Consider the following 72,089-nt stretch of genomic DNA (forward strand, 5'->3'; position numbering starts at 1 on the left):
ACATAAAGAAAGAGGATTGCCGCTGACCCTCTTCATGATATTAAAAATATATAAGAGCGAGGGGATTTAAGGAGTCCCCCTTCCCGCCTCGTCCCTACGCTTCTCCTACCCCTTTGAGTAATCAAGAGAAATTTATCATCAGATCGAGGCATTTAATAACACATCAGGGCTCAATGCAACATTGATATCATATGGGCCGGAGTGGCTGCGACCCCTGTTGGCCGTAAAAAAAAAAGATAAAAACGAGAAAAAGGGAGAGAAAGGAAGGTAAAGATAAAACAACAGGAAGGAAAAATCAAATTAAAAAGTAAGAAAGTGGGAGCGGGAATAAGCATACTGCTAAACTTCGACAATAGTCCTCAATAAAAACCCCGCGATTATGCTTAGCGCTCTTATAACTGAAAAAATATACAGGCCTAATGGGAGGGTGAAGCCCGATTAGCTGAATATTTGTTATTTATTCCTGATAATTTACAGGTAAAAATAAAAGAAACGTTTTAGTGACTGTTTCTAGGAAATCATCAAAATAATTTGTATCTTACTAAACAAAATGATTTAATCTCGGAGCACAATTTTTTGTAGAAATACTTCTGTATATATTTACTTAAAAACATGAAATCTTATGCGCCATTTCAATGCCCTAGCTTGAACACAATATTTATCTTGACGAATATAATAAATAGGCATTGCGAGTGTGAATTAAAACTCGAGCGGAGTTTTCTTCTTTTTTATGCTGACCTGAAAGTGTTTCTGTTGTCCAGATCCCTTTCCTGTTCATCTTCCTCTTTCTTGTATCCCCCTCCTCCTTTTCTCTTTTTCTTCCTCTCATCTCCTTCCTTTTGTGTGTGTGTTTTTTTTTTCATTCCCCCTCTAATTGTGCCCCCAATGAGTGGCTATACACCCGTTTGGTCCATAATTGGATCCAAAATCACAGGCGGGTCCAGGGGCAGGGCCGCCCTCCCCATATTGTCGAGCAAATAAAGAAACAAGAAAAATAAGGGGAAGGAAGGGGGGAAAAGAAAAAGCAAGAATAAAGGATAAAGAGGGGAGAAGAAAATAAAAGAGGAGAGAATAAACTAGGAAGAGGAAGACGATCAGTGAATAAAATAAGGTAAAGACTTGAAACTTAGAAAAAAAACGTTTCATGCATGTGCACTACATAAATTTTCGCCTGCTCTTTACGCTCGCATTGCCTGTTCAATGAGATACAATAATATTTATTGCTCAATATGCCGCTGATCTGAAGCTTAAAATATCAAGTTTTTAAGTAAATATACAAACAATATTTCAGCTCGGACATCGAGCTTTCATTATTTTGTTTGATTTACCATTAATTTTAAAACAAGTGCTCTGTAGAAATGTCTGTTTTAAATCTGTTTTTGGTTTAATTGAATATCAACATTTTGAGTTCGCGCTGCGAACTCGTATCATTTGATAATTATGTCAAGTACATATTCTCTTTTTGTTTTCCATAAAGGTCTCACGATATATCCCTTTACAGGTCTGACTGTCGAAACGTATCGCTAGGGGAAGTTCAGCTGATGAAAACTTTGTTGTAAAAATAGCAGAAAAATATATTGGTGAAGGTGTGAGGAAACCCATAAAATATTAAGAAAGTTATTACAATTTCAAGTTTTGATTTGTGACGTCATAAACGAGCATGCAGCTGCCCCATATGTGATGTATTATAAAATGCATAAATTTCTTTTTTTTTACGGTTCGTGATGACTAATTTTTATTTTCTTTTAGGAGCAGATATACTGAAGGTGCAATGAAAACCATTTTTCAGTTTTCTGAGAAAATGATAGATTGATTTTTTTTTACCAAGCATGTTGGTAGGAAAGCCGCTCGCATGACGTATACAAATCAAATAATTAAGATTGTAATAACTTTTTTATTCTTTGATGGATTTCCCTCAAACCTTCGCCAACAGTTTTTATCATGTTTTTTGCCATTTTTACAATCAACCTTTTGTCAGGGTGAATTTCCCCTTTAATTCTAACAAACTACTATTCCCTTTACATGACAGTTTATGTCATCCCTTAATTTTTTTCAAAATATATCGACAAGTTTCATCTCGAGCTTAGGAAATAAGAATATAGGAAGATATAGTCATCATTTTCATATGATGACAAAATGCCCCTCAAATGTCCCGGTCCTTATAGGTCAAAATAATTATCTTAAAAAAACTCGCGCTTCGCGCTCATGCAGTGCTATCCATGATCGACTTCACAATTTTCCTATGCTTGAAATAGTGCAAAATTGACCCTTCTTGAGATCGGAATATAATTTTTTTCTCAACTCACGCTTCTGCCGGCTCGCATGATTGATTTTCATACTAAAAGGAATGTATTTAGAATGCCCACACGTCTATAGATCTGAAAAACATGGCGACCCTATATCCGGGCCCTATATGTTATCATATGATCATTAATTTTTTTTGCGCTGCCACTAACGCAACGATGGCTTGATCCATCTGCAATATCTTTGACACATTAACGTGAAAAAGGAGGGAGGTTATAATAAATATTTGTATTTCCCTAATAATGCGAGCGCGAAGCGCGGGCGAAAATTTTGATATTTTAGCCCATGCATATCCTGGTGAAAAATTATTTAGGCCTCGATCGATCCGTCGATGAACAGCTAGATCTATAAATATCTCACTTAACAAAGTGAAGAAATATTGAAGCGTGCAGAAATATTTTTTAATCCAAAATTTGTGGGGACGTGTCCCGGCCCAACAGCTGCCCCCCCACCCCCCCCCCCCCCCCGGGGGGGCACTCGACCAAAAAAGTGGTAGGGGTGTGCCGCGGGCGAGGCAAAAAACGGGGGCCTTGGAGCGGGCTTATTTTAAAAAGGAGGGTCCTCGGAACGGGCTTCGGAACTACAAATGTTTGTGAAAACGGGGGTCCTCAGAACGGATCTCCGTATCTCTGTGAGTGCGTATGCATCCCTATGGAATGGGCAATCGTGCATAACGCAGCTAGCGCGGCCTCCGCCGGGTGCGCTCGCACTTAGGCGATGGTCGAAAAGCGCTCTACGGCCGCTTTTCACCAAAATTGTAGCAGATCAATGCGACTGGAACGGCGTAACGAAAAATATGCAAAGCTTTGGAGCGGATTTCTTTCTTCTTTTTTCTCGATAAAAAGGAAATGCCGGGGAAATGCTATGCCTTGGAGCGGCTTTCTTTGTTCTTTTTCTCAATAAGACAAAAATGCTATGCCTTGGAACGGAAATTTGAGTGTAAAAATGGGGGTCCCCTCCGCGGCACATACCCACTATGCATTATATACTGAGTGCCCCCCCCCCCGGGCCCCCCCCCCCCCCCCCATCATAGGCCTATGCCCCGATATGTATGAGTACATTAGGACACATATCTTTGGGGCCCTCGGGTCATCTCTTTCCCAAAATTCTTTTTTTTTTTTTTATTTATATCGTACGCCGTATAAACATATAGGGCAAGAATAATTTATTTACGGTAATTTAGTTACGGGGGGATTCTAGTTACGGTACCGTACAGTCAAGCTCGATGTACGTACGTACCAATGTGTACGTAATCACGCAGTGTGTACATGTATGTTATGGACCCGTACGTACGGACACGTACACGTACGTACGTCGTACGTACGTACGGCCGGTAAGCCCGGCCCGGTATACGGCCTACAAAGCAACTTTTAAACATCGCAGGGGACGAGGAAACGTCGATTTAAATCGCGAACCATCAGTTTAATTTGGTAAAATAAGGACAATTACCTGATCAGTTTTAATCAAGTGGAGGTTTCTCCACATTACCCTTTCAGTTTGTTTGAATTTGAGCGTTGCATGTGCCCATATTTTGGGCCTAAAAGGAGGGGTGTTTCTCAGTTCTTCTTGTAAATCTAAAATGGCTTGTGCGACACTAAAACGGACTCTCGACTTTGATCCACTTCATAGCCCTGGAACCTCCCCAAAAAGAAGAAGATGTTCACCCATAATCACTCCGTCAACACCAACTTCTAGAAATAGTCTTCAACAATCACCATTTTCTCCAGTAACACCTAGAATATCACCAGGTGAGATTATTTGAAGTTGAACGTGAGTCACCCAGTCCCATTTTTTTTATGTCAACAAAACGACATTCGTCACAATGAATGGAAATTCCGGCCTGCGTTGTCTGCGTCTGCAGACTGCACAGACATTCTGTGACGATTATTGGTTTGTTGACATTTTTGAAGTAAAAAGTGGTTCACTTCATCAATGTCCATGCCTGGGTGTGAAACTACATTAGCGCCCATCATGCTGGCACAAATGCTGTGCAAAATCTACAAACATGACAAAGTTGGGCGCTGATGCCCGAAGCCGAGTGATGCAGTTTCGCACTGGCTGACTCCGGGAGGGGGGAGCACTCATTATATAATGCGTGGTGGGTATGTGCCGTGGAGGGGACCCCCATTTTTACACTCAAATTTCCGCTCCAAGGCATAGCATTTTTATCTTGTTGAGAAAAAGAACAAAGAAAGCCGCTCCAAACTAAACTAAAGCATAGGCCTAGCTCATTTTCTTATCGAGAAAAAAGAAAGAAATCCATTCCAAAGGCAAAGCTTCGCATATTTTTCGTTACGCCGTTCTGGTTGCATGTACCAGTATCCGCTACAATGAGCTGCAATTTTGGTGAAAAGCGGCCGCAGAGCGATTTCTGACCATCTCTGAGCTGCGTGAGCGCAGCGCCCGTGCCACCGGGCTAGCTGCATGCATGTACATGTATGCCCGTTCAATAGAGATGCACACTCACATGCAGGCAAACCGTTCCAAGGACCCCCATTTTTCACAAACATTTGTACTGTAGTTCCGAAGCCTGTTCCAAGGACCCTCTTCACAATAAGCCTGTTCCTAAGCCCCTGTTTTTTGTCTCGCCTGCAGCACATACCTACCACTTTTGTGGTCAATTCTAGATTTCTTGAAAAGAGATTGACTAAGTTTTCTTAGACTAGACCCTAGTCTAACGTTAAAGAGAAATTCCAGTAGTTGCAGTAAACACTGATTTCATGAGGAAGTCTGTAAAACCAGGCTTAATTGTCAGTATATCATCGAGGATCTAGATCTGGTACAGTTACATAAACTGAACTTTGTGAAATCTTGAAATCTACGCTGAATAATGTTCAGACTGAACTTCCCCTACACAGATAAGCGCACGTGGGACAGTGTATAATTATTGCTTTGAGCGTCGGGCCCGACGCTCTACCCGAATCCTGTGCTTATTTGCTGATTTCTCAGCAATTACACAATTTCTTCCAGAATCCTTTGGCACATGCGTTTTATTCATACAAACAGACACTTTGGTGGTCATTTCATTGGATTCTGTACGAACTCATTTTGATATCGTTACCAAAACTAGCATTTACCTTTAATCATGACATGTCACGACAAAGTGAGAATTTTTTTTTTTAATCCCAGTCGAATTAGACTTAAATGTGCAGACCCATAAGTTTGCCATCAATTTTTAAATTACTGAGCTGTGCCACTCACCTGTCAAACAGTCAATGTATGACATACAGTAGAAGCGCCCGGCCAATATTCTTTGCACAAGGACAAAAGAAACAATGTACACCAACAAGAACATAATTTTTTCTTCCCAAAATTTTGTCTCACTGAGGTCAGAAGCCCATTTGGTTTATGTGTGAATGATGACAAAAATCAAACAACAGTTGACAGTGAAAAGGGTTATTTATCTTAGGGAATCTGCTTATCACATTTCAAATAGCCGCCAAGGTAATTCTTTTGCAGCAAATGTACATGTAGACAAAGGAAATTGGTCTCCCAAACTAGAGGCTGTCTCTGAAATTGGAAATGAAAATTGTAACACCATCATCCTTTTGTTGGGTGAGTTCAAGACGCATGGCGTCTTGAAATGGTTTGTAATGTTATTAAGTTTTTTAAACTGATGTTCATGGATTACCTTACTTGTTCTTATTGATGAACAGGCCAGCTTGCAGCTCACATTAGTCAAGAATGGCGAAGGATAAAGCGAAGGAAACGGTTGGAAGATTCGTACAGCACCGAGTCACCTGTATCATCAGAGATGATGGAGCAAGCATCAAGGTTTGGTCTAACATCGGGATGCTTCTCACCACCATCCACATCCACCAATCCTATGCCCAACTTGCCTTCAGGCTCTCTACAACAAACACAAACCAAAGATCAACCCATGTTCACTTTAAAACAGGTAGGAATGGAGATGGATGGTTTTGAATAAACAACCCCAAAAGTACCCCCTTCTTTTTCAACATGCCGAAACAAGTTTTCCCTGAATGTGCTTTATACTCATGCATGGCTCAACGGATCAAGTGCATTTTATTTTAGATGAATAAGTCCATGTCAATAGTGCAAGATCACTGGTACCAAGTTCATTTATCAAAAAAATTATTTCATTTTTTTTAAAGGGAGTAGTTATTTTGGTTCTTGCATGTTTGTGGCTCATGGTGTTGGGGTTTTTTGTCAGGCTTGGGATCAAATAGGAATGCCACTGCCTTACTTTTGATCTTTAGCAAGACTTTCGTCTTCATATCCCCCATTTTATAGTGAAGCTATAGCAGTCATGTGAAATATCAAGTAATGGCTGTAAAAAGTTATTTCAGTGTTGCTGATGTTGACAGCTACATGTATCTTTAATTCTAATTTGTTCTACAGGTTATCCTAATATGTGAACGGATGTTGAAGGAGCAAGAATCTAGGATACGTGAGGAGTATGATAAAGCCCTAACGTGCAAGTTAGCTGGTAGGTATCCCTTTTTCATCAACAAGTACTGATACTTTTCATCAAGCAAGATGCCAGGGTTCTTACAGGAATTATGTTAGATTAAAATCAAACTCGTAATTGACTGATTCAGTTATGGGTAATCAAGATATATGAATCTAGAATAGGTCATTGCCATAAGTAATAATTATGAGCGGCATGCTTGTTAAAATCATTTTAAATCTAATTAATTTGACATTTTGGTGTCCAGACTTGACCTTTGAAATTGTTCAGTCTGGAGTCATTGTCTGCCAGATGGCAAAATATAAATCGCAATTTTGCCTCTTTAACATTTTTGTTGTTTTCACCAGTGACTCCCCACATTTCCCAATGACTTTGTACACAATATAAAGTGTGACATATTCTCTGCTGCACCCCAGCTGAATGTATCCTGTGAATCCTTTCCCTAGGATAGGATGTTCAATTGAAGAAATTTCAAGGTCATTTTGATGAAGTTTCCTCTTTAACCTCCTTGCCACTGGTTACACTAAAGCTAAAACCATGTATCATTGATGGGAATAAAGTGAAGATACATTCTTAATGTAGGTGAAGCTGTCCAGTTCAAATATCTTCTGACCGTAGTCCGTAGTATCAAGTAAAGAAATACCTGATATATCGCATAAAATGGTCTGGAAATTGTTTGGACCTCAAGTGAATATTTTTGTTAACCCTTGGCATACTAATGTTGCAATTTGCCCATTCATTACATTAAATTCCACAATTTTAATTAGTTTTCTCCCATATAAAAGCTAATAAAATGGCTTTAGTTCTTGGATAATATTTATACAATAATTCAAAGAAGACACCATACACATAAATTTTGTCATTATTATCCCTCAGAATTCAGCATGCAAAGAGTTAAATGGAACATCCACTTGTGCAGAATTAACTGTAACAAGGAAATGTATCATTGAGTCCAAAGGGTTTTTCATGCCATTTTTGCCATACTCTATAGTATGCAAAATGAAGTTATGCTGCAAGCATGAAGGTAAATTTATAGACTAAACATTCTGAGAACCTTTCTTAGTTCCTACTGCATTGATCGTTATTATTCATTTGCTTTTTTTATCCTTTGTTATTTCAGAGCAATATGATGCATTCGTAAAGTTCAACCAAGATCAGATTCAGCGTCGCTTTACCTCTACAAGCATGAGCTGTGAGTATCATAGTCATTGCAAAAACTTCTCTATTAATGCTTGGGCTCAGTTATACAAAGCTTGACAATTGATGTCCCGCTGATGTTCATGATTGATTCCATTGATACTGATTTGTAATCAATGGGTGATTTCAAGTACGGTGTTGAAATCTGGTGTTGGTGTTGTGACAACACCAACACCAGCCAAAACACCGTACTTGAAATCAGGCTGGTGTTGGGATTGACCTCGGAAAATATGACGTATTTCCGGCAGTTCGTGTTGAATGCTGGTGTTGAATGTCGTCTGCTGAACCCAGCACTGCGGCTGGTGTTGACGATCTACGTGCAATATCCCCATTCACCAACACCAACCCCCAGGGATTGGGAAAATCATGATTTCAAGTTCGGTGTTGGTGTTGGTGTTGGCAATCTCAAGCTCGTGAACAGGCGGCGAACACGATGAAACATCCCCGTAAAATTAGCTTTTACAGTGAAGATGAGTACAAATCATTTGAGCTGTATATATTTTGATGAAGAATAATGTTCACTCTTTCGAATTCTTGAATTAATTAAAACATTTGTATTCTGTACGATGAGAATTTAATGCATTTCTCTCCGATTCCATTTTCGTCGTCGAGACTTCTCGCGTGAATTTGAGATGATTTAGCAGCGCAGCGCAGAGGCGTGACGTCATGTGCTATCGATAACGCAATCGGTATCATTCCTCTGAACCCAGCTCGGTGTTGGAGCTCGGTTCAGCGGCCTTTTTATGCTCCGAACACCGAACTTGAAATCACCCATTATGTCTGTAAACTTTGTGTAATGTGCCCAGAGCCCTTCTTTTAAATTTAAGTCTTTGTGATATTTTATATAGGAAATGCTGGGTCCCTGACCCCCCCTCAAATTTCTAAGAGCTCTTAATCTACCCTATATAAGGCCTCTGATTTCAATATATTTAGGCAAGGGTTTTTTTCTTGGGGGGCACATTTAAATATTATATTATAAATAGGAAAAATAGGAGACATAAATGGAAAAAATAGGAGACAAGTCTGTCTGAAATTTCTCCAGAATTTTTTGAAAGTGGATGATCTTATTTATTTTCATGTTCCCTGAAGCCTGTACATTTTAGTATCCAATACTTGAAGTCATGTCAATAAGGTTTAAGATTTAAGAATCAAAGAAAGGATAATTTCAGGTTTATAAAAAAAACTTGCATTAAAATTTGTATTTTCCTAAAACATCAAAGTGATCGATCAAATTCATTTTTTTCTGCGTGCAAATCAGACTTGAGTGCGCTTCTGTGGGCGACTGCCTGTGAGATACTGTCAATGCGGGCGACTTGCGAACAACCTGCGGGTAGCAAAAATAGCCACCCGCAATTTGCACGCAAGGCTTGCACTGAAGTGTGACGTCATCTTTTTTCACTTTTTGCATATCAGCGTTTTTGAAACCATATTTTGTTAGAGCATGATGAAAAACCCCCACAACCCAAATTTGGTGGGAATTGGTCCATGGGGCCCTAAGATATGACCTCATGAATACATACTGAGCCCCATGGAAATCAATGTATTTTTGGACTGGTTCCTAATATTTAGAACCAGGTTAATAATACACTGACTTCAGAGGGGCTCATTACATATTCATGAGGTCATATCTAAGGCCCCCATGGACCAATTCCCACCAAAATTGGGTTGTGGGGTTTTTCATCATGCTCTACCAAAATATGGTATCAAAAACGCTGAAATGCTAAAGTTTTTTGTGACGTCATCACTTCGGTACTCTATGTGACTGGCCCCTTATTTAATTGCAGTCAGGTAATTATAAAAAAATACTCACCAAATAATCATATATTTTGTTTCTATCCTGTTGCAGATGTCTCATAAGTCTACCCCAAGTGCAATGATGAAAAGTAAAGATGTCGATACAGCTCTATCAAATCAACCTATCGTACTCTTAAGGACTCGCAATGATACGCTCATGGTTATAGCTACTACTCCAGAAGATGACCAGCTGCTGCTTTGGATGCAGTTGATCCAGAATAAATGGAAATCTAACCAATAAAACCCAACCAATGGATCGCTTCATTCTGGCTGCGCTACCATTTACATGTACATGTAGTAGTTCTCCTGTAATGGTTCATATTGAATTCCCTGTTGCATATTCCCGTACATGTGACTTCTGCACTCCCTGACATGTTGAAGATGAGGATGCTCAAAGCCTTTTCCAACTTGTCAACAAGCCCAGCATTGTCAATGAATATTCAGCTGTGTTCAATGCATTACGAGTATACTGGAAAATTTTATTCAACATTCTGAAAAATGTACTTCTTACTTTATAAAGGCAATGGGGAAAACTTAGAACGTATTAATTGGTAAAGAGAAGGGAATAGAACAAACGTGATGTTATATATTTTTAAATTAGACCCAGTATGGCATTCACCTCTAGTGGTGTATAGTCACATTTTACATGACAGATGAATGGTGCATTGAGCGATCGCAATTCATATTATTTTAGGGTTTGCATTGTGAGTGTATTGTATTTTGAAATTGATAACCTCTGGAGTGTCCACAATGAATGCCACTCATGGAAGTGTGAGAAACAAAATGACTTACATTGGACAAATTGAATGAAAGTATGTACTGCCTTTGTGATTTATGATCGAGGTGTCCTCTGTGACCAGGAAAAATATTTCAAGAGTTGACAAACAGAACTGTGCAACTCAATTTTGGGCTATTTTGAGTTTTTTATACCAATATAACACCTACATTGAAAAACAAAGCCATAACCCAAAGACTTGCTTTGGCTATAAACCAAAATAACACTTTACCTCGCAAGCACGCTTGTTTTTAACTTAAACTCTTGGAGTTCTGACATTCTATTTGGTTTCACTTTTCTCAAAATCACAGATCTTGAGTTGAGATGATCTGTTTGTCACCCCTTGATTTCTAGAATTCATAAATGAATGAATTTGATATTGGTGCCAATGAAAAGCCTGCGCTTTAGGGCACGCTCAGACATGGTGTGCCTGCACTCTCGTAACAAATAGTCCGTAGACAGAAGACCGTTTGTTTGCCCTGTATAATGCTGTTGACAAAGCCCCCCCCCCCCCCCCATAAAAAAATAAATCAACAGATGAATGAATAAAGATTAATATACAAATAGAATAAAATAAACAAAGTAAATATAATAAAAATGCCAAGAAAAAACTGTAATAGAAGGGGAAAAAAGAATTGGATCAGTCGGTCAGATTTGTTTCTTGTTAGTCTAATGTTTGCTATGGGGGCAACTCGATGTATTCATTATCATTAATCTTATGCATGCAGAAGGGACTCCACACGTATAATTGTGCTAGCATGTTATATAATAGAGATGGAAGGGTATGTTGAACGCAATTGTCCCCTGCACCATTTGCCTTTTACAATATGTTTTAAAAAAAAATTAAGGTCAGTCATCCCTCCCCAAAAACTATAATTGAAGGATAAAGGTTGGCCAGTTATACAAAGGTTATAGCTTGATGGGTTTTTTTTTTATACTCCATATCTGAGAAAGCCTTGTCCTTTTTTTGTGTTATTTTGATATGCATAGGCCTCGGGAATTGTGCACTTCAATTTAATTAATGACTAAAGAAAAAAAAATTAACCCTTCAAGAATGATTGTATTAAACATTTAAAATTTTGAAATATTTTCCTTTGTCTTGGTGATGAAATCCAGGTGTTGTGCGATGGATTACATTATTATAACAAATGGAGTTTTGGTATTATGTTGGAAGGTCATGTGCAGCTTTTCGTTGACACCAATTGAAGACAAACATTACAATTCGATGACGAGACGCCAACATGTAAAGTTGAATTGGAGTGTTTGAAATATTCCTGTTTCCTGTCGCGCTTTGAGAGTACAAGTGTACATGTTCTGTATTAGGGCATTGCTGGCATAGTATACATTTTACTTAAACAGGCAAAAGCCTCTCAATCTACGTAAACTCCATATTGGATTATTTGTGTTGAAGCATTCTGTTGTTACATAATAATATTAATTGATATTTTCACACTTTTTTATGCGTTGAACGGTTGTGGCTTGTGAGGATGGGATTGTGTATAAGGATGGAAGGTATGGTTTACTGCATTATTCTGTCTCTATCATTGTAAATATTAAAGCTCTTATGATAGGGCCGGCTGCATAGTTATCATCTTTCCCCGTTTTGTTTGTTACGGTGCTATCAATTTCTGGCCAACATTCTTGAAACTTTAAAAGAGCAGTTTAAGAAAAAAGTGTGAATTATTTCATGATATCGTTCTTATTTATTCTTCCTTCTTTTCAATTTATCGTTTCCTTTGTTCATAAATCCTTGGTTATGTAAACAGTAGATTTTAGTTACTTGTAAATAGATTGAATTGTTTTATTTGAAAGGAGATAACAAAACAAGGATCATAAGGATGATGAAAGTGTGTGCATGTTGATTTTATTCCATAAACCAGTGTTAGATATTTTTAGTGAAGTTTTTTCTGCTTTCCTTTATTTTCTGTGGTGTCACTAGGCCATGATAAAGTAGCTCATCAATATCGATGTTGAATGTGATATTTTGACAATCGATACAATGCACTTGTCTGACATCAGCTATAAGTGCGGTTTCCCTTTAATGTCTCTCTTTAGATTAAAGACATGGAAAAATTGTAACTTTACCAGATAAAAGTCTTCTGCATGGGTTTTTAGTTTAGATGAGACTTTCAGGTCATTTTCAAAACTTAAACTTGTACGTGTATGTTCATTTGATTTTCAAGTATGAGAATGAGCAAGTCTGGTACTTGAGCGGGCATGGGGGGTTGAAAATATAGTTTTGTGCAATGAGAGCCAGTATTGAACCAGTGAAGGCAGGGCCTAGCCTGCAATATATAATGGGCTGAGTTCTATGTAAAATATGTGTTATAGCATGATCAGCCAGTCTCTATAAGATTTATCAAGGCACAGTGAGTACATAGATAAATCGAACCAACATTAGTTGTTTGAATAGTTTTTTTTTTTCTTCTACATGCATTTTGTGTTTTTCTAATCAGTCATTTGTTTTTTCACCTGATTGCATATATTGAGTATGAATGCATAACCGAATGAGTATAAAATGTTTTTTTTGTGTTCATTCAATAATTTAATTGTAGCTAATATCGATAGAATTATTCCTCAAACTGAGGGGCATATATTTTGTACTTTTTTAATTAAAATAATTTTGTATATTAAATGCAAAGTTTACCATTTCCAGGCTTCGATTATGGTAACTTTTTGCTTGACCAGCATTTTGTGTATCGAGTCATACAGACGAGACAGTTTATGAGGTAGTGTGATGATTTAGGTATAGGCAAACATTCTTTTCGCACTATCAGTCCCCTCGTGGACATTGTCAGCCTGGATGATCAGTGAACTTATGAGTCTGGAAATGGTTAGTTCTCATCGATAACAAGTACATGTATAAATTATAATTTAGCAAAGACCTCATGTATAATGATATCTCTGTACATGCATATAATACATGTAAATTTTGTCATATATCTATATATATCATACTTGCACCTCTCATCTTCAATACATTAATTTGTTTACATAAAATGCATAATATGACCATGTTGTTGCTGTAAATACAAGAAATAAAAGGTTTAGATGTTCTACCGTAGTTAAAGTAGCTAATATTGGAGAGTATATGGAGAGGTGATACGTACATGTATGTATGATGCAGGGATACCGAGTTTGTACTTCTTATTGTATACATTCTTGACAATATTATTTTTCATTGTTTACAAGTTCTCACATGAAAATTATTAGTGTAAAGGACAAATAATAATCGGTTTCTGGTATTAAAACCAAGCATGTGTGTCTGTGTATTTGTTAACAAACTCTTGCACCAAACTAGCTTGGGTGAAATCAATAGAACAAGATTGATTTTACGTTGGAAAAAAAATTGGACAGAGCAAATGATATTTGCTTTTATTGAACTAAGATAATGGAGATCATTCCATTGGCATGGCAAACAGGGTCCCGTAATACAAAGGTAAGCGATTAATCACACTTGGTTTTTACGTTTGATTGCCCATTGTAGTCAGTGCAGTCAATTGTTAAAAATGTTCTATGATGATTGCTAAGCTTTGTGTTACGGGAGCTAGGTGGTGTGATGCAGACTTTTTTTCTTTTAAAAATATGTTTTTTGTAAAAAAATTTTTTACAAAATCGTAATTTATTGAGAAAAATCATCTCTATATTTCTCTATTTCATAAAACGTACACAAATATGGTTATTAGATCAATGTAATTTCAGGTAACTTGTTTTTTTTTCAATCATTTTGTAAAAACCAGGGTGAGATATACACAAGTTTCAATGGGTTTTTTCTGCAAAGAGCAGTGCGCATTTTAGCTTGCATGCAGCTTGAGCGCAGTGATGGGCGAGTGCGCCAAGCATTTTATTATGAAATACACTTTTTTGGGGAAAAATACAAAATATTTATCTCACACGGTAAAAATACTGATTTTTTTGTCAAAATACTGATTTTGGGGGATAAGAATACTGAAAATGCAAAATACAACTTGGCAGCTCTGGTGATGTCACACTTTAACAACTCGCTTCTGTACGTGTAGCTGCTAATTTCATGTGAAATATTGATTTCTATAGTTTTAGTTTTATGTGTTGTCCTATGGTATTTCTTAGAAAATACTGATTTTCATCTTGAGGTACATGTATATTTTGTGAAACCTGCATTACATCCTGCAGTATCCTCTCGTAATCGACCGATAAACTTGGTAAAAATAGAAAATTTTATGTGAAATATGTACAAAAGTAATTGGGATGTTGTACATGTGTGACATCACACATCGCAAGTGGGAGGGGTAGTGATCTCAACATTCAAATTTTCATAACTTTCCTGTTAAACTTTCGTTGATCCGTTTCATTATAAAGTATATGGCAATTCACACAACAGATAATGTATAACAGGCTACTCAGTTTCAGTATTTGGTTGTGACACAAGATTGTCGGGGAAATTCATGGGTGAAAGGATAGGCATGTGCTGACATCAGTGGCCATCTGTATCTGATTGACAAATAAAGAGGGAATTATCACCACCACCACCATAATCATCACCAACACCATTACTATCGTCATCACCACCACCATCATCATCAGCAACATAACCACCACCATCATTGTCATAAATTCATCACAATTGGGGGTGGATCAAGGATTTTTTAAAAGGGGGGGGGGCACACTTTTCTGATGAAATTTGACAAGCAAAAACACAGTCCTCACTTTCAAAAGGAAGGGCACACTTGGGTAAAAGCGGAATTTTACATTACAAATTTTGATTCTGGGGAGGGGGGACACACGGGCCGGCTGTGTCCCCCCCCCCCCCCTGGATCCGCCAGTGACATCATCATCATTCTCGCCAACATCACCATCAAAACAATTATCACCGCCACCATCATCATCACCAATAAGGAGCAAAGAAAGGAAAAGACAAAAATATATACCAGTATTTCTAAGAAATAAAAGGGAAATGGAAGGAAAAGATAATGGAGAAAAAATAAAAGAAATGATTTTGGCACCAAACTCCAAAACCTTCACTCATCACGAGTTAAATGATACAAGCAGACATTGACAATACTGTGTTCCTTGTGCCATTTCACAATATTTAATATTTAGAAGGCACATAATTCCTTGAACCATCTGACATGTATACAAACAGTATTAGATCAGTACTGTTGTTCTTTTTTATACAAAATGAAATGAAAGAAACTCTACATTGTCATTTAAAAGAAATTCTGATATCCATATTGTAGCTGGAAGATATAAAGAAAAATATATATTTTTGGAAAATCATAACATATGAAAGGTTAATCCACATTAAACATGTCTACGCAACAAAACATTCTTCATTAATTTCAGAATGTACACAAGAAGTTATGGAGCTTCAAGCATTTTTCTAATAATTCAGCATAGCGAAAGTCATATTTAATGTTTTTAATATACTAGGACGATCTTCATTATTTCTAATAACTATTCTATAAAAGGGCATATCATTTCCATCTCTCTTCATCGTGTTTCGCCCAACAGTTTAAGCTTTCCATCATTAATTCTCTCATGCCTTGTCCATCGTGATTAGAAACACACAAATCTTTGAAAATAAATTCAGATTAATATTCTTGATCAATATACAAATTATACAAACAGACGATTACAGATGTTAGTAATAACATTTAAAATACCTCAATACACTTTGGTCGTTCAAACTCTTTTCCCCCGAAAACAGAGCAGGGTAAATTTTCTATGGGTAATCCAGAATTGTTGCGTTGAAAACGCCCCAAAATTTCCTACAAAATAACATCACAAGAGTCAGAGGTAGTTTTAAGTTCTACAAGTACTAAGATTGAAAAGTAAACAAATATCTTACAAGTTTTAAACCTCCATTTTGCCTGTTTCTACAACTTCCCTGCGAGCAGCTGATATAGTGACTTTCACTGACTTTATGTAAAAAGCTAAAGAAATCCTTAGATTTAATTGGCTAAGAACAAATTTGTCAGTGAAAACCATCTACAAGGGGTGCTTCATGAAAATACACTCCCTAGATTAAGAAATAATTGAGAAATATTAAATGGGAACAACCGACCGATTCTGTTTTCTCCGATTCATGAATTATTGCATTATCGTAAGAACATGCATACAACAAAATGGTATAAACTTGGCACATCCTTTTGTACAAAGTGCCACACACGGTTGATTACTTTGGTGATGTACAATATACAAAAAAAATCAAACTTTCTAATACATTTGAACATTAAAATCAATGAAAGGTACATATTTTCCTGACATTCATGATGCATAAACCCACTTTTTGACACACAAAGAGGACCGTAACACAAAGGTTAACGATTACACGTACGCTCGATTTTCACAAATGATTGTACATTGTAGTCTATCCAACCAATCGACACGTAGAAAAAATGTTCTACGATCACTGCTAAGCTTTGTGTTACGGGCTCCAGGGGACTGTAACACAAAGACTAGCAATTGCTTGTAGAGATAATTTTTACGATTCATCATACATAATCATCAATCTTATAAACCAGCTTCATGATCAACCGTTATACTTCATGTTACGAGGCCCAGAGAGTCTCGTACGGTATATGGATGGTAATTTGCTGGATTGTCTTTTGTCCGTTTTGTCTCGTCCACCTACTTCACCTTCAACCAGTTTATCTACTTACATTTGGTCCAATTGCCATTTAGCGTATTTCCCATTTTGTCTAATTTCCAGTTAGGCTCTACCTATTTCATCTAATATCTACTTGGTCTAATACCACTTAATCAATATGGTTTATTGAACTGTTAAGAACCAAATTTTTATTTGGTTCATAAGTGAAAACAAATTGTAAGTACATGAAGTGGAAAATAGACCAACTGAGCATTAGACTAAATGAGAATTAGACTTAGTGGGTATTAGACCAAATGTGGTGTAGACCAAACAGTAATTAGACCAAATTGATAGACCAAGTGGGTTTAGTCCATGTGGTATTAGACTACCTGAGAAGTAGACCAAATGTTTGATAGACCAAGTGGGTTTAGTCCATGTGGTATTAGACTAGTCACCTGAGAAGTAGACCAAATGTTTGATAGACCAAGTGGGTTTAGTCCATGTGGTATTAGACTAGTCACCTGAGAAGTAGACCAAATGTTTGATAGACCAAGTGGGTTTAGTCCATGTGGTATTAGACTACCTGAGAAGTAGACCAAATGTTTGTAGACCAAGTGAATTTCACAGAGCTGCGCTAAAGTTAAAGGAGAATGAAACTCTTGGAGCAAGTTAGCTTTTGTGAAAGCAGAAAAATCAAAGAATAAGATCAACAAAAGTTTGAGTAAAATAGGACTAGCAATAAAAGAGTTATGAGCATTTGAATGTCGAGATCACTAATGCTATGGAGATCCTCCCATTGGCAATGCGACCATGATCTGTGATGTCACACACGTACAACTCTCCCATTTGGACACTGAAAATATACCCCAAAACATCTCTTTTTGCTCATTCTAATCATATGACAAATAATTAATCAATGATATAATGTTGTGAAACCTCTGTACTTAATTGTCATCTCATAATTAAGAACACCTCACCTTGTGATAGACTCTATAAAAGTGAGAATATAAGTGAAATAAGTACTAAAGTAATGAGGGAGTCGTACGTGTGTGACATCACAGATCTTGGTCGCATTGCCGATGGGAGGATCTACATGGCACTAGTGATCTCAATATTCAAATGCTCATAACTTTCTTATCATTCATTCAATCTTCCTCAAACTTTCAACAATATATTTCTTTGATTTTTCTCTTTGATATTGATTCAGCTGGTTTCAAGGGTTTCATTCTCCTTTAAACATTTTTTGGTTTGGTTCTTGTATGATTTCATTACTTTCTCGGATGCACAGTGTCTCCTGATTTCTCTTAACGTATGACCAACTATCCTTTTTTTAAAGAAAAAATGGTTTGCATTAATGCTTAATATTTGATAATACTTTTTAAATATAATTCAATTTTTTTCTACATATTTCAATTAAGCCAATACAATAATGTAGGATTGCAAATCCCTCCATAATAAAATCAACATGAAATATGTCAGGAATTTACAATCAGATTAAATGGACATTACATACACAATTTATACAGCAAAATAAACCAAATTTACTCAAATTTTAACATATAGGGAAGTTTAAACGTATTTGCATAAATCAATTTTTCTGGCCTTCAAACAACCTTCAAATGTCCTTCAGCTTTACTATGTGTCTAATACAATACTTTTGAATCGAGATAGATGGTATTGTTTTTTATTAGTAAAAGAAATATCACCAGCATAAAATGACTGTGTAAATAAGCTGCGTGGAAGTTACAATACCCAAACTCTTTTTTAATCCATCAAATTTGCTGTATGTTCTCAACGATAGTCTAAAGTAAGGCAGTTTGAATATCAAGCAGTGTTTCATACATACTTTACAATGAGCATCCCCCAATAAAGGCCTACTCGTAGGACTACAAACCCAACACTACAAGAGAAAAAGCATTCGGTTATATGTTTCTTATCCATAAAAAAATCAACTAGCTAGTTCATGATTGAATATAAAATGGAAAATATCAAACATCAATGTACACTTTTTACATGATTTAGAAGCATTAATTTCTTATACAATATCATATTCTGTTTGATCATAGATGTACTGGCATAACCCAGGTACGGATGCTAAATCTGATGTACATGTAGATATCACCTGTAATCTGGTGTTTAAGACTTCATTTTTACTCCTTGTATAAGTTTTCTCACTGAAGCGAGCAAGTACATGTACATACACTTTCGGGACCCATCTGCTGAAAAATACTAATGCTTTATTGACTTTAAATAAGTTTTCTTGGAGAGTAGGTGATTATTTCACGAAGTTCTTCATAAAGTTACCACGTTATAAAGACCATTCCTCTGTAAATATCTCCTTTTTTTTTAATGTAATTGTAAAATCTCAATAGCTAGTCAGAGTGACTGATCCAGGGTTGAATGTGTTACCTTTATAAGCTATTTGTAAAAGTTTGAAAGAAATATCACCATTTTATTTCAGTCAGCCTTTTCCGTCTTACGAAGGGTTACTGACTCTCATGCCATGATGACACTTTCTTCTCCTTCAACTTCTTTTTTGGAAGGACACACTTACTGTATTCGTTTACAGACAATTGAAACTTGCGTCTTAAATTTCTTTCAATAGACATTCCTACAAAGTAATGTGGAGCCTGTTGTAGAACAAAGAAAAATGATGAAAGCTGGGATGCTACTTTTAATAGAAATGTCTGTATAAAATGTAATCGGCTTTGTATTTCAGATGATATGAAAGATTTCAATTTGGCATTATTAAACATTAATTAACAAGTATATCAATTTTGAAAAATGTACCATGATATTTAATTTTCTATTTATATTTTTTTTAATAGCAGAATGGCGAATTACATATGGGGTTATTTGAAATAAGTAGCTCATGGCAAAAACAGGGATGTGAAAAAGGGCATGGATCACAAAATAATAATGGTGAAAATCATGTTGTTATTCCCAGATTGACTAATGACTTTTAATAGCACTAAGACTGTAGAAACATAAAATGACGAGGCCTAATTTGGCTCAAATCCATTATATTGTTTAATCTGTTTTACATTTTGCAACTCTGTTATAAATGAGTTTTTGCACGATCAAATTCCCATAAGGTAGCATTATGCAGAGAAAATTGAAAACCAGTTCATGAGGTACACATTTACCAATACATGTCTTTGATTTACTCACTCATAATTAGTTACTAAATCATTCACTGAAATATTCCCCTGATTTTTCCTATTTATAAAGTCGTCTGAATATCACACAACGTATGCACCTTCTCCACTCCCCAGCAAGCAGTCCAGCATGAGTTTCCAGAATCTAATATTAGACACAGGCCTACTACATTCATTTGGATTTCACATCCTGACCAGGGCCCCGTCTTACAAAGAGTTTTAACCATATCAGTGTTAGATAGATAACATGGAAATTAGAATAATAAGTTGTTTGTTGATGGTCACAGCCATACTGGTGTTAGATAATCCGGGAATAACAAGGAGTACAAGGGTGGTTTTGGCCAAAGTGATGTCAGATGACCTGGAAATATATTGATGATTTTATATATAATGTTGAATTACCCAAGAATCACATCGACCAGAACTGCATCATTTGTTTTAGCCATACTGGGGACCGTGTCATAAAGCTGTTTGTAAGTTACAAATGACCTTTATGCACACCTGGTGGCCCTTTCTTGTGCTAAATGATTCATTCCTATGTAGCTGACTTGGCAGCTAAGAACATGTTCCAGTTGTGCGTAGAGTCGTCTGTAACCTTACAATCAATTTTATGAAATACCACCGCGATGTTGGATTATCTGGGAATATGACAAACTGGTGGCAATAAGCTGCCTCAATCAACTAGTAGGAAGTAGACTTTAGATGGTAGTTGAGCTGAGTTTTTTCAGTTTTCTTCTCTGAGCGAGACCGGAAGCCGTTACCGGTTCTAAGGGGCCCTGTTCCGCTTGTGCTTGGTTGAGAGCTTTGAACGTAGCCTTCACTGCAGACTGCAAGATAAGAGTATAGAAAGATGTTTTTATTCCAGATAGGCCTACAAAGAATTTGTGCAACTGGTCCAAATTAAATCTGTTTGGGCCAAAGACCTCCAACAACCCTCCCCCCCCCCCTGATGTGATTAAATGCATAGTGTTCTACTGTATATTTGATAGATGAGGCTTGCATCACGATTAATTTCCAAGTGACCCTGAACGCAACTTTTTGACGCTTTGTGTATTATCTTGGGTAGGAGTGTGATGCAGTATGGCTACACCGCGTACATCCGACCCACTACACGTGCCACAAAATGCTTTGTCTCTTTTTTTAAGCTTCGTACGAAAAAGTGTAATGCTCTCAAGATATCATCGCTTGAGTAGTCCATGGGGAGATGGACTCCACAAAAGGATTGTTATCTTATGGAATTGCCCATTTAATATCATATCCTTACCTTGAGGGAGAAAAGGTCATTGTTCACAAAAATAGATTCCATTCTGGGAGATGTACAATATCTGTCATGCCTCGTTTCCACTGTTGTGCGATCCATTACAAATGCCACGACTGGCCATTTGTAACTGATTGCGAAATTATTTGGAGCATTCAAATTTTTCTACAATCAATAAGAGAGCCACAACTGATCAGTCAGACCGCAGGTCCCTATGCTAATGAGCAAAAAGGCCAGATTCATCCAAATCATCTCGTGGCTGAATCCTCCTCCTTGCAAAATCTCGTGATTCGTGAGATTTTCTTTCACCAAGAATTTACCTGTTTTAACCTCAAGTTAAATGAAATATTATTGCACCATCAGAAAGAGTAAACGTTACTCTTTCATATTGGTTATTTATTTTGTATAAAATATTTTTTTAAATAAGTAAATTTCTGGCCTGAAAATGTACCTCAAAACTGAATTTTCTTCCTCTGTTTTCTTTTGCAAATTGTGCAAATTTTTTTATTTTGAGCCTCAAAGATATCTATATCACCATAAAGCTGAACTTCTGTACTTTCTCACAATGCCACTCTTGATATGCGGCACCTTTTAATCGGGTCAAGATCACACTTTTCCCACCAAGGTACAAGACGAGATTTCTGAAATGTTGCACTTGCATGAAATCCAGGGTTCTGATTGGCTGGATAAGGTTCACAGAACAACAGGCGCGGGGTATTTGAGGAGATTACCACATGGGAAGTGTGCCCTTCCCATGAACCCAGGCGCTGGAACCGTTGGAATTTGCCAGTGTGTGGTCTATTTGACCAATCAGAGTGCAGTATTCTTGTTTTCAAGCTGCTTTATGTACTTGGCAAATGAAAAGTGTGATCTTGACCCGATTAAACCAATTCTTATTTTGAAACCTATATCATTTTAAAGCATACATATTCAAGCTTTATCATGATTTAAAAATCATTTGGGCTCAAATAAAAATAAAGTGTGAAAATAGCAGCTTTTGTCAGGTGAAAATAATTATTTTGTAGCATATTTTAGATCAAAATTTTAACCTATATTACAAAATCTTTGAATAAATTCAAACACATGACCTGAAAGAATGATTCTTCTTCTTTACAATGATACCAAATTCATGAAAATCGATGCGCAATTAGAGCAGCAATGACCGAATGAAAAGAGGTGTTTTGGTCCGCATCAAGCTCATTAAATATGCAAAACATCTCAAGTCATGAATATCACTTGGATGAAAGAAGCCACTTTCTTGGGACCTGCCGTCTGACTGTGATCTAATATGACTTGATGCCATAGGGCCCTGTTGTACAAAGAGTTACGATTGATCCGATCAATCGCAACTATGGAAAGCCAGCAAAGTCAACATATGAAATGCATGTTTGTTCAACATAAATTCTAGATATGAATGCAAATCCATAAATTCATTGATTTCTTGACAATTTGGGGTGTTCTCCTTTGATTACAAAGGACATTTTGCAAATTTCCTATAGAAAAAATTATGACACTGATGGATTTCCATAGAGTTACGATTGATCGGATCAATCGTAACTCTTTGTACAACGGGGCCCCAGGGGTCCGTTGCAGAAAGAGTTACGATTGATCTGATCACTCTCAATCCTATGGATATCTGTCATTGTCTTAATATATCCTACAGGAAATTTGAGCAATGTCCATTGCAAACCAAGAGAAGCACACTGAATTCTCAAGAAAACAATGTGTGAATATACATATTTCGAAAACATTTTGAACAAACATGAATGGCTGATGTTGCTGGCTTTCCATGGGTGTGGTTGATCAGATCAATTGCAACTCTTTGTAAGACTGATATGACCCGATACCATCACTATGATTACTCCATGATTGAGACCACAGTTTTAATTGTGGTACAAATCGTGACATTGGGAACTATTATTACTAACAATGGTGTATAAATTACCTTGACTAAAGTTGATTCTGGTGGTTTGAGTTTGAGTTCTGAGAGTAAATCAATCCTCTGAAACCATGTATGTTGTAATACTTGTTTGGTGCTAGGTCTCTGGAATGGATCCACATGAAGCATCCTTGAGATCAGGTCCTACAACAAGGTCAAGATATTGAATAGAGTTATTGAATTGAAATTGAAAATAAAATTGAAATTGAATATAAAAGTGATCTTGAAATTATAAATGAAATTGAAACTGAATTGATATTGAAATCGAAATTGAAAATGTAACTGAGAATTGAAAATGTAACTGAGAATTGAAAAAAAATTAAATTGAAATTGGAAACAAGAAAAATTGAGGAAAAAAAGTGAAAAAAAAATTGAGACTGAAAATAGATATTGATACTGACATTGAGAATGAACATAAAAATTGAAACAAAACAGAATTTGAAATTGGAAATGAATTGAAATTGAAAATAAAAAGGAAATTGAAACTTCAATTGAAAAGAAAAGAGAATGAGACTGGAATTTAAATTTGAAAATTAAAATTAAACTTAAAATTGACATTAGAAATTAAAATGAAAATAAAATTGGAATCGCCACTGAACTTGAAAATTGAATTGATAAAAAAACTGAAAAATTGATTTCCATAGTTGATCAATCCCAAATCTTTTGTGAGACAGGTCCCCCATATCTCCTTACCTTAGCTCTATCTGAGATGTTGTCCCAGTTTCCACCATCCATAGTGAGGTATTTACCTTCCTGTATCCTGGCTAGTATTACCTTACTTGAGTCATCAGGCTTATGTACAAATGGTGTGAACCTGACATAACAAGAGTAAAAAGAAATAGGCTCAACAGTTAAATGTGGAGACTAGCATCCCTAGTCAACTTATCAATCCTTTTTATTTCATTGACATATCAACTAAAATTCCTCGCAACATGACTGAAAAAAATGCCAGTTGTAATGAATTCAAAATGAGTTTGAACAGAATCCAATAACATGACTAACCAAGTGTCTGTAAAGTAATTAATTAATAAAAAGAAAATATGTGCCAAATAATTCTGAAAAAAAATTGCATAATTACTGAGAAATAAGCAAAATAAGCATGGTATTCCACTCAGATGTTGGGTCTTTTTCCAAGCAATAATAATACTTTGTCCCACGTGTGTCTATCTGTGTTGGAGATCTTCAGTGTTTTTCAGCTTAGATTTTATGATTTTACAAAGTTCAGTTTATGTAACTTTACCAGATCTAGATCTAGTCTGGTATAGTGACAATCAACCTTGGTTTACAGATTTTCTCATGAAATCAGTGAATACTCAACAACTTTCAAGCCTCAAAATCTCTATTTTCACATCCAAACTCATAGATTGTTTGTTAACTTGTGAAAACATACCCTTTTAATCATTACCTCTATCTATTCTGAATACATCGAAATTAAAATGAATAATGTAGCATGATAGAAAAATATCAATATTGCCAAATTAGAGAGCAAAAGATCAAATAATCCTAAAAATTATTTCATTGAAATAATATTGCTAAGAACATACCCTGCCAACATAGTATAGAGTATTACACCTAAACTCCAGATATCGCACGCTGCATCGTAACCTTGCTTCTTCAGAACCTGATATAGCAACAAAAAGATCATACGGATAATAAAAGTGAGATTTCAAATTTGTGTCATATTTCAGGAAAATATTACAGAAACATGGTCAACTGAAAAAAGATTGCTGTTCAAATAGAATTCTCATCATACCATGGGGATGGGGGACGCCTGAACAATGGGTGATTTCAAGTTCAGTGTTGACCTATTGGTGTTGGTGTTAGGTCAATTTTTACACGAGTATAACACAAAACATAACATTAAGATGGTCCTGAAAAGTCACTCACTAGTTGTTGAGATGCCAATAATGTGATCTGGATCAGTTTTACAAACTCAGAATAGATCTTGGAGCAAGGTAAAGCAATCCAAATTCCAACACTAACACCAACACCAACGCCAACACTGGACTTGAAATCACCCAATCATGCTGTTAGTTTGTGTGTGTTCCCATACATTATATGTTTTTGCATAAACAGTTTCAAAACACACTCTACAGTGTATCACTTTTCAGTTTTGAAAGGAATCTTTTTTACTTTAATACCAAAGCAAACATTATCGAGACTGTAAACATTGTAACCCACAATTTATAGGGTATAAAAAGGTTGCTTGAACAAAAAAATAAGACTTAAATGATCTTTAATAGGTTTGGTCTTTGGAACACTTAGCAGGGGCATTTCATGCAACAAATAGTGATTTTTCACCACCAAATGTTATAAGCTACTGAAATCCTTGCATCTGATTGGCTCAGATCAAATTAGTCAGTGGAAATCACTTACAAGATGCTTCATGAAACATTTGATTAAAAACTTATCTCTTGGAAATTTCTAGACTAAAAACTAAAGAGTATTTCATGAAGATTTTTGCCAGTTTAAATCACCAACAAAATATAATAAGCAACTGAAATATCCTTGTCTCTGATTGGCTAAAAGCCAATTAGTCAGTGAAAATAAAAGACATAATACTTCATGAAATGCTCCCTAGATGTTTACTATAAGACCCTTGGAGGCTCCTATAAAAACTACACTCACCTCTGGAGCTACAAAGTTGGCTGTATAACATGGTGTCATCAGCATACCATTATCAGCTCTCATTTGTTTAGCAAAGCCAAAGTCAGCTATCCTCAATGAGCTAGGTGAGTAGTTCTCATCAGCATACAAGATATTACTAGGCTTTAAATCACGATGTACAACCTAGAAAAAACAATGGAATGTTTTATGCAAAATATGCAAAAATATCATTACCTTTAGTATATTATAAATGAATTAAATTGAATTGAATTATGCTACATCATCATTATCAGCTCTCATTTGTATAGCAAAGCCAAAATCAACTATGTACAACCTAGGAACACAACAAAATGTTATGTGCAAGATATTATTGGGCTTTGAATAACAATGAACAACCTGGAGAAAAAAATGGAACATTTCTTCTACCAATACAGAAGAAGTCTTATTTATTTATTTTTTTGCAGGAGTTTCTGCATTTATTGTATAACCAAAATAAGTTTATAACACAAAGAATAATATGATATAACAAAATACATTTCCATAAGACAATTTGATAATATATATAACAGAATTCAGACGTAGGTAAAATATTGTGAGTACAAGTTATAGTCATGAGATTTTTTCTTAAATGCAAAGGCCAACTATCTATAAGCAAAAAATGCTTTGAGTCATAGCACAGGGTTAGGGTTATGTTGGAACTTACCCTTTGTTGATGAAGGAAATCAACCGTCCTGGTGACTGTTAACATGATCTCACATGCTTCCCGCTCTGATAGAAACTTCTGCTTGAGCAACCTGTCTAAGAGCTCTCCACCTCGCATTAACTCCATTACCATGTACACGTTTTTACCATCATCGAATACCTAAGAAAAAGACAAAGAAAATCTTTCAATTAATACATTTATTACTAAAGACTATAAAGGTTGTTTGACTATTCAACAGCAGGAGCATGAAGAGTTGTGTTCTCAGACAATTTCATATGAAGATTTTCATTACATAGCACAAGTCAACATTTGTAAATTATTATATAAACAGCATCTCATCAAATACATGTACCTTACATAAAAAAAAAACAACGAAACCACATTTAACTAGCAGAAGTAATCTTTTTTTCAAAGTGATGATTAAATCTGGTAGGAAACTCAAGTACCAGCTATGCTACATGTAATCAATGAACATATGACTTTTATTGCCTCCTCATTCACTTCTCTCTGTGTCTCTCTTCTTCTCTCTCCTTCTCTCTTGACTTTTCTAGAGATCATGCCATTCCACAACCGTCAAACCCTGACATCTCTCACTGATCATTTAAGCCTCCACTTTCAATAACGTCTGCAAACTGTCCAGCCAAAATATCCTTCTTCCGTTGAATATTTTTCTTTTCCTCAATGCAAAGCTTCAAACAACTTACATCTCTCAATGTAATAATGTTGCTATGGTGACCATATCTAAGTAAGATTTCGATCTCCTCCCTGATGTCCTTGGCATTCTTTTCAATGATCTTTACTGCATAGTCCTGTCCAGTGGCTTTGTGCGTACACCTCTTACACACAGAGTAGGAACCAAGACCAATATCCTGCAAGAGAAGATAAACATATTGGTCCATATTCTGAAGAACAGTTTAACTTAGGCAACTCTTACTCTGTGCTAAAATTATGGGATGCTGAAAATGTCAAAAATTTTGTAAATTGGTATATTTCTCAACTATATTCTTTCCACATGTTATAATGGTGGGGAAAAAACATTTCGGTTTATTCCTAGACAGTCATGAATGAATTGGACACTAAGGCCTGTATTCTGAAGTCATGTTTAAATTAGACCATGGTCTTACTCTCTGCTAAAATTATGGGGAGCCAAATATTCTGCTTATATTGTACATTTCTTATGTTTCTATTTTGTTTCATTTTGCTTTAATGAGAAAGAAAATACTTCAGATATCATTCCCAGACAGTCATGGACAATTTGAGTGTAAAATGAGTTAATAAATTGGATGTGTACTGTTAGGGATTGTGCCCCAATTAGCTTTGACTTTCCAATTAGCTTTCCATAGTTAAACCACAACTACCAGGGTTTAATTTCAACCAGAGTTTAGAATCCAGGCCAAAATGTACTGTGAAATGAACCTTTACTGTTGAGAGGTCAGTATTACAACTGGCTATCCATAGTTAAACCACAAATTTAGATAATTACAGAAGTACAAAACAAGACAGAAAATAAAGGAAATAACTGATATATTGATCTAAGTCAATCTTTAGTAGCAGATTGTCATACAGGGCATCTATGGAATGCCAATTGTATTTGACTGTTACATGCAATAAGATTAATGTTCACTCATTTCATAATTTTCTCATTAAATTTAAGAATCACTTACCTCTTGTAAGTCATACTCATCGAGGATAGAGGAAATACGAGCATGCTTGATTGCGATCTGAAAAAGAGGGAAAAGACTGAAAAGTTTACACCCATACTAGAGTAAAATATGCATGATTCTCATTGCTAAAATTACAAAATTAGCAGTGTTTTTGAGAAATACAGATTGGCATTTTTTCAACGTTTGAACACATATTTGGGGGTGACCTACATGTATGCGCTTCACAAAATATACTTTGACCTCCAGACACCTGATCCAATTTTCATAAACTTGGTACCAAAAGATGCATAGGACTTCAAATGGAGATACATTGTACATGTAATCATTTAACCATGATACAGGGCAGTTCTACAACAGAGACAGATTTCATATGAGCGGGGGGCAGTAAAATCAACCCACCCTCATCAATACAGGGTTCAGATCAGATGAAATGCACAGGAGTAGTAAAAGGGAAACTTGAAAGAGTTTTCAATACAAGGATTAATTTGGCATGAAAGGAAATGGTAAAAAATAACCACCTATTTCAGATCCCCAACCCACTTTCCCCCCTCCCTTCTTTCTCGGGGCCAATTTCATACAGGGCTCAGCAACCAATCGCAATAAATGATTCCATAGTAGTTACAATAATGACAATTGTAGTTTGAAGTCTTCATTAAATGGCCCGTGATTCATGTAAATTACCAATTCGTCCACTCCCCACATGGTCTACCTTCATTTAGTCTAATGCCATTCCGTCCATCAACATTTCGTCTTACAACCATTTGGTCCAATAACCGTTTGGTCTAATCACCATTTCGTCTATGACCGTTTCATCTCATAACCAGTTGATCTAATATTTGCTCTATTTTCATTAATTTCACCCAATTATCTCTTAATCCAATTGGACCGAATGGTATATTGACTGAATGGCTTTCGAACCAACTGGTTATAAGATGAAATAGCGAGTGGATGAAATGGCAATTACACCATGTGGATGGTGGACGAACTGATGGTAGACCATAAGATAGTAGACGAGTTGGCGTTGGCAATTGGACGAATTGGCAGTAGACCATCTGAAAATGGCCCCTGATTCTAATATGGTTACTGTAGATACACTGAACAAGACACTCATACCTGTTCTGTGGGTGACTGTGCATGGGAGTTATTAGAAGCGGCTTCCTTCTGTGCCTCTTCTAATAAGGTTGGATCAATGTAGCTGAATCCTCGGAACAACTGATGCGCTCCGGCACTGGGAGGTACTGCGGGTGAGTCTAGACAGAGAAACACACAGAAGTCAAAGAATTAGAGTGATTCGGTATGACTGTGAAAACTATAGATTACAATGTGCTATATGTATAATACTCTAGGGCCCGTATTCTGAACTCGGGTTTAAATTAAACCCTGGTTTAAAGTTGTGGTTTCACTATGATGAGCTAATTGGAGCACAAATTCCTAACAGTACACATCCAATTTATTAAACTCACATGACACCCAAATTGTCTGGGAATGATAACTGAAGTATTTTGAAGAATTTTTCTTCATCATGAATGCAAGTGGAAACAAAATAGTAAACATAAGAAATATACAATATAAACAGAATTTTTGAACTCTTGGCTCCCCATAATTTTAGCACAGAGTTAGACCGTGGTCTAAGTTAAACCCAACTTCAGAATACGGGCCTATAGGTTCAAAAGCAAGTTTAAATGAGGGGAGATGGAGCCAGAAAAGATCATCGAAAGGAATCATCATTTGCTTCAAACGATGTATAAATGTACAAATGAACGTAACTGCCAGATCAATCTTTTGAATCATTCCAAGGCTATTGAAGGCCATGACCTTGGATGCTTTACTGGTTGGCCTTGACACCCTTCTTATTGGTCATGGAGATTTGCTGCGCCCTTTTTTGAAAAGTGACCTTGTCCTATAAATATTGAAATCTAGGAGGGCCCTGTCGTATAAAAGGTATTATTATGGTAACTTTGCCATCTGTTGGTAACTACCAAGGTAATACTGATCAATAGCCAATCAAAATCAAGGATTCCATGCAAGTTAACATCGGATGGCAAAGTTATCATTATGGTAACTTTTATGCACTGGGGCCCATATTGGATCACTACACAGGGTTACCCCCCCCCTCCCCCATATTCCTGACAAGCTTGATCATTTGATCAAAAGTTCTGATTGAATAATCAGAAAATCAGGAAATCTACCATAAGATGCTGTATTACTACAATGCATGTTTAATTCTATTATCACGCTTGCAAACCTCCAAATTGATTTGGAGATCTGTTGCAGCATGAAATAACACTTGGAATTTGCCATGTTTTTTTTTTAATTCACATCAGCATCAGCAATATAGGGAAGAAAACTTGGTAGTCCTGTATGTCTTCCGGTCACTTCTTCTTGAAATTTACCGACAATACAACTTTCAGGGCACGCATCCGGTGTTGAATTCGTTACTAGTTTGAGCTGATAACTTGTCACCCTCGCTAAACAGAGAGATATTGTTTGATTGATTGCTGAATTTTTTCAATGGTAGACAACTCCTGGTTAGTACATGTAGATAAAGCCATTTTGTGCAGACTAAAATCCAAGTATATGGGACAATGCGCCAAATTTGAAAACCACTTAGAATTTGCAATAATGGAATGAAAATGAAATGAAAAAAAGATGACAAATAGCCAAATGAAACTACAAAGTCAGAATCCTTTGAGTTCTTTTGAGAAAAATCACGAATTTTATACAACCAAATAGAGACCAAGAATGAGATCCAACTCTCACACGTGCACCCTGCATCAGAGTGAACTTTATTATAGTCAAACCTGTCTTTAGTGTCCACCAAAACTGTCTCCCATTTGAAAGGAATATCAGTTAAAGAACCCGTCTATAGAGGCCAACTATCTACAACGCCCACCCACCTGTTGGTTTCCCTTTTGGAGGCCTTAATATACAGGTTTGTAAATATATTACTGAAAATTTTTACAATATTTCTAATAAGCTTTACTCGTGAATATTCCTAACATTGTAATTACAGTCAAACCTGTCTTATCGGACACCTGTCTACAGAGAAGACTTGTCTTCAGTGGCCACCAAAATTGTCTCCCATTTGAAAGGAATGTGTGTTAAAGAGCCTGTCCATGAAGGCCATTTTTTCTGTTTCCCTTGAGTGGCCTCAATAGACAGGTTTGACTGCATTTTCAGTCAAGTAATGAAAACTATTACCGTGTTCACACGCTGCATCGGCTCGCGGTGCAGAACCGAGAGCCGATGCAGAATGGGCTCTCGGGTTATCTTGCCTCGCTTTGTCACAGCTCGCGGGGCAAAAACACAAATCTGTGGATTCTTTCTGCGCATATTTTACGCCATGCGCATTGACGTCACAATAAGTTAACAGGTGAGCAATCAGCTAATTGTCGTGCAGACTCGGCTTCGTGTTTACACGTAGAAAAATTGCCGTGTCTGCACCGGCTCGCGGTTCTGATCCTACTATTTTGGCAGTGCAAAATTGCCGTGTCTGAACCGAGAGACGATGCAAGTTAATCGTGTTTACATGCATAAAACAAGTGGAGCGCCTCTGGCAGTCTCACCTGCATCACGCAATTCAATATAGCAGCAGTGCTGACTTTGAAAACTACTATAACATAATTATTCACAAAAACACAATTCAAATAAATGACAGTTGACCTTGATCATGCGACCTAAGACTTGTCAGTGATACTTGATTACTCCTATATCCACATTTCATAAACTATATCTATAAACTGTGAAACTTATGACAGCAATCTAATAATTACCTCAAAAATGGCCAAAGTTCATTGACCCTAAATGACCTTTGACCTTGGTCATGTGACGTGAAACTCATGCAGGATGTTCAGTGATACTTGATTACTATTATGTCCAAGTTTCATGAACTAGGTCCATATATTTTCTAAGTTATGATGACATTTCAAAAACTTAACCTTAGGTTAAGATTTTGATGTTGATTCCCCCAACATGGTCTAAGTTCATTGACCCTAAATGACCTTTGACCTTGGTCATGTGACCTAAAACTCAGGCAGGATATTCAGTAATACTCGATTAACCCTATGTCCAAGTTTCATGAACTAGGTCCATATACTTTCTAAGTTATGCTGTCATTTCAAAAACTTAACCTTCGGTAAAGATTTGATGTTGACACCGCCGTCGCCGCCGCCGTCGGAAAAGCGGCGCCTATACCTCACTCTGCTATGCAGGTGAAACAAAAATCTGATTCTACATCGGCTCTCGGTTCTGCACTGCAAGACAATGCAGCGTGTAAATGATAAATAAGTGGTATCTTACCTCGAGGTGTACGTGATGTGAACTCTGTATCAAAATAGTGTACTATATCACTGGTAGGTATCACAGGTCTGAACGGCGGCATCAGATCTCGCCTTTTCAGTTTCTATGGCAACAAAAGGTCAAAGGGTACAAGCAGTAAGTAACCAATCAGAGTTATAACAGATAATCGAGTCACAATGAACATGAAAATAAAAAAGCAGACAATAGACACTTCCTCATAATAATTTTCCGTCATAATCTGAGAGGGCGCCATCAATTACCAGTGATAGATCATAGTCAAGATGCTTCTTCATTGCAAGTGTTGCTTGACCAAATATTTCACCACTTATCACAAAACACAGTGGTGCTCAAAAGATAGTAAAACCCACCAGAAAATGATCATATTTAAAGGAATGGTCTGGGCTGAAAATATTTATATCTAAATAAGTAGAATAAAATTCACAAAGCAAAATGCGGAAAATTTCATCAAAATCTGATTAAAAAATAATGAAGTTATTGAATTTCAAAATTTATCAATATTTTGTGAAAACGGTTATATGCACATCGTCATGAATATTCATTAGGTGGGCTGATGATGTTATATCCCCACTTTCCTTTTTCTTGTTATTACATGAAATCATAATTGTTTCTGTATTCAATACATATGTGAATATGTCTCCCTTATAATGAAATAAGTTGCTGCAATGAATGTCTAATGCACTTAATCAGTTTTCAATCCAATGTTTTAAGTTTTTGAAGGAAATTTATTTGAATAAACCTAATTTCATGTAATAAAATACAAAAGAACAAGTGGGGATATGACATCATCAGTCCACCTAATGAATATTCATGACAATGTACAAATAACTGTTTTCACAAAATATTGATAAATTTTATAATTCAATAACTTCGTTATTTGTTATCCAATTTTGATCAAATTTTTAGCATTTTGCTTTGTGAATTTTACTCTATTTATTGAGATATAAATATCTCCAGCCTGGACCATCCCTTTAAAGTGTTCAAGTTCTGCCATGTTTTAGATATTTAATTCTCAGGTGATAAAATATCACATTGAATAAAATTTGTTTCTCTGGGCTCGCCGATCAGTGTAGTGTTGTTGTCTACATTCAACACTCTGCAGGGAAAGGAGTGCATTTTGTGACAGGGTTCACAAACTTTTCAGCTCAACTAAATAATAAGTTGGAATAACGTCTGAATAAGAGTACTATTCACCACTGCTTATACTGGACGGGGCTTGGATTGATGATAAGACAGTGTGCTATTATTTGCATTATGACTTATCCTATTTCATCATGGAAAATGCCTATTGTGCATTATGACACGATATACCTCACAATGCGGCTGATGAAGAACAAAATACGTGTTACCCATTGCGAGTGGTGAGAGTATATGAACAAAATATTACTGATCACCACTAGTGATGCGCTATCCGTTGTGAGTGGTGATAACGTGTGAATGACATATCACTGATCATCATACAACTTTTCCTGCTTACTTACCTCCCAGTCAATGTTTGAGAAGAAGTCATGTTTCTTGATATCATTGACACCGTTAGGACCAGCTCCAAGTCTGTTCTGAGGGTTCCTCTTGAACAACATCCGAAGCAGACTCTGAGCTTCTGGGCTAAGGAACTGAGGCATCCCAAGCTTGGCTCTGATATAACAACAAGGACAACAATTGTAAGATTTTTGTAGAAAATCAGTGTTTTTACATGGTGTTTGAATCTAAATGATCAAAATTAATTATATAATAATAAGTAGCATTTATTAGGGTGCAATTTATCTAGTTGTGTATTCAAAAGCAGGTAATAATTTCACTTTCCTAAAAAAGAGCTCTTTGTGCATTTATCTTATAAATATATGGAGTGGGTATCAAGAAGCCACAAACAAAGATTATATCCTGAAATTTTGAACCCAGTCCAGGGTCGGAATAGGTTTTATATCAAATAGAAAACCAAGCAGATCTTATTATGATCGAGTAACCAATCAAAATGACTTTTCATATAAAATGGCAAACTTTATCGTGTAAAAGACATTTTCATTTCATATCTTCCACATTATATCTGTTTTATGGCATACACATTCATTGAATCTAGTAATGAATTGGAATTGTGAAGGCCACATTTTGGGGGATTTACCAAAGCTACAGACAGGCTATAAATTTGAGGCAATTTTGAATTATATCACATGTCTTACAATAGAATGGCAATACACATGAATCAAAGCTAATGTATGATCTTTGTAGGTTTGCATGGTGGAGTTTGTAATGTGGAGAAGGTTTATGGTTCACCATGTGTAATATGAAGAAGGGAAGGAAATACAGGCAGAAAGATTGAAATGGAACGACAAGATAGAATGAACAGAGAAAATTAGAAGTATTCTTTTCTTGAAAGTGAGTGAAGTCCTAAAAAGGACTGTAAACCAGATGAGATGAGCTGAATATGGCTTGAGTAGCGATGTTTTGAGTAGTAGCAGGTTGAAGTGAAGAGAGGTTACTCGGCGTTTTGGGTAGGTTGACTGTCCGTCTTCAGGAGACGGACAGTCAACCTGCCCGAAAGCTAATGTATTCTGCCATGTTGAAGAGCTTGATAACTTACTTGAGGATGAGTGCCATTGTTTCCTTTCTATGTTGTCCTTGAAATGGCAGGGCTCCCGTCAACATTTCATACTGTATAAAAAACAAAGAACAGACAAGCTTCATTAGATTACTTAAAATGGATGGCTATACTATCAACAGAATAGGAACAGGAAGTTAAAGTTTCTATACTTAATGTACCACTAAGGTCTGGAAAATCTGGTAGTCTATATGTGGTGGCCATGGACTGATAGCCAACTTCATTAATCATAACTGGCCTCTGCTTGCAACCCCATACAAGTATTCAAAGCTAGACAAAAGGTATTGAAAAGGGTCTGTTATCAGCTTCAATGTTTCATTTTCACTTTCTTTAAAAAAAAAAAAAATTGTATCTTCATAGCTTCAATCAGCACTACGATATCAAATGGCAAACTCAGTTCATAAATTAGTGCTCAAAGAAGGGTGTTCATTTTTAAGTACGGTACTTTACTTTGCCTTGGCACCAGTGAGGGGTCAAACCTTAATAGTTCTGCTATATATAAGGTGAGTGACACCTTAGGGACTCAAACTTGTACATGAACTGGGATGAATAAGGGAAAATGGTGTATTCTAACATTAGGGTCCATTTTAAATATCGTTTGGATGATCTTGGGCAGCTAAATTGTCTCTGAGTTTCCGCCAGGCTTTGATAAAGCAATGTTCTTCCAATCAGGTCCAATCAAAGAGGGGGAAAGCCCAACTATTTTAAAAAGTGGTTTGTTAAATTAGGCAGATCAAGCGTTTCTTCTTCATACTTTGGGCAATTCCATAAAATATGTATGTCTGATCCCTATATGTGGGGGCTTCGTGTATTGATTTTCTATGTTTTCTAGTTCATTTTGAATGATTACATTGCTCTCAAATTATCATGACTTGGACAATTTGTGATGGGAGGTAAGCAAGGAGAGATATAGGGGTTGGCTGTACAAATAGTTTGATTTGTTATGGAATTGCAATCTTACTGACCATTAGAACACCAAATGACCACCAGTCAGCTGCCGTCGTGTGACCCCTCCTATTAACTACTTCCGGTGCCATGTATTCCACAGTACCACAGAATGAGTAGGTCTTGCCATCGACCGATTCCTTGCTGAGACCGAAGTCTGTCAGCTTGATGTGACCAGAATCATCAAGGAGAATGCTGAAAGAAGAAACAAGGAACAAAAGATGACACGATACTGAATAGGTTCATTATTGCGGACTGAAATAATCGTAAGAGGGTATTCATTTGTCTCGCAATCTACTATGGTCAACAAGGAAATTCGTGATCACTCTCGCAAAAAGTGTTCACTAGCTTTCTAGGAAATTCGTGATCACTCTCGCAAATAGTGTTCACTAGCTTACAAGTTCACGATGACATGGTTTAATTTATCATCACTTTTTCTTCAGAATGTTTTTCTTACTCCTACACTTCCTTCATGTTCACTTTCTACTCTTTCTTTCTGCTTTCCTCTTTCCCTTTATACTCCAACTCCTCTTTTAATCATTATCCTTCCTCCCTTTCATAATCTTCTTATTGCTGGCGTGTAAGTGGTCACAAATAACAAGATCTGAAAAATGCTGAACTGTTGAAAGTCTAAAATAAAAAGAGCTCCCATGCTTTTTGTACAGAGGAAAGCCAAAAATAAGCTGAAAACCAAAACAAAATTATCTGGAATCAGCTAAAAATCTTAACTCTCACACACCCCTGTTATTGTTCACCTCCTCCTCCATCTCTTCCTCTTCCTCATCATCCCCTCCTCCTTCATCTTCCTCCTCCTTTATCCTTCTCTTTCCTCTCCTCTTCATCTTCTTCTTCCACCTCTTCTTCCTCCTCTTCCTCCACTTCTCTCTCCTCCTCCTCCTCCTCCACTTCTTCTCCTTCTCTTCCTCATCTCCCTCTCCTTATTTTCTCTATATCCTTATCTTGTCTACTCTTCCTCCATCTCATCTTAGTTCCCTTCCTCCCCTTTCTCTTCAGCTTATCTAAATGCTCTTAATTGATAGAACACATGATGGTAATAAGCAATATATTCATCTTTCTGTTTGCCAATGCAAAAAGCAAGTTGGTTACGCTACACTTGCATCTATCGCTTTACTAAGTACTTACTTTTCTGGTTTGAGATCTCTGTAGATGATACCCAGTGAGTGTAGGTGGTCTAGAGCTAATGCTAACTCAGCCAAATAGAACTTCACGTCTTCCTCTGTAAACATCACCTAAACAATAATGGAGTCAAGAATGTAAAAACATGAAGTTAAAACAGGTGTTAAAGGGATGGTCTGGGCTGAAAGTATTTATAGCTTGATAAATACAGTAGAATTCACTGAGCAAAATGCTGAAAATGTCATCAAAATCGGATAACAAATAATAAAGTTATTGAATTTTAAAGTTCAGCAATATTTTTTTTAAACAGTTGTCATGAATATTCATTAGGTGGGCTGATGATGTCACATCCCCACTTGTTCTTTTGTATTTTATTATATGAAATAAGGTTTATTCAAATTTTTTCCTCAAAGAACTAGAAAAATTGGATTGACAACAGATTTAGTGCATTAGATATTTATTGCTGCAACTTATTTCATTATAAGGGAGACATTATTCACACAAGTATGAAATAATGAAAAAATAATGATTTTATGTAATAACATAAGAAAACAGAAAGTGGGGATGTGACATCATCAGCCCACCTAATGAATATTCATGATGACTGTTTTCACAAAATATTGCTAAACTTAAAACTTCAATAACTTTATTATTTGTTATACGATTTTAATGAAATTTTCTGCATTTTGCTCAGTGAATTCTACTCTATGTATTAAGATATAAATATTTTCAGCCCGGACCATCCCTTTAATTGGAACAAGCTACATGCAACATATTCAAGCAATCTATACTGTGTGAGAAATAAATCTACCATGGATATGATTCCCACTTAACAACTCTGCCAGATTACAGCCACCCCCAGGAGGACCCCTCCCTCAAAGACAACTACCCCATCCCCGTGGAAAAGTTACAGAGATAATCACCGAACTATCTGATTTATTTATTAAACAGTATGAACCAACCCACTTCCAAAGAAATGATTACATGTAAAAAGAAAATATGCTACTTTTATTCTATACTGAGTAGCATTTCAAGAAAGTGGTCAGCACTGGCAGAATGTCATTCTTTGTGAAATTGCTGAATAACTTACTTCTTTTGAAAGCCTTGTGAATAAGTCTCCTCCTTTCAAGAAATCAAGAATGAGATACAATTTACCCTCAGTCTGGAATGCTGTAATAATAAAAGAAAACAAACAAACAAAAAGGTTAATGGAAATTTATTTTTCTTACCCAAACACGAAATGCAGAAAAAAAAATCAAATCAAATCTCTATACAAAATGATACCAAATCTCAACTACATACAATCAATGACAATATCATCTAGATTGCATACCTACATGAATACATGTATTCAAACTTTTGTTTTCTATGGGCAATTCCATAACATATGTATGTCAGACCCCCTATATGAGCGACCTTCATGAAATTTTCTGTCTGTGATTTCTTGTACTTATGACAGTCTGTAATGCTGTCAAAGGACCATGACTTGGACAGTTTATGAAGTGAAGTGAGAATTCAGAAAAATGGGGGTCGGACGTATAAAAAGGTTGATTATTTTATGGAATTGCCCATATGCAAAGAAATAATGGATTTGTAATCTATCAGTATTTTTTATGAATTGTCAGGCTTTTGTCCATATCATGTCTCTTGGGTGAAGAAACGTGTGAAAAAGAATGCCTGGCTTCTGATATCAACATCATTACTGGTGTTTTGACTCAGTTGGTACAGCGTCTATCTCACAACCGCGAGGTCGGGGGTTCAAGTCCTGGCAGCATCAGACCAAAAGACCTGAAAAGAGGGGAGTTGCTGCTACCCTGTTTGGCTTTCAATGATGCAAAGGATCGAGCTACATCGATCTGGTGGTGCACAATGGCTGCCAGGCCCACGATCTGGTGGTGCACAATGGCTGCCAGGCCCACGATCTGGTGGTGCACAATGGCTGCCATGCTCACGATCTGGTGGTGCGCAATGGCTGCCAGGCCCACGATCTGGTGGTGCGCAATGGCTGCCAGGCCCACGATCTGGTGGTGCACAATGGCTGCCAGGCCCACGATCTGGTGGTGCACAATGGCTGCCAGGCCCACGATCTGGTGGTGCACAATGGCTGCCAGGCCCACGATAAATTGGGCAAAATTAATTTTCTGAGTATATCTATTTCAGATGAATATTGTATTTCAAAAATAAAATATGGATTTTCATTTTGTATAATCATCCCCTTCAAAATTGCTGTTTTTTACATTGCCCCTACATATTAAATTGTTTCTTTGTAAAAAAAAAAAAAGAGCATTTTCTCAAGTCACCAAACAAATTAGATGAATCTGTTCCATGACATTAGCAGCTCTTGATAGTCGATTCCTATTCACTGTAAGATGGCTACTTGACCAGGTCCATGACATTTGCTTGGGTGACAATTGCTCCACTAAATATTCCACACACCACTCGAATGACTTTAAACTTAAACCGTGGATCTAACACTATACCCAACCTTAATTGACCACAATGTTTAAGTTCATGATTTCAAAACACTTTTATACAGAGTCAAAAGATGTATGATTTTCTTTATAAATAAAGTGCATGTACATAGAGCTACGAAATGTACAGATCCATCCTCTGAAAACAAATAATTGACAAAAGTACACAATTTCTAAAAAGTACATATACCACAAGTGCGTACTTCATAAATAGTCATTATTTAAGTTACATGTATCTGACACATTGTTGTTAAATATGCACACAAGCACTATACCCACATATATTGCCTCGAAATAGCTACTTTTACTATGATTGTAAGGGTACTTGAATTGATTTATTTCCTGAAACGGTATTTCGAGCAGTATATGATACATCATCACTCATTGACATTCGTAGACTATCAACTGATAGGAAATTTGACTGCAATGATGAGTGATTGAAGTTCAGTGTTGACATCTGGTGTTGGGTGTTGTGTCATTTTCTTATTTTACACCAGACACAGCTAGTCTGCAGGCACAGACCCTGATTGAAACTGCACAGATTAAGTCAGCATTGATTTCTTGTTGATTTGATTTATAAACAGAGAAAGATCAAACATGTGAACACTAAGATTAGAAGCTTACGTCAATATGGGACATGTTCTGATGATTTGAGCAGATTTCTGTTTACATATATAACAATAAGACCAGCAATTTCAATCATGATAAACCGGTATGATTTTATTTCTCCAGTTAAACCGTTTCTAAGAAATCGCTTTAAAAACATGATTCTGGGGGAATTGTCCATCACAACATTGTCCACCGGTTTTCACATGTTGACATCCTGTGGCAGTACAAGTGGAGCGGGATCTATTAAACGTTTTTTTATTGGCACTCGACCACACTGACACGCATGATCATTATATCAGGATGCCATTCTCATCCAAATAATATAACCCTCCGTATTGTAATACATGTACATAACGTAATACCTGCCAGAACTAGAAAATATCCATAAGTTACAAGAACTTGTTCACACCTTAAAATTTCTGATGATTTATTTTGTGTATTCATACAGGCCTATTAAAATCAAATATAGTTATAAACCCATGGTTGTACACAGCATAGGAGACAGTTGGACAGTTGCCCCCCCCCCCCCCCCCCACCCGGAAATTCTAAAAACATAGATTTCTAACTGAAATCTTTTACAAAATTCACCATAAGTGGGCACAAAATCCTTCAATTTCATCTCAGGAATAGCAAAAGTGCCCCAACACAAGCTTGGTCATGTCGCTTCGCTCCCTCACTTTTGAGTTTTTACAAATTGTTTATGCGTCTTGCCCCCTCAAGAAAAAAAATGTATGCATGCAGCCACATGTATGAACCTGCAACAAGACTCTCACGTTCCTACATGTACATACTTTTCATAGTACATGATGAACATTCTTTCCCCAACTTAAAATTTCTAGTAATCCTCTATCAAACTGCTAATTTCCCAGTGACCTTGGACAAAATTTCCAGTTATCAAGATTTCAGGAGTATTATGTACTCAGTCACTTGGCTCAGTAGTGGATCCACGTCGGGGCACATCCAACACGTGCCCCCCCCCCCTCCTTTGGAGAGCCATAACAAATATTTGTTAGGGGAATATGTCGTGCATATGAGGACCTTCTTTTTTTTTGCTTGTCCTGACATAAATCACCATTAATTGGGAGTATAGAATTTGGGTAGGGGGCTTGATATTTTTTTACTGGAAAAAATCCCCACCCCTCCACTTGAAAAATCCTGGATCCTCACCGGATTTGGCTTCCATACTGATGCCATTTTATTTTGATGTAATACTTTTAGAAGTATGGCAGGTGTAAGAGGACCCTTATAAAGGTACAATAGAATCAACTTGACAAGGAATGCTCTTGGGAGCTTTCATAGATAGAGAAGATGTCTTCTCCAATCCAACTCAATTAGTAGGCACCTTCTGATATCTTCACATGACAGAGCCAAAGATAGAGAGTGAGAGAGAGGGAGAGAGAGAGAGGGGAGAGTAGGGAGAGTAGGGTGAGAGGAAAAGATACCCCAAAAAAAGAGAAAAAAATCAAATTCAAGATATGCATCCAGGGCCCCCACTATTTTCTGTAACCATGTATAAAAACATTGAAATGAAGAACATCAAATGTTATTTATGAGTATGTAGCCCCACCCCCCCCCCAAAAAAAAAATGATATACAAAAATGTGAAAGTGGCCATCAAATTTTGATTTATGCATGTACCCACTCCCCCCCCCCCCCCATTCAAATTCATTCTGCGACCCATATGCACACATTTAGTCACATTTTAAAGAGTCACATGCAAGTAGATAGAGACAGAGGGGGGAAACAGACAGGCAGACAGACAGACGGAGGAGAAAGAGGCAAAGAGACAGATAAGAGAAAGACAATCCAATTATTCATATTGTGGTATTTAAAGAATGTATAAATATTGTAGGTTAGTCATAAACAGTTAAAACAGAGCAATACGTAATTATTTATTTGCTGTTTCTTTTTCTACTGTAACAATGGTTTATAATTAATTGATTTGCATTTGTAGAATGTAAAATCACACTTGTAAGACAAAATTTATGTGCAGAAAGAAAGACGAATAAATATCTTGTCTTATCTTATCTATCTTATCTTATCTATATTATCTTATCTATTGGTGTCCAAATATGGTATACTGTAATGTGTCCATTGCTGTCACTTTCATTCATACTGCTGATCAAAAAAAAAATTGTATAATCCAATACAAACATTTTGTAATCTCATTTTCATATCATAGAAAATAAAAGTACATGATAAATAATATACATGTAATAATAAGAGTGAAAGACCCTTTTAGTCAATTAACCAACACTTAGAAGTGGTTTCAAGTATTGTCTTGCAGCATGTATCCGTAAATGCATTCTCTCTTTGCTCTATTTATAGAAAACAAAAACAGATTAAAGCTATTTTGAAATATATTAGCCGAACCAGTTTCTAATGTACAGTTCATTATTTCACACTGGACTCAACTTTAAAACATTTATTGACTATTTCCACAAGATATAAATGACCCAAGGCAGTCAATTTAGGATGGAGGCAATTTAATTCATTACCTAGATTTATGTCATTAGACTTTTTAACAAGAAAATTGTGATTCATATGCATACATGTATGAATCTGTAAAGGCTTGATGGATGAGACCGTCAAGGCAATATAAACAGGAAGGTCTGGATTTTCAAAACTAATCAGGGTTGCTGATTGTCTCCAGAAGTGCACATGATCTATACTATATACTGTCCAATTGTGCTAAATACTTTTATAGGAATACCGGTAGTGATTTTCGGTTTGAAAACAAATGCAAACTTTCTGTTACTGAAATTAGTAATTCTGTTTCAAACTTGATCTAATTGGAAATTCCTTTTTGCAAGGGCATGAATTTTGTTTTACAAAGGTAAATTCAATTAATTTACACATGAAAATAAAAAAAACGATTTTCTGTTTTGATTTACAAACATAAAGAACTGTCCTTAAATACACTTTAGAACATGGCCGCAGCTCCACTCATTTTTCTTTTTTTTATTTAAAAAACAATCAGGATTTTTAACAAAAGAATTGGATAAATGGTAAGCACACTAATCATAGAGCTTGAGAGCTTACAATCTGCACGACCTACGGGTCGTTTTTTCCCCCATTTTTGGTATGCAAGTTTTTTTTTTTACTATGTATGTAATTTGTTAAAAAGGAGGAAAGTCCTTGAATTTGAGGTGCAGATTCGTCTCAAGATGTACATTCTACAAATATAACCATACTGTATAAGCCCCCACCACCCATCCCTACCCCCCCCCCCCCTTTCAACCTTCTCACACTTTTTCCTAATTGGTTGATCAACAGTGATGGTTTCAGCTTTGACCCATGTACATGTACACCCCCCCTTTGAGCCCCCTACTCTTTCACTGGTAATTGAACCCCCCCCCCCCCCTGCATGCTATCTGATAATACTATCACATGTGACTAGTGAACATAAAACAAGGGGAGTGTTTCATCAACATTTTCATCCGACAAGTTGTCAGATCTGACATCTTTCTCTGATGTTGATTGGCTGAGAGGTACTGTCACTATGGTAACTGTCGGATAAAATGGGACTTGTCGGATAAAACGTCCGACAAGTCCTTTCATGAAACGCCCCCCTGGATTTGACTCTCTGCCAGCCAGCCTCCCCCCCCCCCAGTCCATATATTCCGATCCTAATTCCTACACATGACCGTCTCGGTCCAGACACAGCTAATAACACTTGGACGTGATATCTCCTCACTCCGAAGGCTTGTTCAAATATGAAGCAATAAACCACCGCACACAGCAGCTTTATATTTAATAATGTGGACATGTTAATGAATGAATGGCCAGCCAGTAGTCAAACGAGATCTATTAAAAACGAGAATGCCAGTCACTTTTAGTCACTAGGCCTAAAAAGAAACCAGAACATATATCAAAGCCTTTACATTATTTTGCTCAATGCATGGAAAGCTTGAAATATATAAAATGGGAAGTATTTCGGGCCTGATATCAGACCAAACCCTTCTGTAATAACACACGTTTCATCATCAAATATTACGCTGCCATTTTCTTTTCCTATCACATTCACAGATTCATGTAAATAAATTTTGAATGCCTATAAACTGTCTACTATATTTGAATTCTATACTTTTCATAACATTTCTGAAATGCGTTTCCATTTCAAATATTGAAGAAAAAAAAATAGAATTGCCAAAAAAATTGCACACTATAAAAGGATAGAATGTACATATATGGCATTGCTCTGGTTTCTTTCAAAGTGCAATGATATGAGCGTCGGAAAAAAAAATCAAAAACTTGAACCTGATTATTTCTTTATCTCGAAATCATGTTTAAAAGACCAGCAGAGTTTTATGCTGTTTCTTAAAATCACTAATGAAATGACAGTCCAAGAAGTATGTATACACAATACACATCAGTAAAACAAATTTCAATAAGACGTACCATGTGAGGATGGAAAACAGTATACAGTGCTTTCTCCTTTTTTCCATATCCTTTTTTTTTTTACATATATATACTTTTTGCTGTATATTTGATTGAAGCTGCAAAAACTTGGAAAGAAACTATATCGGTAAATGATGATCATGTTGTGGTGACATAATTCAGCCTTGAACCTAGGCTAAGAAAACGAAGGATACTATGTAATTGTGAGGACACAATGCAGGGGCACACACACGGTGAAACGGTGATGACGACGACGGCCAGCCAGGAGGGGTTATATTCATTCATTATTCACGTATCCTGACTCACTTTTTAGCACACCGCCAAGGAAGAATATGAGGCACCTCCAATATGAGCCAAGTTTATTAGGTGCATGAATTTAAATGATCGGACCACCTTTGGGGAAGAGAGAGATAGTAAAAGAGGCCTCGCTGAGGACATCTCTACTTTTAAAATTAGGCTGAGGGGGCGATGCAGTTCAGGGTAAAAATTGTAGATCAGATTTAATTGAAGATTATTTCAACAAAATAGAGACAGCATGTAGGGGCCTACATATCATCAATTATCTCTGAAGTGTGATTTATTTCTATCACAATAATTCATTTCTAAAAAAAATTATCCTGTGCCACTAAAGGCTGCTTGCCTGCTATGGAAACCTGCTGATTCATCTATTGCCAACTCGTCCACTCATCACAGTCATTCCGTCCATCAACATTTTGTCTAACAACCATTTGGTCCAATAATCACTTCATCTAATCAACAGTTCATCTATGATCATTTCGTCTAATAACCAGTTGGTCTAGCTACTACCCATTTTCTTTTCATTCATTTTCAATTATTAACCACTTAGTCTAATTAGACCAAATGGTATATGGACCACATGGCTATTGGACCAAGTGGCTATTTCATGTAGATGAAATGGTGAGTGGACGAAATAGCAATAATAACATATGGATAGTGGACGAACTGATGGTAGACCATATGATAGTAAACGAGTTGGGAATTGGACAAACTGGCATTGACCAATCGGAAATAAACTGGCCGCGACGATGGATTAACTGGCCTCAATGCCCATATCGTACATGTAGGCATTAGATAATTTTTTGTGCTTTTTTTTCTCCCTTTTCCACAATCAGTATGGAAAAGTGGCCTTGCACTTCGAAAAGTGAAATTTAAAGCCTACAATCTATAAAAATAAAAACTTTAAAAAGAATTACAGTAAATCTGAAGGTCCTGTGACAAAGTCATTTATATTCAGAATCACAAGGAATCTTTATAAAATTAGAAAGCTTATCATACTAAGGGGAGCGTTTCATGAAGAGTCTTGACAAAGATTTTCACTAACTAATTTGCTTTCAGCTAGTCAGATGGGAGAATTTTCAATAGCTTACTCATTGGGTCGTGTGGTCTAGAGCATTGGACTCACGATTTAAAGGTTGTGAATTCAAATCCCAGCTCTGCCATGATCTCCACTTTAACCAAAAAGGCCTGAGAGCACTTTCTGTTGTCTATAATGGTCAGCCACTATGAATGATTATTAAACCTAGACGTAAAATGCTACATGTATGTAATTGGTTATACCGGCTTGGCGTTGATGCAGCGGAAAGCTGCTTTGCTGAGTTCCTATGGGAGTTATCTCTACAGAAACAGAAATCTCTTCATGAAATGCTCTCGAAGGATACCCTCAGAATTCATTTAGATCTATATAGGAATGGCCGAATAAATTTCATCCCGACCTTATTACGGTTCATTCCGCCTTCAATTTGAATTTAAAGCAATGTTCCGTGTATAGACGCCTACCGATTCACTGATCAGTGACAATATCTTCTCTTTTTTAAGAGAAAGAGCAATATCGAGTAACAAACCCAAATCAGATGAACCTTTTTTCAGTAATTTGATGTAATACATGTCCACGCATTTCCTTTCAAATGCAAGATTTACTTGACTTGGAAAACTGGGAATACTTTTCCTGGTATTTACTCCACACTTGTTTAAGACTGTTTTTTATAGATTTTTTAAATGAAGCTGATGATATCATTAAAATTTCTTTAAAGCCAAAGGACAAATGAAAATACGTTGTAGACAATGAAAAATGACAAGAGGAATATCAGATGATGATATACAACATTGTTTCTAATCGTTTTCATGCAAATGCTCTCTTTGATATTCATAATTGAATCTGCCTTTAGTTTTAAAGGCATTAATTATTTATCATTTGACTTTCAAATAATCTGAGCTGCAAGGTCGTACTTGTCACATGTCTTCGATATGTTGTTAAAATGAAGCCCTGAACAAAAAACAGTACCCAAACATCATTATTCAGTGCTTAAAAAAGATGGAAAATTAAGTTACGGAAACACCATCCCAATTTTTTTCGTTTTAAATATCAAGGCTCCACACTAACTTTTTTCTTGGTGGCCTGATCATTCCACCAAAATCATCAATTTCATATTTTGGAGGTCTGCAAAGCAAATTTGGTGGCCCTAAAACAATAGAATACATTACAAATTATCAAAACTTTGGGAGCCCAACCGGGCCACCAAGTGTGGGCTTCTACAGAATTTTGGTTGCCCTGGACCACTGGGCCACTGCTAATGTCGAGCCCTGTTTACAGGTACATTAATATCGCAAGGAGGTAATCCAAATTATGATTTTTCAGTCAATCTTATTAGTGCCCGCACAACTTTTTTTCTCCTATATGTTTTTGGGGTTGTTATTCATATGAACTATTTTTTAATACAATGCACATCAAAGTTCAGGATATTTTCAAATAAGACCTGTCACCTTTGTAATGTTAGCAAATGTCTTTAATGTGAGCCTATGTCTTGAAAGAAGGCACATTACTGACAGATTGATTGCCTATCCTCCTTGGCACATCTGTGAAGCTCATTAAGATCTTCAATTTAGGATGACAGCTCTGCAATTAGCTCAGTGTAGTATGACCTAAGTTTACCTGTTCATCGTTCAGGTCAAACAGATGCCTGGAAACATTTTCCTTCGATTTGGGATGGTATATTATACAGATATTGCCTACCTAGAGTTTGAATATATTTTCTCTCCCCGACGGAGTTATATTTTTCCCAAGGGATTATATTTTGCCCGAAGCGTGCAGCGCTGAGGGAAAATATTCTCCCGAAGGAAAAATATAGCTTCGGAGGGGAGTTCAAATGTTATTTATTAAAACGATAACCTATGTAATATAATGAGATCTCACTCCATGTGCATTATTAATCCTATCAAATATTTCATTCATTTTGGAAGGAAAATAAATACACATAGCGATTTTCCTTAGATATAGCTTATGTAAGAAGCTCCAGTAGTCTTAGAAAGATTAACAGCCATCCTCTCAAAATATCCAGGATTTTTTTTTTCATCATGCGATTGTATCCACTTAAAATCCAGCAGTTTGGCTGCCTGGATGGATAGATTGTACTGATGGTCAATTACAATACAGGTACAGCGGCGGTATCGTTTAGATCTGGAGTGTATATGAGTGTGTATGTGTAAGCTACACTCCCGGTGACAATAACCTGCTACTCTCATATGTCCCATCGATTACAAGCCATGCCTCAGGACATTGTCCCATTCATCTCATCAAATCACAAACTCCTTGAGGTTCAGACAACTGCAGAGACACGCTGAAATTTGTTGTAGGGCGAAACCGAAACATTATTAATAGGCCTGCATGTACAGTACATGTAGGTGTAGAAGTTTGTATTTGTTGTAATTTTGATGTTTGTTGATTTTTTTTTTAAATATAACTTGTTGATCATCAGGTTTGAGAAGTATTTAGATAATTTACACGAGAAGAGCAAAATATAAAGATATTCTGACTAGCAAGCCACCCCCCCAACAAAAGTAATAGTTATAAAAATGAAATAAATGAATGTAAGAAAATATAATTTAATTAAAAAAATGAATTATTGATGAATACATGTACATAAAAAGAATAAATACAAAGTCGATTCAAAATCAAACAAAAGAATGATAAATGAGTAAAAAGATAAAGATAAAATTTTGAAAAAAATAAACATGAAATTGAGCAGTTTTTTTAGTGTATACACTGGGTATGGTTTCCTAGCAACAAATATGTGGATTCAAGAAAAAAACAGAAAGCATTACAAAAAGAAATATAATTTTTTTTTAAATCAGAAAACTGCTCTCAATTGCACGGCATACATCACTGATCACAACTCATTTTATCCCGGATCTGAATCTGTGGTGTTACGGGTACAATATCAATATTTTTCTTACAGTGCTGTTGTGAAAATCATCCAACTGGATGGGCAAGAGTATGGTATCTCTTAGACAAGATAATCAGATAACAATCCAGAATTCCAGATCTTGCTAAAAAAAAAACTAAAGAAGCCCTCAATAGGTGGTTTCAAACCGCCTCGATCACAAGAATCCCCGTTAAATTGCGAGAACATTTTTAGGCTAAAAAATACCCATTAATTATTCCTGCATTCACACCGCCCCGAAACATACCCTTCGGGATAAATTTCTGAAGTTAGGAGCATGCGCAGTATGGTCTAATAAGCAGGCAAGGCGCGAGATTCAAAACCACTAACCCAGCAGCCAACCACGGCGCCCGCGCCCAACAACACGCTAGGCTAAAAGTTCACGTAAATTGCTTTCACATTGCCAAAATACCGGCGACTTTGGAAAAATCCCTGCGAAAGTTCTCGTAATTTCGCCAAGTACCTACTATTTAGCGGGTATTTTCTTTCGGGGAAATTACGCGTAGTTTGCTTTCACATTACCAAAATACCTGGTATTTTCTGATCGGGGTAAATTTCCCGATCAGAGAATACCTGGAACTGACGAACTTCAAGGCGGTCTGAAACCACCTAATCAAAGCAAACATGGAATACACAGAGGGGGGCAAATTTTTCTGGGCCCTATTAAGCCCAGTCCTTTCATGGAAATACAAATTTTCCAACGGGGAAGGAAAACTCGCTTCCTCTACTACCATCCATGGTAAGAGAATATTTTTATACTATTCTCTTTTCATCCTTTTGCATATATCATATATAATTAACTACATAGATCTCAAGAGTAAATCAGTGCTTTAAAGAGCTCTGATTATTTATCATTACTTCTAGAATCATCTCATGCTGAACCCTAGCAGGTACAGACCAAGAGACAAGAGTAATAAGAATGACTTTGCTTTAAGTGTAATTTGATTAGCATCTTTGGTCTCAGGTAAAGAGCTCTCACCTACCGTCTGTACTGTAGTCATCCTGTAGTCATTGTAGTCAGCATGAACCATTAAAATATCAAAATTAATCCATTTTATATTACATAACATATGGGGCAGCTGCTCATATATGATGTCACAAATCAAAAACTGAAAATACTAATAATATTCTTAAATCACTGATGGATATTCTTTAAACCTTCACCAATATTTTTCTCAATTTTTGTTAAACTTTTTGAGAAAAAAAAGGGTGAGATATCAGGGTGAAATTCCCATTCAGGTAATCCAAACTGCTTTGACTTACCATAGTGGAGCTGAACTATAAAGGGATGGTTGACATCAACCAAGATGTTTCTCTCCATCTTCGTTCGCACACGATCACGTACTGTCAACATAAAAAGAGACAAATAAAGATGCATATTTTTGCTGCCAGCAGTCTCACATAATCAACATTTTAACTCTTACCCTGCCAGGCCCAATACCCCTCTACTGCCAGGGATATTCGAGGGAACCCTAAATTGACCGAAATGTGAGGAGCGACTGATTTTAAAATGGTCATAATTCTTTACCCGTACGTTGTATAATAAAACCTTCTACACATGAAATGATGCATGGTTCATGGGCTTTATGGTCGTGTTATTATCTTTCATATTTGCGTTTGGAAAAATGGAGATAAGATGTAATATTTTACATCGTTTTTTTTCAATAAGTAAAACCTAGAAAATTATGATTTCATGAACATTTCAAAAAGTAAATAACCTGAGGAATTGTAGAGATACCAAGAAATTAAGAAGATAAAATGAAAGTTCAATGTTTACCCTTTCAAATGACGTAGCTATTAATGAAATTGAACAAAAAGAAATAACGAAAAATAATGCTCTTTTGAATAAAATACTATTTTGCTATTCAAGTTATTTCCTCTGAAGTACGATAAAGCGACCTGTTCCAAAAAAGGGCATTGTCGCCGATCAAGTGACCAATCACAGCACAGCTGCGATCCCCACGCAAACACACACAATAATATATTAGAGCCATGTATCTTCAAAGTGCGGCCAACCGTACCCTTTCATTCGTGTAGTCTTCAAAATAAGACTCTGTAATTTTTTTTATTCGTAGTGTAACAAACAAAGTTATTGCCAGTCAGAAGGAGACAAAATATACAAGAACTTAAGATGATATATTGAAATAAAGATAAAGAGGGGTCGGACAGTTTCAATACTTACAAGTTTGGGGTATAAAATCCCACAAAATAATATGGGCGTTCTTGGCAAAGTGCACAGAAGTAAGAAAAAAAAAGTTTATTTTTCGTGAATCAAAGAAGAGGGAATGCAAATCAGTTACAAACAAAAAAATCAATACAAATTTTCAAAAAGAAAATAGGCCTATTTGTTCTGTATTACTGGTCTGACCAAAGTAGCCACCTGTTAACATTCTACGTGACTACATTCTTTTGGTCATGTCACCAAGTCATGAACAATAGATGCCCAGACTCTCTTTCATGAGGAATCTCTAATCCGCGCTCCCTTCTGACCTATTATCTAGGAGAGTAATTTAGCACAGGATGTTCATAGAAATCGGGGCTCACGGGCGTCTTTTGATTTGACATTTGAATACTTTCAAAGGTTCCGGTATTGATTTCTTATGGGTGACCCAGGTAAAGATAAAACAATTTGCCCCCCTACAGAAAAATCCTGCATCCGCCCAGGGCCTCCCCAGCTCGTAGCACTATCCGTGGTAAAAGAAATTTATTTGTTCAGATAACATAGGGCATTGTCGCCGATCAAGTGACCAATCACAGCACAGCTGCGATCCCCACGCAAACACACACAATAATATATTAGAGCCATGTATCTTCAAAGTGCGGCCAACCGTACCCTTTCATTCGTGTAGTCTTCAAAATAAGACTCTGTAATTTTTTTTATTCGTAGTGTAACAAACAAAGTTATTGCCAGTCAGAAGGAGACAAAATATACAAGAACTTAAGATGATATATTGAAATAAAGATAAAGAGGGGTCGGACAGTTTCAATACTTACAAGTTTGGGGTATAAAATCCCACAAAATAATATGGGCGTTCTTGGCAAAGTGCACAGAAGTAAGAAAAAAAAAGTTTATTTTTCGTGAATCAAAGAAGAGGGAATGCAAATCAGTTACAAACAAAAAAATCAATACAAATTTTCAAAAAGAAAATAGGCCTATTTGTTCTGTATTACTGGTCTGACCAAAGTAGCCACCTGTTAACATTCTACGTGACTACATTCTTTTGGTCATGTCACCAAGTCATGAACAATAGATGCCCAGACTCTCTTTCATGAGGAATCTCTAATCCGCGCTCCCTTCTGACCTATTATCTAGGAGAGTAATTTAGCACAGGATGTTCATAGAAATCGGGGCTCACGGGCGTCTTTTGATTTGACATTTGAATACTTTCAAAGGTTCCGGTATTGATTTCTTATGGGTGACCCAGGTAAAGATAAAACAATTTGCCCCCCTACAGAAAAATCCTGCATCCGCCCAGGGCCTCCCCAGCTCGTAGCACTATCCGTGGTAAAAGAAATTTATTTGTTCAGATAACATAGTGTACAATAATATGCGTGGTATAAAGAAATGTAATATTCAACCCGTTATCATCGTTATCATTTTCATTTCTACTCTCTAAAGTCGTTTTAAAATCCCCTTGATAGTGACGTCAATGATGCAGCAACTAACAGGTCGGTCTGATCGGTTTTGTTAATGTATCCCTTTTTTTCTTTTCCTCAAAACATCTTGAGACGAATAAAGCGGTATTATCGGCCGTTTTAATTATCACATGTATTTGTTTTGCTTCTTCCTATTTGATTCGAGGAGAATATTGAACGATTCATATTTTTGTGAGAAGTTTGAATATGATATTGATAAGCATAACAATGTCAATCATTCTTTTTTTATGGTTTGGGCTATAAAAACACAAACGAATATGAACCGTTATTTACCTGATCTTAAGTTTATGAAGAGAGAGTTTGGCTGCAGAAGGAATGCAATTGATCTGATTACAACAATTATTTTTTAATAATAATCATAATGATGATGATTCTGATGGCAATAACATTAATAATAAGAAGGTAAAGGAGAATAATAATGATAATAATAGCACTAACAATAATGATAATAATGATTACGATAATAGTAATACTAATAATGATAATAATAATAACTAGATTTTAATTCGTCATGCGGACGAATTAGGTGGTCTGTCGTATAGATAGATAAACAGGAAAAAAATATTTAAACAGATATTAGATTGAAAAATAGATAGACAAACAGATTTACATAATCAAACAGATACATACAAGAAAGATAATTATATTAGATGGATGGAGTGATGGATGGAGAGATAAATTATAGGTGGTTATATTAATAAAACATAGACATATATAGATAGATATGGAGAGACAGACATATAGATAGAGAGACAGACATATAGATAGATAGAGAGACAGACTTATAGATAGAGAGATAGATTGATAGATATATAGATATATAGATAGATAGAGAGATGATTGGTGGTTATATTAATAAAACATATATAAACATATAGATAGAAAGAGAGACAGACAGATAGATAGATAGACAGATAGATAGACAGACATATATATAGATAGAGAGACAGACATATCATGAAGCTATTACGAGCTATCTCGTAATAGCTTCATGCTGCGTGGTCCTATCGCGTTATGTAAGCGGGCTCTAACTTTCGCCTGGCGGCTCGCCAATTGATGTTAGATATCGTTCCTTCGCCCGAAGGAAGCGATAACAAAGGATTAAGAGAGAAATTGGAAGATGGTTCTCCTTCTCGTGATAGCTTCATGGATAGATAGACAGACATATAGATAGACAAACATATAGATAGACAGAGAGACAGAAATATAGATAGATAGAGAGACAGACATATAGATAGATATATAGATAGATAGATAGATAGATAGATAGATAGATAGATAGATAGACATATAGATAGATACAGAGACAGACATATAGATTGATAGAGATCGAGACAGAGATAGATAGAGAGACAGACATATAGATGAATAGAGAGACAGACATATAGATAGATAGATAGATAGATAGATAGACAGATAGATAGATAGATAGAGAGACAGACAGACAGATAGATAGATAGATATATAGATAGATAGATAGATAGAGACAGGCAGATGGATGGATAGATAGATAGACATATCTAAACAGATAGATACATATATATTAGACAGAGAGAGAGAGAGAGAGATAAACAGACAGATAGATATACAATGTAGGTAGATAGACAGACAGACATATGGATAGATAGAGAGAGAGGGACGTATTCAAACAGAAAGATATATATTAGACGGAGAGATAGATATGTCATGTAGGTAGATAGACAGACAGATAAATAGATATGATATAAAAAAGTAATTATAATCTGTTTTATTTTGCAATATTTTAGCTATTATTTGTTAGAATTCTTATAATTGATCGTGGGCAAGATAGCTAAAAAAAAAAAAAAAAAAAAAAAAATCATGTTCACCCGCGGACTCGAACCCCTGCCTGCATGATGGAATGAGAAGTAAGTCTGACGCCTAACCGATTGAGCTAGAATATTTCCCATAGACTTAACACGTAAGCAAAACACCAGAATCTCAAATCCAATCTTGCAAGTGAATTACGGGCATGATCCCGACATCTGATCGGAAAATGAAGGAAACGCAACCGAAAGCTTAGAATCTCAGCTACAACATACTAAAAGCTCAGGGATAACTAGCAACAAAAATTGGAGATATGGCTTACGAAATAGAAGAATGTAGAATCTAGTTTTGAGAAAAAGTCATGTCCCATAGAGATTACACGCAAAATGAGTAAAAATGACATGCCATTATTATTTGCAATTTTTGAGGATGATTTGTCTATCAAAATGAAAAATAAAGGCAATAACTCAGAAAGAGTAAGAACTAAGCTACAACATATCAAAAATTGGGTGAAAATTGACCAATATTCACGGAGTTAGAGCAAGATTTGCATAATTATAATGACGTCATAATAGGCAAAATGGATTTTTTGAATTCCGACGCCATTTTGATGACGTCATAATATAATTGAGGGTCAAATGAGACATGAAATTATATCTCTAGTTCATACTCTATCAAAATATGAAAAAAAAATTGGGGGTCCCCATGCGTTCTGAAGAGCTACAGCGGATTTTCTATAGGCATGTTTTTGCCCATATATGGCCTATAGTGAGAGCTCGCGCGCACACGTGCTGCAAACTTTAACGGGTGTTAATTTCCTTATTAATGGTCGTAGAAGGTTGATCAAGGTATCAAATTGCTCAAAATTATATGATCTATGCAATGAAATAAAAAAACGGTGTTTCTGAGTTGCATTGAGGCGTTACGCGCGGAAACGCGCGCGCATACGTTTGCGCGCGCAATTTTTTGAAATGCTTAAAATGACCTAAAACGTACTCTGTTTTGGTCAAAAAGTGATTTTTAGCATTTTAAAATTTTGACGCGCGCGTACGCGCGCGTCGTGACCTTCAGGTGACCTTTGATGACATGACCTGATGACCCTTGATCTGAAGTTTATGTCATGTGAATTTGATTTATTTTTGATAATTGATAATGGAGATATGATTGATAATGTGATTTTACAAAATGGCGTCTAGATGACGTCATGATGACGTCATGACATTAAGATTCTTGCAGAATTGAGGTCTTATTGATGTTGATATGTGGTGATATTTTGATGATTATTGAATATGAACTTTCTGAGATTTGCTGTCCACAAGAAATGGAGGAAATAAAAATAAGAAATAAATAAATAAATAAAGAAAGAAAATTCGGACAAACATAAGAGGTGATCTGTCATAGACAGACCACCTAATAATAATAAATGAATAAATAAATAATGAGTGTGATGATTGCAGTGCGATGAGAGTTGGAAATGACAGCCTTCTTTACTCATATATTTATAACGAGAACAATTTTGTGAGAATGCTAAAAAACAAAGTATATATGACCTTTCCCCCACCCCCCCCCCCCTACCCCAAAAAAATCTCCCCCAAACCGTGCACATTTGCAGGCAGAAAAAAGCCTTGACACAAGAATACTACCATACCGGCCTGCAGAAGAGCCGATCGATAGCTCATGAATATTCATAAAACAATAGCGAATGGGCGAGTAGCGTTGGGTGAGAGACATCGTACCGCTCTGTCATTGGTCAATTCTGAGCTGAATGCCTTCGCACACTCGCCTTTGCTCTGCCCGTAGAAGTACGTGTATTGCTACACACAATCTTTATATCACACGTGTCTATAGGGGAAATTTTGATTCAGATCGCGGCAATATCCGAAATCAACTCTTCAAAATAATGATGCAAAAATGCCATTTTACTCAAAAAATGTCTATGTAAACCACTATTCATTATATAACAAAATCAATTGTGAATTCCTTGCCAATATAACAACATAAAAAACACAGAATATAGTGTTGATTTTCTGGCTGTAAAATTGGTTAAACAAAAAAAAGTTAGTTGGGCAACTATAGCTGCCAGTGGCACTAGAGGGCTATGGGCAACTATAGCTGCCAATGGCTCTTAAAGAGTTAAACTCTGAATCCCTGATTAAAATGTGACCTTGCCCTAAAATTATTTAAAAACTTAAGGCTAATATCAGCAACATCAACATCATAATATCATCCTCCTCCTCATCGTCATCATCCCCATCATATCACCGTCATCATCATCACCATGGTCATTATCATCATCATCATCACTATCACCATCACCTACATGCTCATCATCACTATCACTGTATAACATTCATCATATCGCCATCAAGAAAAATAATGTGTCAAACTCACAAAGTAAAAGTGAAGACTGAATATTTCATATCCAGATAATTGAATCATGCTAACAACAAAAAGGGGGGTTGAAGGGGGGGGGGCTTTTTTTTAAGGATGGCGGCTTTTGGCGTGGGGAAGAGGCTTTGGGGGTTTGTTTGTATTTATTTCCATATAAAAATAATAAAATATATACATGTTCAAATTCAACAAATCGTATATATCATATAAAACATGGAGGATGGCCCATTTCAGCGGCATTAACAAAATATCACTGTTGTTCCATGGGGTTAAATCAAAGAAATTTAATTTCTGTCTTGGCCAGGAATGAACCCATTTCAAATATAGACAAGTACCTCCCTTTTTCCTCTCATTCCACAACCATATCAGACTACATGTATGATTTTTTTTTTCAATTTCACTGATGCTTTACAATATATCTCCTATGGATGATCATTGTTGTACTTGTATCACGTGTCAACTCATGAAAATATGCAAACCAAAATTTATTCAATTGAGCCATTTACAGCTTCTGATAATATTCTAGTGCAAAAAAGTCTGTAATTATGCACCCATCAGTCCTGGGACTTGAGCTGTAAGGATTAGATGTGAAGGTATTAGACTGGGATAAAAGTCAGTTTGAATAAAATATGAGAATGCAATTTTTATCACGAAGTGTAGCAATACGGCTGATTCAATTGTTCCCGTTTTACCTCAGAAATGTGGTTTCGAAGCCGTATATTTCAACCACAGTCGAGTGAAAGTGATCTTTACTCATTCGTAAAATTAAGTCTGTTAATTTGAGACGCTGATAAAATGTGCATTTCAAAAGGAGGTTCTCTATAGCAACAGTCAGTGATCTCGACCATCATTCTTCTTAACTACCTTGCGTACCGTTATTGATCAGTGTAACATATTCACGGGTCAAGCGTTTTACGAATCATCCTAATCCCCGGTTGGTCTCAGATGCGAATTTCAGAAAAAATATTAAGAAAGTTTACAAGACCATCTGCATTTTAACATGTTCAATTATTAAAAATTGATTACATTTTTAAAAAGGAAAGAAAGTATGCCAACAGGTATACATTAGCTACTTCTTTTTTTTTATCGTTTTCTAAAATTTGAATTCTGGGGTAAATTTCTCCTTTTCAATCTTGTTATAATATAAAGGGTGGCTTCATTAGTTGTTTTAATTTATAAAGCTAGGAATAAGGATGTTAAAAGAAAAATGGATAGTTGTCAATCTAATTAAAAAAGCATTGATGTAATTCAAGTTGAAGTGACAATTAAAATAATAGTCATGTTCACACGCAACCATCATGGTTAATTCGCGAGGATTGATATGAATTTATACCCTGATGGCTACTTCAAGAGTCAGGTTCACACAGAGTGCTTATAATTTCCTCCAAGATAGTGAGAGGCTCAATGACCGGAAGTACCAGTTATAGGTAGCACACACATTTCACTTCCCCGTATACTGTGCGGCAAAATTACATGCGATGGAAGCCACCCCAGCACTGGGTGCCCACCTGCCCAGTAAGCTCCCACAAGGGGGTGCGTGCTGCATGACGCGGAAGTTTAACTTTCACGAGAGCTCACTCTTGAGAATCTTGAGAATCGTGTTCACATACACAACATGAGATATGGAGACCACCCACCCCTCAGAATTTTGAGTCTTAAACCTAGATCTGTTGAGGTTATTAACCTCAACTAATTCTCAAGGACATAAAACCCGAGTGTGTCCTCACAAGTCCTAACTCCAAGTTAAGACCAAGCTACAGTTGAAGACTAAGGGTGTGTTTATGCTTCCATTGCGAGGACAGAATCAGCGTTTTCAAACGTCGATCCAAAACGCTGATCGTAAACGTGGTTCTGGGAGTGCTGTTTATGCTTAACTTTTCAGAGGCAAAATCAAGATCCCCAGCTGGCTTCGCATTCGTTGAGCAGGAAAGCGAGGTCAAATTGGGCGCGCCTTTTTTCGAAAGTATTTTTTTCCGAGTGTTGTTATGGGGAAGGTACGTCGACTGTTATATAAACATCGAACAATTTCCGATATTTTAGTCATTGCATGGAGCTTCTTGATATAGCCATATAATTTCCACCATGGTGAGGATAATAGTAAGAAAAAATAAAGAATATTAAGTACACAAAATAATAAAACATCTATTTGTTTATGCTACTGGGGCATCTGGCGATGTCTCCTCATTATAACTCATGTTCCAGGTTTTTTTTTGGGTAAATCCTTCAACATTCATCGTGATGACAAATTGGAAGAGTAATACTAGTGATACTACTTAAATCAATTATCACACATGCAAATGTAACAAGGGAGATGAGAGGTTATTCCGTGGAGGTAACATGCGACCATGGAGCAATGCGACTGTATTAGCCCGCGGATTTTCATCTCACCGGAAGCATGTACCAAATGACGTCATTTAAACACGTTTACGATCGTGGTTCTGTTTTTACTTCCCCAGAAAGCCTGATTCTGGTCAAACGACGTTTACAAACGCACCTTTTGGTGAGTTTACAATCGGCGTTTTGAAACAGCGTTTAAATGAAAGTAAGCATGGACGCAACCGTGTTTTGGACTAATCACATTTGGAAACGCTGATTCTGGCCTGAAAAGTGGAAGCATAAACACGGCCTAAATTCTCAAAGTTAACTTGAAATTCTGGCTTCTCGTGTGAACATACATGTAGCTAATGTTTTGTGGACAGCCTAAGTGGACTTTATGATCATATTTAATGATTCAAGCTGCATTAAAAGCAGATGATAGAATTTTTCTCAAGGGTGCTAGTTTGTCATTAACAATCTTGAGTTATTTTTAGGTTTCATCAGGCAGTCATCATGGGATGAAGGGTTCCGGGATGGATAAATCGGCAGACAATCAGCATCAGTGATAGAAGGAGAAGGTTATCCGTAATGCAATATGTATGTAGGAATACAGTTACTAAAATACATCTTATCTGTAATTATCTGCTTAATATAAACTCAAATTTCTTGGGACTACAGAAAGCCGTTTGAATTCTGAAAATCGTAATTCGATATAAATAACCTCATCCAGAAAAAAATGAAACTGATCCAGTGTGACAGGTACGTTCACCTGTACAGGCTTATTTGCATGATCTTTTTTAAATATTTAGAGGTCAAGTCCATCCCACAAAAATGTTGATTTGAATAAATAGAGAAAAATCAAACAAGCAGCATGCTGAAAGTTTCATCAAAATCAGATGTAAAATTAGTTATTACATTTTATTGTTTTAGCTTCTTTAAAACAGTGATATGCACAACTCAGTGACATGCAAATTATGACACAGTCGATGATGTCCCTCACTCACTATTTCTTTTGTTTTTTATTGTTTGAATTATACAATATTTCATTATTTACAGATTTGACAATAAGGACCAACTTGATTGAACCATATAGTATTAAACAATGCTAATTCCACATGTTCGGGGAGGAATTAATTGTTTTACAGGGCAACAGGTGGAAAATTAGAATATTTCACATTTCATAAAAAAAAAATACAAAAGAAATAGTGAGTGATGTCATCAGTCTCCTCATTTGCATAACGACAAGGATGTGAATATAACTGTGAATATTTGTGAAATTAGGCGAAATATCAAAATGTCATAACTTTCTTATTTTACATCCAATCTCAATGAAATTTTCAGTATTATGCTTGTAGGATTTGTTGCTTTTTGGTTGAGTCAACTTTCTTGGGGGTGGACTTGTCCTTTAATGAATATTTGTAGAAATTGAACTGTTTTGCATAAATGTTGTAGCAAATTTAAAGTGTACATAGCTCAGGATAAATGTTATTTTGACCTTTCTCATAAAAGTACAAAATAAGTGGGCATGACCTTACCTTTAAGTGTAGCCTTCTTCAAGACCTTCATGGCATATTTTGTTCCTTTATCTTGACCTGTTGTTTTTCTCACCAAGAACACCTGTGCAGATAAAAAAATAATAAATTGAAGTTCAGAAATTTGTATAATACAGAGCTATGGTTTCAATTTCCTAAACTTTTTGTTTGTTTGACTCTCTCGAAACAATATCATTTTTTTATTCAAGGCTGCATTATATCTCTGCTCACTATTAATTCATTCAATTACGAGTGCTTGTATCGAATGTTGCTTTTTCACTGAGAGAATTATAACAATAAATGTCTTCTGATATCATGATATCAATCATGAACTGTTAAAGTTATGAAATTTAAAAAGTTATCCCAACTGCCCATCAGAGTGAACTTTTTGTTTGTTTCATTTTCTCAAAACAAATATCATCATTTGTCGTCAAATGCTGCTTGAAATCTCTGCTCAGTCATTACAGGATTTTGCATCAGATGTTTTGTTGCTGAACAAGAAAATATGTATCAAAATTTGATGTATGTACATGTAGGTGTATAGGCCTACGTGAACAAGTAGGCCTATACACTGTATGTTAAAAATAAGCACAGAGAGACACAGGAAGAGCAGCTCATCATAGACGGATGTGAGCGTACATATGTACATGTCTATATGACTAGCCGATATAACCCAGCAGGCACATGAAAGAAGTGGGATCAATAATGAGGGAGAATTTCTGGCTGCAGCACTTGTCATCAATTGATGTCGTCTGACAGGGTATTTAAATGAACATTGGTAGGAGGAACGCTTGAAGGGTGAACCCTCCTTAGGGTGAAGAAGGCTGCAAGGCATGTAGGAGGATGGGGGTGGAGAAGAGATAACTTTTAAAAGGGGGGGTCTCCACGAGCCCAGGGTTGTTCAGAGATCCATGCCCCCTCCTTGGCTCCGTAACACAAAGCATAACAATTGATCACAGGCTTGATTTGTACGATTGATTGTACATTGTAGTCAATGCAATCAATCGTAAAAATTTGTTCTATGATCATCGCTAAGCTTTGTGTTATGGGCTCCTGGAGATCTTGGGATCACTTTTGATGAACACAGGTAGGAGGAACTTTTGAAGGCTGAACCCTAGTAGGGTGAAGAAGGCTGTACCGCATGCAGGAGGATAGGGCAGAGAAGAGAAACTTTAATGAAAGGGGGTTCCCCACCATCCCAGGTTTGCTCTGAGATCCAGGCCCTATTGAAACAATCTTCCTAAAATATCTTGAGATTCAAGAAACTGAGCTACATGAACATTGGAAGAAACGCTTTATAGGATGGCCCCCTCTTTATAGGGTGAAGAACGCTGTAAGGCATGTAGGAGGATGGGGCGGAGAAGAGATAAATTTAATGAAAAGGAGGGTTTTCCACCAGCCCAGTGTTGTTCAGAGATCCATGCCCACTCCTGGAGATCTTGGGATCATTTAATGAACACAGGTAGGAAGAACCTTTGAAGGGTGAACCCTTCTTAGGGTGAAGAAGGCTGTATGGCATGCAGGAGGATAGGGCAGAGAAGAGAAAATTTAGTTAAAAGGGGTTCCTCACCAGCCAAGGTTTGCTCTGAGATCCAGGCCCTATTGAAACAACCTTCCTAAAAGATCTTGAGATTCAAGAAACTGAGCTACATGAACATTGGAAGAAACGCTTTAAAGGATGAATCCCTCTTTATAGGGTGAAGAACGCTGTAAGGCATGTAGGAGGATGGGGCGGAGAAGAGATGAATTTAATGAAAAGGAGGGTTTTCCACCAGCCCAGTGTTGTTCAGAGATCCATGCCCACTCCTGGAGATCTTGGGATCATTTAATAAACACAGGTAGGAGGAACTTTTGAAGGGTGAACCCTTCTTAGGGTGAAGGAGGCTGTAAGGCATGCAGGGGGTAAGGCTAAGAAACTTAATGAAAAAGGGGTTCTCTACCAGCTCAGTGTTGCTCAGAGATTCTATAAACCACTCTTCATCATTTAATGAACATTGGCAAGAGGAACGCTTGAAAAGTGAACCCTCCTTTAGGGTGGAGAAGGTTATAAGGCATGCAAGTGATTGGGGCTGAGGAGAGACTTTATAAAAAGGGGGATTTTTGCTTGAGGATGGAATGTGACTGAGCTTAGGAGCATGTGCATCTCAATATTTCAATACTGTGTATTGTATGACTTAATTAAATTTGCCAAGATACATGAAATATTTGCGAGTGCATCTTCACCTAAGTGTGTCCTGTTATTTTAAACAAGTGGAATGCCTCTGGCAGTCTCGCCTGCATTACGTGATATAGCAGCACTGCTGACTTTGAAAACAACTCTTGAATAATTATTCACAAAAGAAAACACTCATACTAAGTCCATTGACCCAAAATGGCCTTTGACCATGATCATGTGACCTACAAGGTGTGCAAACTAATTATTCATACTTGATTACCCTTGTGTCTATGTTTCATGAACTAGATCCATAAACTTTATATTAAAGTTATGATGCCAATTCCACAAATACCCTCAACATTACCAAAGTTTGTTGACCCTAAATGAACTTTGACCTTGGTCATGTGACCTAAAACTCACACAGGATGTTCAGGGATACTTGATTGCTCTTATGTCTAAGTTTCAGGAACAAGATCCATAAACATTCGAAGTTATGATTGTAATTCAACAAATACCCCCAACTTGTCCAAAGTTCATTGACCCTAAATGACCTTTGACCTTGGTCATGTGTTGCAGAGACCAATCATGTTTTGGTCCTGTTCATGTATCTTACCAGGTCACATCATACTCAATTTTCTATTAAAAAAACCATTTTATTGAATTCATTTCACATGACAAAGAGAGGAAGCTGTCTGCATGTGGCATTACAAAATAAAATCTTTTAAATCCAAAATTTTGTTTATTCTTTGTGAAGGTTTGGTACATTTTCATCCAACCTTCATCAATATTTTTGTCATTCTACTATAATTATTATCATTACTATTTATTCATTCATCAATATATGCACCTTATTTTGTCTTTTCACCTTCTTTTTAAAACTAATTTATTCAGCTTTGTTTTTCTTTGTCAAAATTATAATTATTGGGGAAGGACCTCTTCTTAAAGTCAAGTTGTCATCAGGATGAACTCCTTTAAAAAGGAAAGATGAATGAACGGGAAGAGACAAAATGGGCAGAGGGGATGATGAATATGATGAAATATGACAAGTCAATTACAGGCTGAATTATTCATATGACTGTGATTGGGAGGTCGATCCACCCAGAATATCAAATGATGAATATCAGAACTAATCTCAGCTCTGCAACTCTAATTCTGTTTTTCATTTACAAGTGCATGTATAATTGTGTCCAGTTTCTGCCACACACAATGCAAATACAGTATTGTCGTTTAGTTTGTAGGAAACGTGAAATGTCTCTAGCACAAGGGTAGGAAATAACCATTTTTAGGGGCTATATTTTTTTTCATTGGGGCAATTGATCAGGAACTGGTTAATAATACTAAATCATGCATGTACTTTAATCAAATTTTCAAGATAAAAAGTTAAAATAACTGATTATTCTTGTTTGTCTACAGAAATTCTTAATCATCTTCAATTCATGCACATTGATGTATAATGGATGAAAAATATAAAAACAAATAATAAATGACTCACAATTGGTGAAACTGAAAAGCCAAACAGATTCTTATATGGATTTGAATACAATGCCACTTAATTTTCTATTCAATGCTTTATTGTCAAATGATTAGGATATTCCTGTTTTAATTTTCAAAGAATTTTATATAAAGTGCAGCCATGTATTCAAGGCAAGGCAGAGTCTGACTTTCCTAATACAGCCGATGCGGGGAAGTACATGTATACTCATTTCCTACGTATGCTAAAATCCATTTGAAGGAGATGCACTCTGTCCATTGATCATCCGTCCACATTTTTTATGGGGGAATGTACTTTATTCAACCACTTCCTCCATCTTGGCAAGAAGGAGGATTGGATTTCTCGACAAAATTAGAAACTTGGAGTGCATCAGTGAAAGTCACTTCTTTTTTTATTTCCGGATGTGCCACAATGGACTTGGGCCATCCACCTTCGTTTCTCCACAAATATATGCCAGGTTGGGAATTAATTATTTAAATGCCTATTGTCTATTTTGTTTCATACTTTGAATTAAAAAATGGTCAACCAACAGAATATACATGTATGTGTGTATGAAAAATAAAAGGGAAATCCAAACTTTACTGATTTGATTAATCTAATTAATGATACTGAAACTTATATTAATTAAAAGATACCTGAATAAGGTTTGACCGAGCACCAGTGAACACCATTGTTTTGAAAATATTGTTTAAAAAATGCACTCGGTGGTAATACTCATCACAATGAGCATGTACACAAAAAAAAATGAAAGGAATCAAATTATTTAAAAGCACCGCCATGCTTTAGGAGTCATCCACTGAAATGCGTGCATCAAAGGTCCTTTCCACATGTGAATTTTGAATCATCATTGTAATAATGATTGCAATTCGTCTTCAGAATCATCGGACCTTTCACACGCTCATTCGAAAACTGTGATTTGAGTGAAACTTAAAATGGAATTCACCTCCAGAGTAGAATTTGAATTCCTGATTTTTTAGCGTTCGTGATTCTGGTTTGGTGTCACACGTGCTAAAAATTTGTCACTAGCCCTATTTTTCACTGGAATCATCATTCAAATTACGATTTTTTTTTTTACCGTGTAAAAGGGCGGTCTGTCAACTACTGGCCGTGAACCCTTTATGATTGACTTTATTACCACAATTAAGATAATCATTATGGTGGTCTCCTCTATTTCACAGGCATATAAAAATGACTAGATTTTGATGTTTTATATCACATTTATTTATTTTACTTCCAAGTGTTGTTACTGCAATGTAATATACTTTGTAAGCATTGCTGACCTGTATTTTGTTGGAACACAGAATTAAGCGAAGCCAAACAAATAATTATTGTCATTTTTACTTACCTTTCCGAATGATCCTTGACCTAATACCTTGAGTAATTCAAAGCAGCTTGGATCAGCTTTCTCCAAGCCTTCGGCGGCCATGCTCGTTAGTTCTATCTCTCTCATCTCCTGATCCTCCTATGAAAAAAAATATATGAATAAATGCACGTCAGCAGGTATGATAAAACATCAAGACGATGGGCAATTTCATCCTCAAAACAGCCAAAATCGCACCTAAAATCCATAAATGGAATGGTTTGAGGCAACCATCCCTCCTAGAGTCACCCCATGATTTGTCACAAATGATATTGAAGAAAATACGATAGAATGGTGAACCACATAATTGCTTGTACCCCCCCAAAAAAAAGTACACTTTTCCAATGAAACAAATACCCCCTAAATTCAGCAATTACAGTACCCCAAATGTGCAAAAACAGCCAATAGAAAATTACATTATTTCATGGTTCCTGACCAAAACAAAATGTCTCTGTGTTTTCTTTTTAATATAAAATCTGTTTCCCAAGCACAGAACGGGCTAAAAATTTCAGTATGAAATAGATAGCTTTCTGATACCCAGTCACTAAATTTGTACAATACTACAACATAACGAGCCTTAAATACAAACATTGCAGGGAAGGCACTTTATGTCTAAGAATTTATAATTTTCACAAAGAAATTGCCATTGAAAAATAATTCAAATGTTGACTTTTTATCATAATGCATGCACGTTTTTTTAATATGACACATACATGTACAGCTGACAGATTTTGAGTCATTAAATTTGGTAACTCTTTAATTGATGAGAGAGTCATATGCACTACATGAATACACACCGAAGTGGTGGTACATGTATGGGACTACATAATAGGCCTACATGTACAAATGATTGACCTAGACATTTTAAACATTTCTGTGGTTCATGAATGTGAGGGCGTCCAAAGTGCACACATTGTGCTGGAACCGTTTCTTTCAAAGAACATCTATAGACTAAATTTAACAGCCAACAATTAATGTTTTCACCTTTTCCACAACGTGTCCCTGTAAATAATATCAGCCATTCCAATGCCAATATGTGAACAACAACAACCTTGTAAAGCTCTAGACTGCACACACCAAACAGACATATTTTTACTTACTGTATACATGGCTTATCCAATTTCAAGTACATGTACATCCACCATTGATAATAAACTCTCTAATGGCATTTACATGCATCTATGTCACAATAGAGTTAAGTTGTACAGCTCTGGCAGTATTTGCTCTTGAGAATATTCCGGAGAGAGTGTAAGTAAGGAGAGAGTAGGATGTAATTCATAATTCCAGGAAACTAGAAATATTTACGACTGAACCAAGGAGTGAGTCAGTGTAGGGTATGAAGGTATTTCCCCTCTGACATTCAACAACATTTCTAGTTCAATCTTTCGAAGACATCTCCTGACTAAAACTCTGTGTCAACAAGGATTTTGTTGTTTACAAGGAAGAATTTAATCAGTTTTCCAATGATTTTCATGGATTATGTGAGTGAGATTTTTTTTTTAAATCAAATGACCCTTCTTTCTTATATTTCTATTTAACTATACTTCAAGTCTTCCTCTTTCTGAAGCCCTTGTGAAATAAACTGGTATTGATAAATCTAATTGTTTTTTTTTTCTTTCAATCTTTATTGATCAAAAAATAAATCACAGTACAAATCAAACAAATCAACAAGCTATTTACATGATTAAACAGAGCAGCACTTACGTACATGTAGGTATATACTTGTCAAGACAGATACATAAAACAAATTAGATATCAAATCTCCACTTTTTAAAATGTACAGGTAATTTACCATTTTTCTTCGCCAAAACATATTCAATATCCTTAATACCTTTGATTCATACGAGCTTTGAATTCCACAATATTGGGGTTTTTGTTATTAAATTTACAAAAGTGAACATACATGTAGTATTTGAAAGCAAGGAAAATGAATGTTAGAAAATTATCACCTTGAATACCAAAAACCTTTACAAAGGGGGAAAGGATAATATTCGAATGTTGTTTTTGGTTTATTATAGATAAAAGATCATCCCATACAATGTTAACCACCGGACAATCAGATAAATCTAATTGTTAGTGTTAGTGTTATCACCTTTACATGTAAAATGTAGCTTCCCATTTTAATTGACAATTCATGACACCACTGGAAAATTAAGGACTGTTGTACTCTCTCTAAAAAAAGAGTGAATTTTCACTCCATTTTCACCTGCCTTGGTAACAATGTCATGGATCACTCAATAAGGAGTGAAGCGTTTCTGACAAATTTCACTTAAAAAAGGATGAAATTCACTCGACAACAAGTGAAAGTCACTTTTAATCTCGTAAAAATCTCATTCACTCACTCTGATGAGTGAAGATTATGCACTCTATATTTTTAGAGTATCAAACTTGAAACATGACAGTGATAAGGTCATTTTCAAGTTCGTCATGATAGCACTAATACTGAGAAATGCTTCCTTCCTTTTTGCAATACCTGTATGAATGTAAAGAAAAATAGTTTTGAATGTACTGTAAGAGCTGATTCATATTTTCCTATGTCATCTAACAGGATATTCAATGAAAAAGATAACACATATCTTGCACAAACAGTGTAAACCTACAAAAAGTATATATTCTTTTGATCTGATCCTCTTCCTTTTAATACAAAGCAAATCTAACACTGCCAAATAATCAAGAAATATCTCAGAGGAATCTGGGAGTCCATGAACTACAGTTTCAGGAAAAGAACTGCAAAGGTCAACCAGCAAAAATTGATTTCAATGAAAAGAGAAAAAATAAACTTGCATAACACTGAAAATTTCATCAAAATCAGAGGTTCAATCAGAAACTTATGACATGTATTTAATAATAAATTCTTATTTCCCCTAGTAACAGTTACATGTATGCACAAAACAGTGATATGCAAATTTAAGAGAGTTTATGTCACTCACTGTTTCTTTTGTGTTTAATTGTTTGAGTTTACATTATTATTATATACGGGTGTATATATATATTTGACAAGGGGACTCTTTATCAAGTCAATAAAGCCATGAAAATTCCACATACATGTATGCAGGAAGAAATCAAACTTTGATTCAAACATAATGTCAAGAAAATCAAAATATTTCATACGGGGGGGGGGGGGCACTTCCATTGACGAGTGGATACCATGCGTGACCATAGGGTTCCAAAAAGCACCCTAAACAAGTATTTTCCATGTTCTTAAAATGCATCCCTTACCAAGTATTAGCGAGTGAAACCAAAACGGTAGGCTACCCTTGACAAGTATTCCCTGAATACACCCCCTAAACAAGTGCAATGATACCGGACGTGATCATGGACGTCGGCTTTACCTGTAGTACCACCCCACACACCTTGCTCAAATCAGAACCTAAACACGTAGTGTTGGGGCAAAAATTACAATCTTTATAAAGTAGTATTTTAAACTATCTATACCCTTGCAAATTGGACCGTAAACACATAGTTTTCCTAGCGAAATATATCTAGGCCTACCCTTTTTTCATTTTTTTAGTGTTTTTGAAACCCTTATTACGTTGCCGTTGCGTACGAAATGTGCCCATCTTGAAAAAGAGATCCTTTTAACCTCATTTTTTGGTCACGCATTGTATCCACTTGTCAATGGAAGTGCCCCCCCCCCCCGATTTCATATTGTCCTCTGTTTTACGACAAACAAACAGACTACATGTACATTTACTGTAAATGGATGTGCTCCATCAATCCCCCACCGAAGGTTGCACTCTCCTCCAGATTTTGTCAGGAGGAAATTTCTTGGTGAACATTCAGTTTTTATACAAGATTGGAGGGGGATTCCCCCAAGACACTGGGAATTCCCCTCTCTTCATGCAGAGTGACCAATGTGAGCACAGGGTAAGTTACTTCTCGCATGCACCTACTCCGGGCCAGCCTCAAAGTCCTTGTTTCACTCATTTGTGATATAAAGATTATCACATACAGTTCGGGAGAGTTGCAAGAATATTTGGCTTATTTGCAAATTTCTATTACAACTTTATAATTCATAAGTATCAATTTCAGCTGTAGTATACACTGCTTGTTGTAAGAAGCAGATCGGCAATAAATTGCAAATTTGCAGTTGATTGCAGGACATATGATTGATTGTTAGGGGACCAAATACAAGATTTCCGAACTTGAACGTAAATTTTTTGCACTGCCCAGTCAGATTCTATCTTGGACTCAAGAACAATCAAACAGAGCATCCAAGGCAGAAATTCAGCTCGTCTCTTGGCTCAAGCTAATGTAAACTCAGCCATATTGCAGTGTAAAGGCCAAACACATGAAAGTCACTTTGCCAGTTTGCCTAATAGGAGGCAGATTGAAGCATGGTTTACAGTGCATTTGACAATGCCAATGGAAATTGGCCTCGAGCCTACAAATGCTGAACACATATCTGATGACTTGATACTACATATTTCGGGGGGGGGGGGGCTACTCAAATTATAACATGATTGATACTTATGTGCCACACCAAAGTCGAAAATAGGGGGCTCTGGAACTAAATCTTGGTCTTAAAAATTGGGGTCTCCGGAACGGCTCTTGAATCAATCGATTACTAAAAATGCAATGCTATGGAACTGACCGCAGCATATGACTCCGCGCGGATCAATGACCGGCTGAGTAGTTCATGATGGGCGCACACTGGAACAAGAAACCACAAATTTGAGGGTCTCTGGAACAGGGAAAACTAGGAATTTCTGTGGCTTTCTTAATTGGTGATTCTCTGGAACGCAAATTTAGGCTGAAAATGGGGGTCTCAACCGCGGCACATACATGTATCACACATTTATACTAAGTAGCTCCCCCCCCCCCCCTGGTACATATTACAACTTGAGTGCATCATTTCCATTCAGTACACTCAAATTACTTCAATTGGTTTCCATGCACAGAACATGTAATGTAGAGACAAATGTCCATGTCTTTGCTTGCATCTCTATCTTTGAAGTGCGATAGGTGCATTTTGGTTTGGACATCTCTGATAATATTCTGGTATAAATAGTGTGTTCAATTACAAAATGCTGTCTTTCAGCTACATGGCGGTATATTTTTGGTGAGCATTCAGAAATTATAATCCTGGCTTTGCCTGGCTGCCAATAAGCCTTATCATGGGCAGCATTTCAAGGAATAAATTCCTGTCAGGCATCGAATTACCTCACCTGGGTTGAGTGTGGCAAATGTACGACCTCATCCATAACAATGGAGGGGGGACCCTGAGCAGCTGACCCATTTTTTTACCTGGCCATACTGCAAATAAACATGCTTTGTAAGGCTTTACTTTCACATTTCCCTTTAAAATGGGAACTCAAAAATTCCAACTATACCTGTATTCATTACCTAGGTCAACAGGACATGTGTCATAGGATAGCCTTGTAGTAATGAATGATCCAACATCATGCTCCTAAAGGCAATTTCATTTAATAATGGAGTATATATTATTCCCTTCCTTGACCCCAAAATGGATCAATGAGTTTTTTGTGGGTTTACATTTTTCCCCTAAAACCCTATGCCATGGGTCGCTCTGTTACTGTATATGCTATTATTTTTGCGACAGAATTTTTTGTGAGTCACGGGGGTTCCCGACATTTTCGCGGGTTGTTGAATTCGCAATCAGAAGATGTACCAAACGCTTCCACGGCATTTCACAGAAGCTATTATAGTGCGAAACAAGTGCAAAAGTATGCTCCTCAAACCTCTCATGGTGACGTGTCTTTCATGCATAAATATTTCCCTGTAAAAAACAGTAACAAAGTGTGAAAAAAGTGGCTAAAATTTCACTTTTTGTACCTTCTGAAAATTAATCATGTCACAGTTTGATCTGTAAAAGTAATCTTTGGAAGTTGTGTTTTGTTAGATTCATCTTTTAAAAAGTTGGTTTCAGTGCAAAAATGTTGAATCTTACATCTTCAAAACCTTTGGTCATGTGACTAATGAATATTAATGAGTATGCAAATAGCTGCCAATGTACATGTGTATAGAGTCAATCAGATGACAATAAAATCAAATTATTTCATGGAAATTACATTTCAATATTGCAGTGAGTGAATAAATATTGATAAATATATGTAACGAAGTAATTTAGGCTCTGATTTGTTTGAAAAATAAAAAGTGAAATCTGTGAAAATAAAACCCCTGCAAAAATAACAGCTTATACAGTTTTTCAAATGTTTTTACTTCCTGTTGTTTGTTGTTGCATTTTTAAATATTTCTTTATGTTTATTTCATGATTACGATTTATTTTCTCTCTAATAATTCCATTTTTTCCCCATAGTTTCATTCT

The 72,089-nt window shown here is 36.3% G+C and overlaps 3 protein-coding genes across 3 annotated transcripts; 1 reads left to right on the forward strand and 2 right to left on the reverse strand.

Moving 5' to 3' along the window:
• Nucleotides 1–3,607: 3,607 nt before the first annotated feature.
• LOC129259047 (akirin-2-like) lies at nt 3,608–13,757 on the forward strand. Its single transcript, XM_054897317.2, has 5 exons — nt 3,608–4,052; nt 5,961–6,202; nt 6,667–6,754; nt 7,857–7,928; nt 9,780–13,757. Exons 1-5 carry the CDS (start codon nt 3,884–3,886, stop codon nt 9,788–9,790), a joined length of 582 nt encoding a protein of 193 aa, XP_054753292.1. The 5' UTR covers nt 3,608–3,883; the 3' UTR covers nt 9,791–13,757.
• Nucleotides 13,758–15,540: 1,783 nt separating this feature from the next.
• On the reverse strand, nt 15,541–39,340 carry LOC129259576 (ribosomal protein S6 kinase alpha-3-like). Its single transcript, XM_064098963.1, has 16 exons — nt 39,208–39,340; nt 38,485–38,564; nt 37,401–37,507; nt 36,278–36,452; nt 35,295–35,365; nt 34,198–34,351; nt 32,699–32,801; nt 29,513–29,649; nt 28,400–28,456; nt 27,440–27,604; nt 26,736–26,894; nt 26,054–26,215; nt 24,970–25,046; nt 24,119–24,239; nt 23,432–23,569; nt 15,541–21,055 (listed from the first exon to the last, which is right to left on the reverse strand). The coding sequence occupies exons 1-16, from the start codon at nt 39,338–39,340 to the stop codon at nt 20,927–20,929; spliced, it is 1,968 nt and encodes a 655-aa protein (XP_063955033.1). The 3' UTR covers nt 15,541–20,926.
• A 17,997-nt stretch (nt 39,341–57,337) lies between these two features.
• Nucleotides 57,338–67,041, reverse strand: LOC129258456 (ribosomal protein S6 kinase alpha-2-like). Its single transcript, XM_064098911.1, has 3 exons — nt 66,901–67,041; nt 65,786–65,902; nt 57,338–60,878 (listed from the first exon to the last, which is right to left on the reverse strand). The coding sequence occupies exons 1-3, from the start codon at nt 66,907–66,909 to the stop codon at nt 60,762–60,764; spliced, it is 243 nt and encodes an 80-aa protein (XP_063954981.1). The 5' UTR covers nt 66,910–67,041; the 3' UTR covers nt 57,338–60,761.
• Between the last annotated feature and the right edge of the window lie 5,048 nt (nt 67,042–72,089).

Source organism: Lytechinus pictus, chromosome 4 (assembly GCF_037042905.1).
Source record: "Lytechinus pictus isolate F3 Inbred chromosome 4, Lp3.0, whole genome shotgun sequence".
Taxonomy (NCBI): Eukaryota; Metazoa; Echinodermata; class Echinoidea; order Temnopleuroida; family Toxopneustidae; genus Lytechinus; species Lytechinus pictus.

Bases quoted from the DNA above. Each gene is read 5' to 3' on its own strand.
- LOC129259047 (XM_054897317.2), top strand. From the start codon at position 3,884: ATGGCTTGTGCGACACTAAAACGGACTCTCGACTTTGATCCACTTCAT. The intron at 4,053-5,960 runs GTGAGATTATTT...ATTGATGAACAG, and splicing joins AACACCTAGAATATCACCAG to GCCAGCTTGCAGCTCACATT. The intron at 6,203-6,666 runs GTAGGAATGGAG...TTTGTTCTACAG, and splicing joins CCATGTTCACTTTAAAACAG to GTTATCCTAATATGTGAACG.
- LOC129259576 (XM_064098963.1), bottom strand. From the start codon at position 39,340: ATGGCAGCCATTGTGCACCACCAGATCGTGGGCCTGGCAGCCATTGTG. The intron at 26,216-26,735 runs GTAAGTTCCAAC...TGTTTTTTCTAG, and splicing joins ATTTCCTTCATCAACAAAGG to GTTGTACATCGTGATTTAAA. The intron at 23,570-24,118 runs GTAAGGAGATAT...ACCTTGTTGTAG, and splicing joins ACATCTCAGATAGAGCTAAG to GACCTGATCTCAAGGATGCT.
- LOC129258456 (XM_064098911.1), bottom strand. The intron at 60,879-65,785 runs GTAAGTAAAAAT...TTATCTGCACAG, and splicing joins GTCAAGGATCATTCGGAAAG to GTGTTCTTGGTGAGAAAAAC.